This window comes from Hyperolius riggenbachi, chromosome 5 (assembly GCF_040937935.1).
Source record: "Hyperolius riggenbachi isolate aHypRig1 chromosome 5, aHypRig1.pri, whole genome shotgun sequence".
NCBI classification, from domain to species: domain Eukaryota; kingdom Metazoa; phylum Chordata; class Amphibia; order Anura; family Hyperoliidae; genus Hyperolius; species Hyperolius riggenbachi.
The window spans coordinates 278,472,497-278,544,585 of NC_090650.1; positions in this window are offsets into that span (position 1 = coordinate 278,472,497).

Here is a 72,089-nt window from a genome sequence, read left to right on the forward strand (position 1 = left end):
CCCAGGCTGTGTTTTTTGTCACTCTCCGCACTATTTCAGAGTGCAAAACAAAGTGTGGAGAGAACTAGGCAGAAACAAATTCACTTAAGAAAGGACGAGGGGGTGCAATGCAACACTTTAAGATGCCAATTTTTACAACACTGCCACTCAAGGTCTAGGTGAAGGAGCAACAAATAAAAACTCAGTTTTATTAGGCAACTATGCAATTTTGGCCCTAGATAACACCTTTACACTCCCTGCTTTCCTGCCAAAAAACATCTTATTTTAGTATTTTAGAAGAAACTCCAGTTGTTATCTATGCAAAAAAGCCATTGAGCTCCACAGCTTTCAAAGTCGCTGAGAGCTCTGTCTTGCCATCTCAACTGTCAGTCATTGTATCTTCTTTTTCTCTCCAGAGGACAGGTCAATAGTTCACAAGATTGCTCTGTAAAAACATTTAGAATGCTGAGTAGTGTGTAAACTGAAAATATTAGAGAATGATGCAATATTATAAAAAACACTATATTACTGAAAATAAAAACATGAGAATATTTTTTTTGCTAGTAATGTTCTAGTAATTATCCATACTACATAACCAATTTATTATATCATCATTTTTTGTTCGCTTCAGCGTCTCTTTAAAACACTTCTCTGCAACAGTCTGTATACAGTCAGGGCCGGCTCTACCATAGAGACAAAGGGGCAATTACCCCAGGGCCCCAGAGCCTGTAGGGGCCACCAAGGTGTCTCTTTGCCGGCAGAGTCTTTGGCAGAGTAGCATCTCACCTGCCCCAGCGGGCGCACTCCTCTTTCAGTCTGTGGCTCCTGTCTTCATCTGCTGATGGCTCCATCTTCTCTATGACCGGCAGCATGTTATTGTGTTATAACTTGCGTCAGGCCACGGAGAGGCACCCTTGCCAGGATGAAATTGGGGAGTGCATGGAGCCACAGACTGACAGATGAGGGCGCCCACCAGCACAGGTAAGATGCCCCAAGGAGCACAACTAAGTTAGGGGATGGTCAGCGGGGTGCAAAAAAAGGCCCCTCATTTTTTGGTTGGGGGTGTCTTTTTGGGGGGCCTGGGTTAATTTAGCCTGGGGGCCCCATTGTTACTAGAACTGGCCCTGCATACAGTAATGTGCACGATGTACACTAGCAGTTATATCTGCATTCTGCTGCTTTTCCAGTGCCTCTCCCACAAGCCCTCCACCAATGCCTATTTGTGTGTGAAAGCTGTAGTACTTAAGTACACATCTGTGATCATTAGTCAGCCCCAATCATTGCTCTGTGCTGTTCTTCCTGTCCCTAACTTCAGGATTCGGGGCTGGATAGCACAGAGCAATGATCAAACCAAAATTACAAACCTATATCAAAAAAACAGTGAGATAGGAAAAAGTGGGTATGACCCAGAAAGTTCTAACTCCATTTCTCTGCAGAAAAACAACTAAATTTTTTTCAAAAATTGTTTATCTCAGTAGTTCTACAGTTTAAAGGACCACTATCATGAAAATCGTAAAATTTTAAATTCATGTAAACACATACAAATAAGAAGTACATTTCTTCCAGAGTAAAATGAGCCATAAATTACTTTTCTCTTATGTTGCTGTCATTTACAGTTGGTAGTAGAAATCTGACAAAACCAACAGGTTTTTGACTAGCCCATTTCCTCATGGGGGATTCTCAGGGTTGTGTTTACTTTCAAAAACACTTAGGGAATGGCAGTTGCTCTGTCCAACTGCCAAAAATGTGTGCAGCAAAGAAGGGAAGCTGGCCAGCATCTTTATATAGATCCTTATCAGGGAATGTCTTTGTAAAGAATAAAGGCCATGCTGAGAATCCCCCATTTAGAGATGAACTAGTCCAAAACCTGTCGGCTCTGTCAGATTTCTACTACCTACTGTAAGTGACAGCAACATAGGAGAAAATAAATTCATGGCTCATTTTACTCTGGAAGAAAAATACTTCTTATTTGTGTAGGTTTAAACACATTTTAAATTTTAAAGTTTTTTGCGATAGTGGTCCTTTAACTAACAAAACAAACAATCAAAAATCCTCTATATAAATAGTAAATAATAATCTGACTTACGTCGCTGCTAAATTTGTCATACCCTCTGCAGTACAAAGCTATGGGAAAATGCAAGAAATCCTTTATACTGTATATAGTAAAAGATATCTAGCATTTACATGTGCTTATTCTTAAGACCCCATACACACGCTCAACAACGGTCTTTTATGCATCGCAATTGTGTGAAACCAGTAGAAACAGCTGAAAAAAGTATTTTGCTATTGTTCAAAAAGCTGATAAGACTGATAAGAAGTCAATCCAACAGTTGGATTGACTTCTTATCAGTCTTATCAGCTTTTTGAACATTAGCAAAATACTTTTTTTTAGCTGTTTAAACTTGTTTCACAACAAAAGTTGTTCAACAATTGTGCTGCATAAAAAAGACCGCTGTTGAGCGTGTGTATGGGGCTTTAAAGGACAGCTGTATTGAGGGGGGTTTGGAGGCTGCCATATTTATTTCCTTTTAAACAATACTAGTTGTCTGGTTGTCCTGCTGATCCTCTGCCTCTGATACTTTTAGCCATAGACCCTGAACAAGCATGCAGCATATCAGATGTTTCTGTTATTGTCACAGGTCACAAGATTTGCTGCATGTTTGTTTCTGGTGTTATTTAAACACTACTGCAGCCAAATAGACCATCAGGGCTGCCAGGCAACTGGTATTGTTAAAAGGAAATAAATATGGCAGCCTCCATATCCCTCACATTACAGTTGTCCAACATTACCATTAGAGTTTTTTTTTTTTAACTTGTATACACATTTGACTGAAAAGTTCAGTAACATATCGCAGGATATGAAATTCCTTCGTAATGAAGAAAAATCACTAAACGATGACAGCTTAAGAAGAGGTCTGCATTATGTCTGAAAAACACTCATTAGCAGCCTCCATCTCAAAAACATAATGTTTAAAAAGAACAAAAGAATGCGTATGTATCATTAAAGACTCAGAATAAACACGGAACCTTTCCAAAGAAATCAAGTGATCCATAAATCATAAACAAATCACATGCATTTTAATAAAAAGCTAAGGAGTATACAAAATGTGTTTTCATTCTGAATTCCAAAATTTATGGTACCCTTGGTAATTTAGCAGGATTGGCACAAGCTGATACAACAGCTGTAATTCAAACAGTAAACACTGACACACGAAAGTGCGATAAAATTCACTTTAGAAAATGAAACATTAAGATGTCTTGCATAAAAAGCTGTCCTTGAATTGGCCTTGGTGCTTGTCAGTAGCATTCTTTAGAACTGCATTCAAATGAACTATTTGATACACTAATGGGTCACCTATTTTATACATTTTCATAAATGTTTGAATATTTGGCTCAAGATCTGTGAACTAATTTCTCCCACACACTCTTTAGAGTTTTTCAAGCACACAAGAGAAAATAAAAAGTTTTCAACCTGTCTTTTAAAGAGGAACTATAGTGAACATTTTGTAGAAAGTAAAATTGCCTTTTTTTTTTTTTTACAATATTAATTTATAAATGTTTTGTTTAGAGTTTGCCATTGTAAATTCTTACCTCCCCCTGATTTACATTCTGAAATTTATCTCAGGTGGCCACATCTTTATCCCTGCCAGGTGACGTCTGTGCATAGAACTCTCAGTAAGCGAACCATTGTTATTTCCCACAACTCAACAATTTAGGTTCACATACAGGAACTGTCAGGGCCATGGTCCTAACATCACAATGTGGGAAGGGTTTCACCACAATATCAGCCATAGAGAAGTTCCTGGTGATCTATTTGAGAAAAAGGTAAAGATTTATTGTGGTGAAGGGTTTATTAGCTACTGATTGGGATGACATTTAATCCAAGGTTTAAGTTCCTCTTTAAAGCGGAATATAACCCTGCATTTCAACTTTGCTCTAAAACATTATTTACAGTGTGAGAAAACGCGGAAAAGCCGCCGCGTGTGCTGACAGCAAGGCGGCTAATTCCGTGTCCAGCGCGGCGATTTGCACAGAGGCATGCGTCTGGTACTGGGAGTGGACGCGGAAAAGCCGCCGCATGTACTGATAACGGGGCGGCTGGTTCCGCGTCCAGTGCGGCGGTTTGCACGCAGCAGCATGTGGCTGGTGTGGCTGGGTCTGTTAGTTCACACAGATTCAGGAATACGCGCGCGCGCTGAGAGGCAGAACTTTTATGATGGCCAAGGGGGGATCAGCTGACCAGGCTGTTTAGCTGACCTCAGAGCTAGTGGCTATTGGTCTATCACTTAGGGGTTGCGCCAGTGAGCGCTACTCTATATATAGTTACGGCTGGACAGTCACAAGTTGTCTGCCGTTGCGAACACTACGTGGAAGCACTCAGACCTTAGTCAGATCCAACAGTGTGTTTGAACCAGGAGGACCTGGGAATTCACACTGAGCCAGATTACTACTGTGTTATCATTGTGTTATAATTCAGACTAGTTCCAGGGTGTAGAGACCACGGACCTCACACCCAAGACTAGGGAACTTGTGTTATCATTGTTTTATACTTCAGACTAGTTCCAGGGTGTAGAGACCACGGACCTCACACCCAAGACTAGGGAACTTGTGTTATCATTCTGTTATACTTCAGACTAGTTCCAGGGTGTAGAGACCACGGACCTCACACCCAAGATTAGGGAACTTGTGTTATCATTATGTTATTCATCAGACTAGTTCCAGGGTGTAGAGACCACGGACCTCACACCTAAGACTAGGCATTGTTTGATATCTGTTATGACCTATTGCTTTCCTGACTATCCCTACGCTCGCTGATTCGGTATCACGCATATCTGATTATCTGTTGCCAACCCTGCCTGTCTTGGATACCGAACCAGCCTTCTGTCTTTGTACTTTATTGTCAGTGTGTTGCCGACCCGGCTTGCCCGGCCTCGAGAGCTACCTCTCCTCTTTAGAAGATAGTCTCCAAATCAGTTAGTGACATCCACATTCAGGTGTCACTCACTCTCTGACCCTTCCTACTTCAGCCAGAGACTCCACCCCTTGGGAGATCTCAGGCTGCTGGAGGGTTCTCGTGCTTCTCTAAGAGCAGTATTGTCCATACTGTCAAGGACCACCTGCTCATCAGGTGGATTACTCAAAGTACATACAGTTGCACCAAACACTCACGTTATATACAGGTGTCCAGAGGTTAGTACTATATCTGTATTGTTGGTGATTCTGCAGATCATCAATAATCAGGTATATATCTGTATTCTTGGTGATACTGCAGATCACCAATAATCAGATTCTCTCTGTGTGCTGACACCGATCATTACATACAGTATATTATATGCAACCAGCATTTTTTTTTTACTAGACCAGCATTGGAAGGGTTACACAGAGACTTAAAGTTCCTGGAGAGAACTGCAGACGCATCCGAAGCTTACATAGATACATTTTGTTTACATGAATGTATCTAAGTGTGGAATGTGACTCACTCTCTCTGACTGAGAAGGAGCTGGAGGACAGCCAAAGAGTGTGTAACATTTATCACTTGTTACATTCTATTTAGTTAAATGTATCTATCTGAACTTCTGCATATCTCTCCACTGAACTTTAAACCTCTGTGTTTAACCCTTCCAATGCTGGTCTAGTAAAAAAAAAAAATGCTGATTGCATATAATATGCTGTAAATAATGTTTTAGAGCAAAGTTGAAATGCAGGGTTATATTCAGCTTTAAGTGGTAACCAGGGAAGCCATTAATTATAAGGACACTAAAGATTATATGTGTCCCAATAATTGTAATGTCCACAGTGGTCAGGTGGAAGAAACAAAAAGGGATAGTATATTTGTGATTATCCCACCAGTATATCAATTTAAGAAATTTAGTACACCCTGGAGAAGGTTGAAAATGCAAAATGTATTAATCCAGTTTTGTCAGTAACACTTCAGCCCTGTCTCATATTATGGGTTAGGCTCAGTTCACATGAAGCTGGATCACAAGCGACATGTTCGGAGTACACAAAGCAATGTCCTCGCCGAAGGTTTTGTGATTGGAGACTGGAGCAGATGCATTTCCACCACAAGCTTCTGTAGGAAACCCATCCACTGTTCGAAAAAGATTGTGCAGGTTGGATTTTTGCTTTGTGTTTAATAAAACAGTTATTAACATAGGATCCATAGACTGTCGGTTTATATGATCCATTGTGATCTTGCAAAAGTGGCCATTTTTGTGTTACAGTGTAAACTGGGCCTAATTGCCAAGAAGACCAGCCACTGTTAAGCTAATATTTGCGGCTTTGATCATTGCTCTGTGCTATCCATCCCTGAATCCTGATGATGGGTAGGGATGGTCGGAAAATTCCGCGGAATTATTAATTCCGTGATTCCGGCCGGAATTAGCTAATTCCGATTCCGGTGGTCGGAACGGAATTCCTATACCTCTTAAACGGAATTCCGTGGAAATTTTATAATTCCTACGGAATTTTCCGGAATAACACCCAAAAAAATCTCTCTCTCCCTCTCTCTCTCTCTCTCTCTCTCTCTCTCTCATTCCATAGCTGGGATTTGAACCCAGGACGCAGTGGGTAGTAGGTATCTTTCTTACCATCTAGACCATGAACCACACTACATGCTAAAGCTGGCCTAGCATAAACCATACTACTTTGCTGTCTCAGCCATATGTGCTGAAGGACCTTGTCCCACCTTGTCCCACCTCTACATGCTAAAGCTGGCGTAGCATGTACCATACTACCATTATGATCAATTCAATAGATATGCTATGGTATATAAGCATGCTTTTCAAAAAGTACAAATCCTTAATCATGCTACTTTTACTATCGAATTGATCATAATGGTAGTATGCTTTATGCTAGGCCAGCTTTAGCATGTAGTGTGGTTCATGGTCTAGAGGGTAAGACAGATACCTACTACCCACTGTGTCCTGGGTTCAAATCCCAGCTATGGTATATAAGCATGCTTTTCAAAAAGTACAAATCCTTATTCATGCTACTTTTTCTATTGAATTGATCATAATGGTAGTATGGTATATGCTAGGCCATCTATTGAATTGATCATAATGGTAGTATGGTTTATGCTAGGCCAGCTTTAGCATGTAGTGTGGTTCATGGTCTAGAGGGTAAGACAGATACCTACTACCCACTGCGTCCTGGGTTGAAATCCCAGCTATGGAATATAAGCATGCTTTTCAAAAGAGAGAGAGAGAGAGAGAGAGAGAGAGAGATTCCGCGGAACAGCTCAGGAATACCGTCGGAATGAAACGGTAGCGGAATTTCGGTATGACGCTATGCGGAATTGTCCCGGAAACGGAAATGGGCTCTTCCGACCATGCCTGATGATGGGAATGGGAGGAACAGCACACAGCAATGGTTGGGGCTGACTATAGATCACAGATGTGTAAATACTACAGCTTTCACTCACAAACTTACATTCTCCGATACTTTTACATACATATAATATACCTTGTGCTTGGAGAAGGATATGCCGAGTATCCGAAACAGTCTAGTGCTGTTGCAATAATTGCAACTATTGACCCTAGAGAAGCATGTGCTCAACATGCTGGAGCTGGGCTTGTCACTGCCAAAGGAACTTAGAGAACTGGATGGAAGGGCTGGATGGAACTCTTCCTGCCCATCTATCCAGCTCTCCAAAAAGTTATTAGTAAACCAGAGCCCCTTCTACCAACATTGTCGGTTGCAGATCATGCATTTGAGAAAATTATGTTATCTGATGTTTCAGTGGGAGTGATAGTACATCTGTACCCGGCTTGTGGGAATCTGTCCGGAGTGGATGTAACACTGACTCTAAACAAAGTAGGATCAGTTGGTTTGCAGATTTTGAATCATGCTATACAGTAAAAGTAGTTCACAGGCAGCATTGAAGCAGTAAGCAATGCATGGCACAGTGTTATACCTGCCATTCTAAGTGCATTAACCAGGTTGAACTTTATTTGCGCATAACAAGTGGATACTTACAGGAAAGAAGATAAAAAGACGCTTGTCTGCGGATAAGCCAACCGCTCTACCCCTCTGCGGCACCTGTGGTACCTCGATGGGGGCGGGATTTGCTCCCAGCTTCGCCAACTTGTATATGGCGTACTGGGAGAGTCAATATATATGGGCAGATAACCCATTCGCCAGAAATCTGATATTCTATAGTAGGTACATCGATGATATCATAATCATATGGGAAGGGAGTCGCGAAACACTGGATGAATTTGTGAAATACTGCAATATAAATGCGTTTGGGTTGACATTTACGCATGTGGTTTCAGATCAAAGTTTGATCTTTTTAGACTTAGAACTGTATTATAATAGCAGTGGGGAGATTTGCTCCAAAACACATTTTAAGCCTTCGGCAGGCAATTCATATTTACATGCTTCCAGTTGTCATAATGCTAAATGGATTGAAAATATCCCCAGAAGTCAGTTTCGGAGACTCAGACGAAACTGCACACTGGATGAGGATTATTTCAAACAAGGGGAAATATTGTCAAAAAAGTTTCTGGAAAAGGGCTATAAGTCAGAATCACTGCAGGCCACACTGGAAGAATTCAGTATCGAACCCCATAAGTCTAATACTCACTCTTCCAAGACCCCAATGAGATCTGAGTTCTCTTTTATCACCCCTTTTACTGATGAATCTAGAAAAATTAAAAAGATAATAACTCAGAATTGGCCCATATTACAACAGGACCCTGTGTTAAGAAATATTCTCCCAGAAAAGCCAGGAGTCATTTTTAAGAGAGCCAAGTCTATAAGAAACTGTATAGCACCCAGTAATGTTAAGAAAACACACGAAGTGCCCAAAACTATGTTTCCTGCCGTTACAGGCAATTATAGATGCCATGTAAAAAGATGTGGCTGTTGTCCATTTATCAAACACAGAACTAGAGAAATAGTAGATGGCCGACAACATAAGGTCCTAATCAAGCAATTTATCACATGTGGTAGTGATCATGTGATCTATCTCTTGTCCTGTGACTGTCCGAAATATTATGTGGGCCGAACCACGCGCCCTTTAAGACAAAGATTTGGGGAGCATAAAAGAAATATATTGGATGGGAACGAAAAACATAGTGTTCCCCGTCATTTTAAAGAATATCATTCCAGTAGCGTAGATTCCCTCCGCATTCTAGGTCTGGAAATGATCTCTAAGAATCTCCAACGAGGAGAGAGATATAAGAGATTGTGTGAAAGAGAGACGTATTGGATTTTTAAGATTGACTCTTTAACCCCTAATGGCTTAAATGAAGGATTGGAAATTTCCACATATATTTGATCATTGTGTAGAGTATTTTACAATTACGTGTTGATATGGATATTTCCTCTTTTAACCGCTCTTTCCCCCCCCCCCCCCCCCCTCTTTCCACAGTCTCTTCACAATAATCCTAGCAGTTATCACCACTAGATGAGGGTGGTGAGTATTTATCAGTTAGATACTGTCCTTAGTAGGTATACAATTGTACTAATTAATTTTGTCATCCACTGTCCACCCCCACCCATCCCTCCCCCCCCCCCTTTTCCTTCTCCCTAACCCCCCCTTTCCCCCTCCCCCCCCCCTTCCTTCAGGTCCTTACCCTTTCCCTCCCCCTTTTTCTCCCCCTCCCCTTCCCCCCCCTAGGTCCTCCCACCCGACAGTGGTATACATACGATTGTATGCATGAGGATAAGACCTACATTCACCATTATTTTACCATGGGCCTTCTCCCTACAGAATTGCCCCATAGATGTTTATTCAATGCCTTGGTACTTGAGCGACCTATTTATCCTTTTTTTATATATATACATATGTGCATATAAATTTTTAAATTTTTATATTTTATGTTCATCACAATGATGTTTTTTATGTGGTTCATAATGTTTTAATCTTATCCATATAATGTCACTTAAATTTGTATCATGTCTTTGTGTAATTGTACGCTATGTGCATAGGTACAGTTTTTCACATTTATATGTAACATGATTAGAGGTCTCACTTTTTAAATCCATTGTGACATGACTAAAAGGTTAATATTGTGGTTAGTCTTATCAGACTATCACATAAGATTGATCACTTCTTTTTAAAAAATTTGTGTCAACTAAGGATGTTGTTTGTGTATTATGTGCAGCGGCACAGATGCACGCGCTGTGAGCCAGTGTACACCTTCCAACATGTAGATGCGCTGATATTTTATCCGCCCATAGGTGCATGTATATATGTCGTAATGGACAATAAAGTTTGTTTGATTGTTTTCAATTGTTGCCATAACTACGGCACACAAGCGTATATAAGTACGCCTCCTACTGCGCGTGACGTCATCTGATGAAGGCGCAGAGCGCCGAAACGCGTCATGACGTCACACGCACTACGACCATAGGCCCCGCCCACCGCCTCGCAAGACGAGCTTCCTGACAACAACGGACACGCCGCTGCTGGCCACAGCGCGTGCAACTTGCCGCAGAGGGGTAGAGCGGTTGGCTTATCCGCAGACAAGCGTCTTTTTATCTTCTTTCCTGTAAGTATCCACTTGTTATGCGCAAATAAAGTTCAACCTGGTTAATGCACTTAGAGCGCTCCTCCCTCTTTTAGATCTCCTTGTACACATACCCTGATTTGGAGCAGCACAACGTGCGATTATCCGTTTTGGACAACTGGCATATTGGATTTGATTGGTCTGGTGGCCCAGAGTTTGAGCGCAAGGAACACACTTTTTTCCTCATTGTTTCTATTGTTGGCTGAGATTGGGTCAGCGCCTTGCAGCATCACTAAGGAACACCTTCGCCATGACGTCCAACATACATTCCGGTAACAACCCTGATATGTCTAAATGGGATAAGCTTAAAACTGAAATCCATAATAATATGAAACGGATTACGGATGAAATAATCACTGGTCCACAAAGGACATCTGCATTTGACACTTTACGTATGGAAAGTTCCAATCATGTTCTGAACGTTACGCATATGATTTCCTTATTCAGAGAACTTGAGGATGCCAGGAAATATGAGAGCACTCAGTGGATTGATTCCTCATTTCTCTCTGAGTATATTTCAGCTCAGATTGCCCCGAGAGGCATGAGAAGTAAGAATGATTGTGATTTTTTAGATGCTGACTTACATCTCATCTGGAAAGAAGCAGCTATTGAATGTACTGAAAAGTGGATGAAGATAGTTGTGGTCCAGAGAGAACGTAATCTATCTCGAGTACGGAAGGTTATTCCTTCCATAGAGCTAGATCTCAGCAGATTCCAGACTTTGAAGGAATATGCTGAGTGGAACGAGAAAATAAATTTATCCACTAAATCAATAGAGACTGAGCTTATAAACAAAAAGCTGAAAAAATTTGAAAGAGATAAGATCGATTACGCCCAAGGCAACATATTTAAATGGGGTAACACTCCTAACTCAACACCATCAACACACAAAGTTGACATTAATCCTACTCACATAGACCTGGTCTCTAACAATACCTCTTCCCCTGGGCATATCAAACACCCCCCAAGAATACCTAGGGATGAGGCACACATTCTCAGACAAAATACCAACCAAAGGGCTATAAAACCTTCCCCTGACAGACGATATAGACATTTTAAATCCCCACAAAAAAACCGTAAGCGACCTTATAAATTTGATCAACCATTTAGAAAGGAGAAACAATTATCGAGACAGGGGTCTAATTCAAGACCCTTTGGGGTTACAAATGTTCATCATAAAGAAAAATATTTTAAAGATAATGTTTCCCGAAATGGAGAAAGAAATAAAAATCAGAATACAGACCTAACAGTTTCCATTGTGAATAAAATGTCCAACAGAGGCCACAAAAACATCAGTGGCTCGATAAAATCCCAAAACACTGGGTTAAATTCACGTTATAATGCTAATTATCCAAAGTACTCAGAGAGGTACCGAGATAGATATAGAGAAGGAGCAATTCCTAAACGCTATGAGAACTCGATTATCTTGAGTTCCATTGAAACCACGCCTGTAGAACCCCTACCCGCCAAAAAGAAAAAAACTGAAAGTGAGGTTCCCCCTCACTGGCGGGAATTGATTGAACAGGATGATCAGCCCAATATCCATCCAGGACAACCACCACCTACCCCGTTCATTCAAACAATAAGTCCAGAGGGTGGTCTGAGGGATCCAGGACAAGATCTTTTTTTAGGAGAAAAGCTCCCCAATACCCCGGGAACCAAGAAAAAAAGAGGGTTAGAAGATGTAGACGGGGAAACAGAGGGGGGCGAGCCATCAAAGAAAGAAAGGAGAAACGTAGAGGAGGAAATGCCACCCACACTACAATAAAAATATTTAATTTATCTTCTCACAATCTTACGTCCAGTGAGATAGCTTTGTTGGAGAAAGGACTAAATTTTGCCCCTACAGCAAGACCTGATGAATTCCAGCTCTATAAGGACCTCCATAGATTCATTAGGTCTCTGACTATTAAGAGATTCTTTGCCACCAGAACTGATAAGACCCATATCACATCTGATCACATAGGGCCTGTTGCTAGGACTGGAGACACTTCACCCCCACCCACCTCATCATTAACAGAGGAGGTAAACTGGTCTTTTATTATTGATCCCTCTACACACACAGTAGAAGAAGATGACTGGCTTGAATATGTTCCAGACACCAATACACGTCACACACCATTTAAACCAAAATCGATATTTTACCCCACCAACTCAAAGGGACAATTTATCAACACCTACTACCAACTGGTGTTTGAACAAATTAAGAATGTTTGTAAAGAAAATGTAACCAAGAAACACTCAAATCTCAGTATATTGGAAAGAAAGGCTTTGAAACAGCTCACAGACAACCAAACCTTAGTAATAAGGCAGGCTGATAAAGGTGGTGGTATTGTCATAATGGACTATGATGCGTATGTTAAAGAGGGATTAAGATTACTTTCTGACGAAAAAACCTACCGAATATTACCAAATGATCCCACCTTGGTTTACCTAGACGAGCTGAAGTTACTGGTAGACAGGGCATGTAATGTTGATGTCATTAATGAATCTGAAAAACGTTTTCTGTTGGTCCCTTATCCCTCCATCCCTTATTTTTATCATATTCCTAAAATTCACAAGGATGCCTCAAATCCGCCTGGGAGGCCCATTGTTGCAGGGATGGAGGGAATTGTTGCAAACATCTCTATATATGTTGATTATTTTCTTCAACCTCTAGTTCTAGCCACTCAAGCCTATTTACGTGATTCTTCTCATGTGTTAGACACCCTAAGGGAGTATAGGTGGGAACAAAATTATCTATGGGTCTCTCTAGATGTGACATCACTGTATACGTGCATTCCGCACGACAAAGGATTGGAGGCAGTACAGTATTTTTTAATACAAGATGGGTCACTATCGTTTTTACAGGCTCAGTTTTTGCTGGACCTCTTACAGTTCGCCCTGTCACATAATTATTTCAGTTTTATGAAAAAACTGTACCTACAAACCTGTGGTACCTCGATGGGGGCGGGATTTGCTCCCAGCTTCGCCAACTTGTATATGGCGTACTGGGAGAGTCAATATATATGGGCAGATAACCCATTCGCCAGAAATCTGATATTCTATAGTAGGTACATCGATGATATCATAATCATATGGGAAGGGAGTCGCGAAACACTGGATGAATTTGTGAAATACTGCAATATAAATGCGTTTGGGTTGACATTTACGCATGTGGTTTCAGATCAAAGTTTGATCTTTTTAGACTTAGAACTGTATTATAATAGCAGTGGGGAGATTTGCTCCAAAACACATTTTAAGCCTTCGGCAGGCAATTCATATTTACATGCTTCCAGTTGTCATAATGCTAAATGGATTGAAAATATCCCCAGAAGTCAGTTTCGGAGACTCAGACGAAACTGCACACTGGATGAGGATTATTTCAAACAAGGGGAAATATTGTCAAAAAAGTTTCTGGAAAAGGGCTATAAGTCAGAATCACTGCAGGCCACACTGGAAGAATTCAGTATCGAACCCCATAAGTCTAATACTCACTCTTCCAAGACCCCAATGAGATCTGAGTTCTCTTTTATCACCCCTTTTACTGATGAATCTAGAAAAATTAAAAAGATAATAACTCAGAATTGGCCCATATTACAACAGGACCCTGTGTTAAGAATATTCTCCCAGAAAAGCCAGGAGTCATTTTTAAGAGAGCCAAGTCTATAAGAAACTGTATAGCACCCAGTAATGTTAAGAAAACACACGAAGTGCCCAAAACTATGTTTCCTGCCGTTACAGGCAATTATAGATGCCATGTAAAAAGATGTGGCTGTTGTCCATTTATCAAACACAGAACTAGAGAAATAGTAGATGGCCGACAACATAAGGTCCTAATCAAGCAATTTATCACATGTGGTAGTGATCATGTGATCTATCTCTTGTCCTGTGACTGTCCGAAATATTATGTGGGCCGAACCACGCGCCCTTTAAGACAAAGATTTGGGGAGCATAAAAGAAATATATTGGATGGGAACGAAAAACATAGTGTTCCCCGTCATTTTAAAGAATATCATTCCAGTAGCGTAGATTCCCTCCGCATTCTAGGTCTGGAAATGATCTCTAAGAATCTCCAACGAGGAGAGAGATATAAGAGATTGTGTGAAAGAGAGACGTATTGGATTTTTAAGATTGACTCTTTAACCCCTAATGGCTTAAATGAAGGATTGGAAATTTCCACATATATTTGATCATTGTGTAGAGTATTTTACAATTACGTGTTGATATGGATATTTCCTCTTTTAACCGCTCTTTCCCCCCCCCCCCCCCTCTTTCCACAGTCTCTTCACAATAATCCTAGCAGTTATCACCACTAGATGAGGGTGGTGAGTATTTATCAGTTAGATACTGTCCTTAGTAGGTATACAATTGTACTAATTAATTTTGTCATCCACTGTCCACCCCCACCCATCCCTCCCCCCCCCCCCTTTTCCTTCTCCCTAACCCCCCCTTTCCCCCTCCCCCCCCCTTCCTTCAGGTCCTTACCCTTTCCCTCCCCCTTTTTCTCCCCCTCCCCCTTCCCCCCCCTAGGTCCTCCCACCCGACAGTGGTATACATACGATTGTATGCATGAGGATAAGACCTACATTCACCATTATTTTACCATGGGCCTTCTCCCTACAGAATTGCCCCATAGATGTTTATTCAATGCCTTGGTACTTGAGCGACCTATTTATCCTTTTTTTATATATATACATATGTGCATATAAATTTTTAAATTTTTATATTTTATGTTCATCACAATGATGTTTTTTATGTGGTTCATAATGTTTTAATCTTATCCATATAATGTCACTTAAATTTGTATCATGTCTTTGTGTAATTGTACGCTATGTGCATAGGTACAGTTTTTCACATTTATATGTAACATGATTAGAGGTCTCACTTTTTAAATCCATTGTGACATGACTAAAAGGTTAATATTGTGGTTAGTCTTATCAGACTATCACATAAGATTGATCACTTCTTTTTAAAAAATTTGTGTCAACTAAGGATGTTGTTTGTGTATTATGTGCAGCGGCACAGATGCACGCGCTGTGAGCCAGTGTACACCTTCCAACATGTAGATGCGCTGATATTTTATCCGCCCATAGGTGCATGTATATATGTCGTAATGGACAATAAAGTTTGTTTGATTGTTTTCAATTGTTGCCATAACTACGGCACACAAGCGTATATAAGTACGCCTCCTACTGCGCGTGACGTCATCTGATGAAGGCGCAGAGCGCCGAAACGCGTCATGACGTCACACGCACTACGACCATAGGCCCCGCCCACCGCCTCGCAAGACGAGCTTCCTGACAACAACGGACACGCCGCTGCTGGCCACAGCGCGTGCAACTTGCCGCAGAGGGGTAGAGCGGTTGGCTTATCCGCAGACAAGCGTCTTTTTATCTTCTTTCCTGTAAGTATCCACTTGTTATGCGCAAATAAAGTTCAACCTGGTTAATGCACTTAGAGCGCTCCTCCCTCTTTTAGATCTCCTTGTACACATACCCTGATTTGGAGCAGCACAACGTGCGATTATCCGTTTTGGACAACTGGCATATTGGATTTGATTGGTCTGGTGGCCCAGAGTTTGAGCGCAAGGAACACACTTTTTTCCTCATTATACCTGCCATTGTTATACCTGCCTGGTGCTAGAGCTGGCATTGTAGTGCCAGAAGGCTGTCAGATAACACCAGGCAATAAGCTGCTTGCACAGGAGAGCAGTGCTATGAGAAAGTCTGTGCCATCTTAGCCACGGTAGCAGGACATGTGTATACTTTGTAAAGCAGTTTTACCCATATTTGTGAATCATAAGATTTTAATTATAAATGAAAGTTGTCATATTACATTAACTATCATAGCTCGATATTCATTCCAAAGTGACAATTAAAGAAATGCAGATTTTTGCTGTATATCAATTGTAGGCACCCAGTGGCTTAGATGGATCTACACGCTGCACAGGCTGTTTGCAAATGTTGCACTTATACTATGATGTAATAATGGAAGGAATTTTGGAGCATAATTGAAGAGGTATATTTAGGATTTGTTCAGAATGTGTGGTCCTATTTGATAGCACCTGTGAAAACTATCATGTTGCCCACATCCTCTATGCCCTTACTTAACTCATGTGACCTACTAAAAGTGCATAGTTAGAGGGCAACATAAAAAGACTTATGAAAAGTCTGTCAATATGATCATCGTATTCAAGCTGCGGTATAGAATTAGGCTCTATAGGAATATTATGTAACTATGGAATAATTTCCCGTAGCTTTCTCTTTCATCCTTAGTTAGGGAAAAAAATAAAGCTAGTGAAATAGAGAAGCTGGTCCGATGTCCCTTCACACGCATTTCCCACTTTAATAATTATGTTTTTGGCTTAAAAATAAGTGTGTAATTGTTTAAGCCTTAATTCACCAAAAACAGGACTCCCAACCTTAAAAGATACAGTGGGATGTGAAAGTTTGGGCGATCTTGTTAATTGTCATGCTTTTCCTGTATACATCGTTGGTTGTTACGTTAAAAAAAATGTCAGTTGAATATATCATAAAGGAGACACACACAGTGATATTTGAGAAGTGAAATGAAGTTTATTGGATTTACAGAAAGTGTGAAATAATTGTTTAAACAAAATTAGGCGGGTGCATAAATTTGGACACCACAAAAAAGAAATGAAATCAATATTTAGTAGATCCTCCTTTTGCAGAACTTAAAGACTCTAAACGCTTCCTGTAGCTTCCAATGAGAGTCTGGATTCTGGTTGAAGGTATTTTGGACCATTCCTCTTTACAAAACATCTCTAGTTCATTCAGGTTTGATGGCTTCCGAGCATGGACAGCCCATATTAACTCACACCACAGATTTTCAATTATATTCAGGTCTGGGGACTGAAATGGCTATTCCAGAACGTTGTACTTGTTCCTCTGCATGAATGCCTTAGTGGATTTTGAGCAGTGTTTAGGGTTGTTGTCTTGTTGATAGATCCAGCCCCGGTGTAGCTTCAGCTTTGTCACTGATTCCTGGACATTGGTCTCCAGAATCTGCTGATACTGAGTGGAATCCATGTGTCCCTCACCTTTGACAAAATTCCCAGTCACTGCACTGGCCACACAGCCCCACAGCATGATGGAACCACCACCATATTTTACTGTAGATAGCATGGGTTTTTCTTGGAATGCTGTGTTGTTTTTCTTCCATGCATAACGCCCCTTGCTATGCCCAAATAACTAAATTTTACTTTCATCAGTTCACAGCACCTTATTCCAAAATTATGCTGGCTTGTCCAAATGTGCTTTAGCATACCTCAAGCGGCTCTGTTTGTGCTGTGAGTGGAGAAAAGGCTTCCTCTGCATCACTATCACATACAGCATCTCCTTGTGTAAAGTGCGCCAAATGGTTGAACGATGCACAGTGACTCCATCTGCAGCAAGATGATGTTGTAGGTCTTTGGTGCTGGTCTGTGGGTTGACTATGACTGTTCTCACCATTTTTTGCTTCTGTTTATCTGATATTTTTCTTGTTCTGCCACCTCGAACCTTAACTGGAACTGAGACTGTGCTCTTCCATTTCCTCAATATGTTCCTAACTGTGGAAACAGCTCTCTCTGAGACAGCTTTCTGTATCCTTCCCCTAAACCATGATGATGAACAATCTTTGTCTTCAGGCCATTTGAGAGTTGTTTTGAGACCTCCATGTTGCTACTCTTCAGAGAAAATTAAAAGAGGATGGAAACGTACAATTTAAATTAAATACTCTTTCGCGTAATTGGATTTAGCTGTTTATGTAGGTCAGGGGTCACTGAGCTTACCAAGCCAATTTGAGTTCCAATAATTAGTTCTAAAGGTTTTGGAATCAATAAAATGACAAATTTATGCACCTGCCTAATTTTATTTAAACAATGATTGCACACTTTCTGTAAATGCAATAAATTTCATTTCACTTCTCAAATATCACTGTGTGTGTCTCCTATATGATATATTTAACTGACTGAACCAATGATTTATACAGGAAAATCATGACGATTAACAAGGTTGCCCAAAACTTTCGCATCCCACTGTAACAATGATGGCATTTTTCAAAGTGAAAATATTTGGGCAAAACATGATGCAGGAAGTTTGGCCCCCACAGCTGCAAGGAAACTTTGGTGCTGCATAGGCAGCAGTAGTAATTTTGCGTGGGATGCAAGGATTATAGCAAAAGCACCGGGGCAATTGAGGGAGTAGACACAGTGGAGATTGTGACGTGCATAGCGGCAAAGGTAAGTTACTGGGTGCAAATGTTAACCGTAGGTGGAGGCGATGTTTAGTATTAGGAGTAGGTAGCGGTAGGGTAGTGTGTTATGTTTAGATAGTGGTAGGTTAGCTTTAGGAGTAGGTAGGCTAGGTTAGTGTTAGACTTAGATAGTGGTAGGTTAGAGTTAGGGGTAGGTAGCTCTACCTACCCCTAATTGTGATAAATAATGTGTATAGATTTTCTTCAATAAGATCGATTCAGTTTGTTTTATTGGTGTGTACCATCCACCGTTGTTATCCTTCCTAATTGCGGTTACTAGGTTAGTGTTTGGCTTAGATAGTGGTAGATTAGCATTAGGAATAGATAGGGTAGGTTAGTGTTAGGATTAGATAGTGGAAGGATTAGATAGTGGATAGGATAGTGTTAGGAGTAGATACACGGAGGGTTTGTGTGAGAGGAAACGTGGTAAAGCAATAATGCAATATTGTATAGTTATTATTTTAATGTCTACAGTCTAATCTTGAAGAATATTCTGCATTTTACAGGTAGCCAGTGCAGTGAGTGAAGAATCGGTGTATTGTGACAGTGGCAAGGCTGGTTTATTAGTAATCGGGCAGCAGCTTTCTGTACTAATTGGAGGCGTACAGGTCCTTGTTTGGGAGGCCTGCATAGAGGACATTGCAGTAGTCCAGCTGTGATGTAATGAAGGCATGAACTAGGGTAGGAAGATCCTCTGTGGGAATGAGAGTTCTAGTTTTTACAATGTTCCTCAAATGAAAGTAGGAATGTTTGACTACAGCCGAGATTTGGTTTCTGAAGCGCAATTCCCCATCGATCAGCACACCAAGGCTGCGTACAAGGTTTGAGCTTTTTATGTCTGAGTTCCATATCCCGATTGGTTTTGATTTAGAATAAAGTTGTTTTGATGCCAAGTGCTGGCCTTAGACAACAAGGACCTCAATTTTGTCAGTATTCAGTTTCAACCAGTTGTCATTCATTCACTCTTGTAGCTCAGCTAAGCAAGAATTTATTTTTGGAGTAGTTTCTGTTCCACCAGGTTTGGAGGACAAGTATAGCTACAACAGGTTATACCACACACATTGGGCTCAATTCTGGTAGCTATGTGAGGTAAATATTTTTTTTGTAGGTAAAATACCTCATGAGGTAGTTTCCTCTTTTATCAATTCTGAAAGATTTTTCTCCATTTCCGAACCTCATGTTCGGAAATGGAGAAAAACATGAGGTAAATGCATAGAGTGAGGTAAAACATGAGGTATTTCAGTGGTAAGCTTGCAGCAAATAAGTAATAGTCTTTAATTGTCTTCCATAAGTTTTTTTTTTTTTGAGGAGGGAAGGTGTATTTGATTATGTAGCAACCTATGAAAAGTAAATTTATAGGCATCCATTATAAAAAATAAAAATAAAATCCATCTCATTTACCTTTAGAGGCTGGGGGGAGGGGGAGGGGAGTAGGAGCACTTTTAGAGGCTGGGGGGAGGGTCGGGGTCGGAGCACCTTTAGAGGCTGGGGAGGTGTCAGCACTTCTAGAGACTGGGGGTGTGAGTACTTTTACTTTTAGAGGCTGGGGGTCTGGAAGGGGGGTTACAGCACTTTTACTTTTAGAGGCTGCTGGGAGGGGGGGGGGCCTCGGAGCACTTTTAACCACAGGAGGGAGGGGGGGGATTGGTGTTTGCCGCAGTTTTACTTCATTTTTTTTATAAATAGAGGCTGAGGGTTGGAGCATTTTTACTATTTTTCCAACCAGAGGTTGGGGAATGGCAATGTTGAGGGGGGAGGGGGGGGGGGCGGCAGATGAAGGATCGTACAGGGTTTGGAGCACTTTTTCTTTTTTAAAACAAAATGGAAGCTGGGGGGGGGGGGAGGGGATTTGTTGGTCAGATCACTTTTACTTATTTCAGCAAAATATGGGGGCACTGAACACAGAACAAGCTGAAAAGGCTCCATGTTATGTGACTGATATCACAATTCTATCACAACACTGCATTTATCATGTGGTAGAGGTAGGTCTAATTATGTGAGGTAAAAGACATGCAAATACGCACCTTACTTTACTTCAGAATTCAAGTGTGAGGTATTTCACTACTAAATACCACACATTTTTTGTAGAAAAGTACCACATGAATTACCTCATGAAATTACATGAGGTAAAACTTTACTGAAACTACCAGAATTCAAAAGTTGATTTCCCTCATGAGGTAAACCCAATTCCATGAGGTAATTATTTACTAAACGCTACCAGAATTGAGCCCATTGGCCTCAATTCTGGTAGGGTTATCAAACAAATTACCTCATGTGATGTAATTTACCTCTTGAGGTAATGGGCTCAATTCTGGTAGCTGTGGGAGGTGATAAAAGCATCAGTCGGGAAAATACCTCATTCGTTATTTTTTTTATTTTTTTTGAATTCTTGTACATTTTCCTGCCTGTTGCCTATAGTCGGTAAATTAGCGACACAGGGGGAAAACATGCTTTACCGAGTGCTTTTCACTCGGTAAACAATGAGGTATTTTCCCGACAGTTGCCTCTTATACTGCTCCCCGATCCCCCTCCAGACCCCAGCCTGTCATTTTGCTCCGTCCACCCCCCTCCCGAGCCCAGCCTGTCATACTGCTCTGCTCCCAGACCCCCCTCCCGAGCCCAGCCTGTCATATTCAACCCCGACCCCCCTCCTGAGCCCGGCCTGTCATACTCTTCCAGACCCCCCTCCCGACACCCCCTCGCGGCACCCGGACTCCCGGAGGGACAATCAGTATGGATTCCCTTGCAGCGCTATAAAATATAGGTGCTACTCACCATTAAGGCACGCTCCTGCGTTGACCGCGCATCCTCCTTTTCCTCCTCCGTATAGCTCCAGCTGTTTACCGTACCGGGGACGCGGCTTAATGACGTCATCAAGCCGCGTCCCGGGTACGGTAAACAGCCGGAGCAGTACGGAGGAGGAGAAGGAGGATGCCTCGTGAACGCAGGAGCGTGCCTTAATGGTGAGTAGTAGCACCAATGCTTCTTAGCGCTGCAAGTGGATGCATACGGATTGTCCCTCCAGGGGGGGGGGGGGGCGGTCGGGTCGGATGATCGGATGAGGGGGGTCGGGGCACTATACTAGCTACATACTGGGGCACTATACTAGCTACATACTGGGGCACTATACTAGCTACATACTGGGGCACTATACTAGCTATATACTGGGGCACTATACTAGCTATATACTGGGGCACTATACTAGCTACATACTGGGGCACTATACTAGCTATATACTGGGGCACTATACTAGCTACATACTGGGGCACTATACTAGCTACATACTGGGGCACTATACTAGCTACATACTGGGGCACTATACTAGCTGCATACTGGGGCACTATACTAGCTACATACTGGGGCACTATACTAGCTACATACTGGGGAACTATACTAGCTATATACTGGGGCACTATACTAGCTATATACTGGGGCACTATACTAGCTATATACTGGGGCACTATACTAGCTATATACTGGGGCACTATACTAGCTATATACTGGGGCACTATACTAGCTACATACTGGGGCACTATACTAGCTATATACTGGGGCACTATACTAGCTACATACTGGGGCACTATACTAGCTGCATACTGGGGCACTATACTAGCTACATACTGGGGCACTATACTAGCTGCATACTGGGGCACTATACTAGCTACATACTGGGGCACTATACTAGCTACATACTGGGGCACTATACTAGCTGCATACTGGGGCACTATACTAGCTACATACTGGGGCACTATACTAGCTACATACTGGGGCACTATACTAGCTACATACTGGGGAACTATACTAGCTATATACTGGGGCACTAGACTAGCTATATACTGGGGCACTATACTAGCTACATACTGGGGCACTATACTAGCTATATACTGGGGCACTATACTAGCTATATACTGGGCACTATACTAGCTATATACTGGGGCACTAAACTAGCTATATACTGGGGCACTATACTAGCTACATACTGGGGCACTATACTAGCTATATACTGGGGCACTATACTAGCTACATACTGGGGCACTATACTAGCTACATACTGGGGCACTATACTAGCTACATACTGGGGCACTATACTAGCTGCATACTGGGGCACTATACTAGCTACATACTGGGGCACTATACTAGCTACATACTGGGGAACTATACTAGCTATATACTGGGGCACTATACTAGCTATATACTGGGGCACTATACTAGCTATATACTGGGGCACTAAACTAGCTACATACTGGGGCACTATACTAGCTATATACTGGGGCACTATACTAGCTATATACTGGGGCACTATACTAGCTACATACTGGGGCACTATACTAGCTATATACTGGGGCACTATACTAGCTACATACTGGGGCACTATACTAGCTACATACTGGGGCACTATACTAGCTATATACTGGGGCACTATACTAGCTATATACTGGGCACTATACTAGCTATATACTGGGGCACTATACTAGCTATATACTGGGGCACTATACTAGCTATATACTGGGGCACTATACTAGCTACATACTGGGGCACTATACTAGCTACATACTGGGGCACTATACTAGCTACATACTGGGGCACTATACTAGCTGCATACTGGGGCACTATACTAGCTACTTACTGGGGCACTATACTAGCTACATACTGGGGAACTATACTAGCTATATACTGGGGCACTATACTAGCTATATACTGGGGCACTATACTAGCTATATACTGGGGCACTAAACTAGCTACATACTGGGGCACTATACTAGCTATATACTGGGGCACTATACTAGCTATATACTGGGGCACTATACTAGCTATATACTGGGCACCACACTAGCTATATACTGTGGACTATACTAGCTATACTGGGGCACTATACTAGCTATTCTGGGGCAACTAAATTCCCTATACTGGGGCAACTATGCTAGCTATGCCGCCACACCCCAGCCCCCCTCTCCTCCATAACCCGCTGCGCACTAGGTCGTGCAAAACACCCAGGCGCTCCCCCCCAGGTCCCCGGAGAAAAATTTGGCCAGAAAGTGGTCCCCGGGGCGGAAAAGGTTGGGGACCCCTGCCTTATGTGCTGTGGGATGGGCATCCGCAAGACTACTCACTGTCATGGCTTTCCAGCGTTGATCGCGCACCCTCCACTGTTCAGCTCAGGGCTACTGTTTACCGTACTGGGGACGCGGCTTGATGACGTCATTAAGCCGCTTACCCCGGTATTGTGAACGGCAGCCCGGCAGTGATCTGCCGCCAATCTCGTCGCATTTGTGGGGAAATCTGCTGCCAATCTCATCCTTTTAGTGGGAAAATCTGCTGCCAATCTTGGCGCATTTGTGGGGAAATCTGCTGCCAATCTCGTTGCATTTGTGGGGAAATCTGCTGCCAATCTCGTTGCATTTGTGGGGAAATCTGCTGCCAATCTCGTTGCATTTGTGGGGAAATCGGCTGCCAATCTCGTCGCATTTGTGGGGAAATCTGCTGCCAATCTCATCGCATTTGTGGGGATATCTGCTGCCAATCTCGTTGCATTTGTGAGGAAATCTGCCGCCAATCTAATTGCCTTTGTGGGTATATCTGCCGCCAATCGAATTGCATTTTGTGGAGATATCTGCCGCCAATCTGACTGCATTTTGTGGGGGTATCTGACGCCAATCTAATTGCATTTTGTGGGGATATCTGCCGCCAATTTGCATTTTGTCGGAAAATTTGCTGCCATTTGACTACTTGATGAATTATCATGAGGCATGTAACTACTTGATTATTTTATCTAAAATGTATCTGGTCGGACCTAATTTCTGTGAATAACACCGCTACTTACTTTGTGGGTTTTTTCGGAGCACTTTTAGGGCCCGTTCACACTTGTAATCGCAGAACGCCGGCGATTACCGCGAGTGATTTTCCCGCGATTAGCGTGGAAAAATCACTGGACACTGCGGCGGTTTTGGAGCGATCGCAATTAGCGTGCTTTGCACGCTATTCACGGTCGCTAATCGCGGAACGCTCGTCGCCGGCAAACCGCTGTCACTCGCTACATCGTGTAGCGGTTTTTGCTAAACCGCTAGCAGTTTGCCGTGAGCGGGAATCGCGCGATTCCCGCTCAGGTGAGAACGGGCCCTAAGAGGCTGGGGGTCGGGAGGAGGAGGTCGGAACAAAGAACAAGCTGAAAAGGCTCCATGTTATGTGACCGATATCACAATTCTATCACAACACTGCATTTATCATGTGGTAGAGGTAGGTCTAATTATGTGAGGCAAAAGACATGCAAACACGCACCTTATTTCACTTCAGAATTCAAGTGTGAGGTATTTCACTACTAAATACCACACATTTATAGTAGAAAATTACCACATGAATTACCTCATGAAATTATATGAGGTAAAACTTTACTTAAACTACCAGAATTCAAAAGTTGATTTCCCTCATGAGGTAAACCCAATTCCATGAGGTAATTATTTACTAAACGCTACCAGAATTGAGCCCAATGACATTTAGCAATTCTGGTAGGTTTTAGTCATGTTTTACCTCATGAGGTAGATTATGAGGTCATTCATGAGGTAATTTACCGAAAATAGCTATTCTCATGGAAATTAGGGAGCATGTTGGCACATAATTTACCCATCATTTTAGGACCTGCCTGTACCTGGAAGTAAAGTAAATTTGTATGCATTTTGCAGTTTTTAGCAGAGTTCCTATTGCTGTTTTAGTGTTGTTCCTATTCAGGCTGTATAATAAAAAACAATAGTAGAAATAAAACTCCAAATATTTACTGGATTTTTTTTTATAAGGGATGCCTATAAATATACTTTTCATAGGTTGCTACATAATCAGATACACCTCCCCCCCCTTAAAAAAAAAAGCATCTTCCAAAGATTATACTAACTTATGGTAGACAATTAAAGACTACCATTATTTATTTACTGCATGCTTACCGCTGAAATACCTCATGTTTTACCTCACTTTATGCATCTACCTCATATTTTAGCTCATGTTCGGAAATGGAGAAAAATCTTTCAGAATTGCTAAAAAAGGAGTAAAATACCTCATGAGGTATTTTATCTACAAAAAAATATTTACCTCACACAGGTACCAGAATTGAGGCCATTATATTGTTTGCATAACCCCAAGGAAAATTGATGTGCACTACCTGTGCACCTCTGCATTACTGGCACCTTACTGGGGAAGCAAGTGCAACAGGGGCATTTGCAAACATAATAAGGATTGTGCCTCCAAATGAGAATTGTTAAGAGCTACAAAAGAAATATATTTTGGTTGTAAGCTGACAGTGATTAAGTGAGTAATCTGTTGGCTTTTTCTATATCTTTAAGTAATCCTGTTTTGGGTGGAATATGAAGCCTGCCGTGATTATTTCCTTTTACGTAATGCAAGTTGTCTGACCATCTTTCTGATCTATTTGGCTTCAGTAGTGTGTGACTCTCACACTTAAAACAAGCATGTGGTTATTGTAGTCAAACTTCAACCAGAACAGTTGATCTGCATCCTCGTTTTGGAACTTGGAGTTACAAGATCAACAGGACAGCCAAGGAAATGTATATGGAAGCCTCTATATTACTCGCTATACAGGGTTCCTTTATGGTATTTAGTAGTAAGGTGTGCCTGCTGTAATGTTCAACTCCGTTCCCACCTTCCATGGAATGCTGTTCCTCCAAGAACAAGTGCTAAGATCTCACAAGAATCTCTTTAACAGATAATAGAGTCGTCATCTAGTTCCTAGGTTCTCAACGTGTGGTTCGCGTACCCCAGGGGGTACTTCTGATGGTTCCAGGGGGTACTCGGGCTTGATATACTTAGCCAAGAATAACAAATTTAGAGTTTTAGAAAATGATAAATTCTATATAAACAACACCAAATTAGTATTTTAGCTAATTAAAAGCAATAGTAAATGCTTGGAAATTGTTTAGAACCAATTATCATGTACTACGATTAAATATATATTTGTTAAGGGGTACTTGTGATAATGTTTACTATTCTAGGGGGTACTTGGTGAGTACGGGGTTTTACAAGGGGTACATACTAATAAAATGTTGAGAAACACTGATCTAGTTTAACTGAGTCTATAAAAATGTATTCTAGCTGTCATTGTACTGACTTTTTAAAAGTCTACATAATAGTCACTCACAGCAAAGTCCATTACACTAAAGCTGCAATCATCAGGTCAAGTCACCCTTTCAATTAACACGATTAACATATTTTGGCTCTTGCAGTGGTGGACGCATCTGTTGTTAACCAATTAATGCAAACAGCAGTTTTAGAATATTTAATTTGTTGAATCAGGCTTTTAGCATTTTAAAACATTATTTATAGAAGTCCCATGGCCAAGTCATTATTTGATTCAAAGAGCAGTTATGTCAGAAATGATTGTTCTTTGTAACACAGCTGTTTGACAGTTACAGCAATATGACTTGGAAACTCATCTTCATGGATATGTACCCAGACTATCCAGCGTCTGTCTGCTGGATTCACTGACCTAGTCCAGCTGCACCGGGTTGTTGGCTCCTAGACAGATTTCCTCTGTTGCACCTTGGCGCACCTCTTCAAGCTTCAAGGCAGTTCTTCCTCCCAATTTCTTATTGGTCACATCAGTAGACATTGAAGTGATCCACCTGCTGGCAATTATAAAAACGTGAATTGGAGATTCTACATTTGGTAGTAGTCATTTTTTTCTTACTGTATGGAATCTTAGTGCTTATGATGACCGGTGGCTGAGCTAAGCTGTAGGTTCTAGCGAACGTTTGAAATGCGATGCAGGTGATCGACCGCCATCTGCCGTGGCGGTGTATTGCACTGCTTATCCCATTCACTAGAGTGAATGGGTCAACAGTGTGGAAAAGGCATACAGTGGTGCGATATCACATTACAACGCATATAGGGCTTGATTCACTAAATCGTGATAACTCATATCACGGCCGTGCTAGCGTTTTTGTGCGCAATCATTGATTCCTGCACGCATTGCGTGCGGAAATTCGCGATTGCACGCAAAAACGCTAGCGCGGCTGTGATATGAGTTATCACGGTTTAGTGAATCAAGCCCAAAGTGTGAACAAAAGACAATGCACTTTATACACTTCTTGGGCTTGATTCACTAACTGGCGCTAAGTGTTAACGCCAGTGTGAAAAGCCGGTTTTTGCCCCTAGTGCGCGCAAAGCTAATTCACGCGCAGCCCCACTCAAGGGGCAGCGGGTGCGACGTTATCGTCGCACCGTGCACTGATATAGGCACACCCGCGCTGCGAGCGCAGTGAGCGGTACTAAGACTGATGTGGGGGCGCAAACTACTTAGTGCCGTAGTTTGCGTCCACTAAGTGATAGGGCCCACTAACCGGCTTAGTGAATCAGGCCCCTTATGTTCTTGTGCACATAGCCGGATCATCCGCAAGGCCGATCTAGTCAGGTACCTAGGGCCTGGAGAGAGAGTCTAGGGGCCAGGTGGATGCATACACATTGCTGAAATGCGCATGACAACATGTATAATGTGAACAAGGCATAAGTCCTGATCCAGTCTTCAGCCTGTCCAAATCGTACCCTGCGTCCGACTCATTTTGGCTCTATGTATGATGTGGAATGCATTGCCACAGGAAGTAGTTATGGCAAATTCTATATCTGCATTTAAAGAGGGCTTAGATGCTTTCCTTGCATTGAAAGACATCCATGGCTGCAATTACTAGGTAGTGGTGTTAAGGTAATGCCCAGGGATTTTATCTGATTGCCATCTGGAGCCGGGAAGGAATTTTTTTCCCTTTTGGGGCTAATTGGACCATGCCTTGTAAGGGTTTTTCACCTTCCTCTGGATTTCAACCCAAATAACTATGTAACTATGTATGTTTTAGTACTGCCAGACTAGTCTTACCTTTAGGTCAGTTTCACACTGCAAACCGGCGTTAGTGGTGCGGCCTGGGGCCACATCGCCACAAACAAGCCTTCTGGGATTACCATGTTAGTATGTAGTAATCCCCTGCTGGCTAACAGACAAACAGGAAGTGATGCTTGCTTGTGGTCACTTTCTACTTCGGAAATATGAAAGTGTATTGAAAAAATATGCTTGCGCCTCACCAACACCTCCATCATTTTTAAATCCCTGCATCGCCATAGACTTACATGGTCCACCACACGTCGCCACAGGTCATCGCAGAGGCTGCGGTAGAACTTCTGGCGCACTGCACCGCATGCTGTATGAAAGCACTCATGGGCTTTCATTGGAATAGCAATGAGATACGGTAAAATGACCCACCGCACCAGTGTGAAAGACCCCTTAGTCTAACGCCCTCATAGCCCATGCTAACACACCGGTTCACTGTTCAGCTGGAATCCACGACAACTGTCTGTAAAAACCCCTTCAGCAACTATAAATCTCTCTATTTGTTTAGGGTACTTTATAGCCATGCAAAACATGATGCGATGCAGGGATTCTCACCAAAGCAGTAAGGGAATGATCATCTTCATAATATAACATAGCTACACGTGTCACTGATACTGGAGCAATGCTTGTAGTACTAATACTGGATATCTTCAGACTCAACTTAAAATGCTTTATTTTAAAACGATTGAACTGCCAGTTTAAATTGGTTATTTTATTAAGCTGGCACCGTAGAAATGCCTGAAAACATAACACATTTTATGGCAAAAATATATTTGTGTGACATTGCGAAGCATAGCGTCCTATATTTTAAAGGTCAGCGCTGTTCATATGTTTATGTTCAAGTGAAGGAGAATTTGAAATGTTATCGGAGATTTTTGTGTGTTGCATTTTTGTGCAGACCACCAGGAAGCCCATCTACACCCGAAGGACATAACAATAAAGGTGAAATTGGCTAAATAAATCCTAATAACAGCATGCAGAATAAGTCTTTCATATTTCTCCTTTCTTATATGCCAGCATAACTCAACAATGAGATTTGGTGACAGATCAATACATAAATACCTCCCACACCTATAGGGAAGTGACACAATCCACCTGCCTGCAGCCTCTAAGCGTAGTTATCTTTTCCGCCACTTACCGCAGAAATCAGCGCCGCTCGGATTTTCTCTAGGCATGAACTTCTAGATTTCCAGTCCATTTAGCCATGGAAGTGGTTTTAAAATTGTTCAAGATAATGCATCATCATTTCCTTCATTAGGATTGGGACTGCTGAGATAAATTATGGAAGAAAATCAATGTCCGTGGGACTGAGTCTAGCACAGGTCTGTCGTTTTTACAGTATGTAATTGTATTATTTTCTGAGCTGATTTGAAATCACATAGTGCTTTGCTTTCTGTACAGAAGTCATATTTAAATGTTGGCATTGACATTTAAATTACAGTAGTCACATTTCCAGCTCTACTACTTGTTTTCAAGTAGAATTAAAGTCACTAGAATGAATTCCGCAACTGACAAAGAAATATTTCAGGGCTGAAGCTTACAAATTGGATCCATTCATCTATGCAGCATGTGTAAGTGGGCACTGTGATCTAACGGGCAATATAATGGGGTTAATAAAGAAACAATGCACTCAGTATTGGAGAAAAAAGTAGGGTTCTCCACACTTATGTTTTACTATGAAAGCATTAAATACGTCTCTTAACAAGAATTGCAGGAGAAGCCTATAAAGTGCTAGGGAAGATCTCTGCAGCTTCATATTAAAAATAAAAGATACAGTGAGACGGTAGGCTGTATAATGTGCTGCCAAATCCTTAGGAAATACTGTGTCCAGTATAACAGATTTGATTTAAAAAGATTTCATGTAATGTTTAACTTTCTGTATGAAAAATTTCAACAGGTACAGTATGATCTCGAGTATAAGTCGACCCGAGTATAAGCCCCCCCAACTTTGACTTAAACACCTTGAAAAAATGACTATTGATTGCATTACCCAGTTTACTACTGAGGGGGTTTTCCCCTTATGGACCAGAGCAATTTTTACCCTTCCAGCGCTCCTCCCTTTCATTCACCAATAACTTTATCACTACTTATCACAATGACAAGATCTATACCTTGTTATTTCGCCACTTAGGCTTTGTGTGGTACGTTTTGGGCTAAGAATAATTTTATGCTAAATGCATTTTAATGGGTATAATACGATTCATGTCTGTAGGTTTCATGAAAATACAGTTTCACGTCTGTAGGTTGTGGTATGGGGCTGGGTAATGGCATTGTTTTGGAAATAAGTGCTATTATCTTCAAAATGAAAGCAGCACAGATCTTAATTTTTGCAGCAGAAATGGGCACAATTGTAGCACTAACCAAGCATGATGGGCTTTTTATTTGTGCTGATTGTTGCAGGGGGAGGGGGGGCAGCTTCACAGAGCTCATTTTTCAGCATACCCAATTGTATGTTAATTATCCTTGTTTCAGCATCAAAGAGATTTCTTTTATTAAAATATAGCTGTCTATTGATACGTAATCCTGCCCTCCCAGTGATGTTTAGAATAGGCTGTTTATGTGCAGAATTCTCCTCCCAGAGCATTCTGTGAGACCAGGTGTTGTTTCTACTGACTTTGGAACATACAGTAAACAAACCTTCACAGGGATGCACTTACCAACAGTAAAGATGTCACCTCCTGTGATAAATTTAACAATGTAATTTGGGGAGAAAAAAGAATTTACAATGGGCAAGCACTGACTAAGTAATTTATAAAGTAATAATGTTGAAAAGAAGCATTTTTAGTAATTAAACTATATTTAAAGAGGTTTTCTGGTATGTATAAAAAAGATAAACCTGCCACTTACCTGTGGCTTCTATCGGCCCCCTGCAGCTGTAATGTCCCGTGCCGTCCTCCTCCAATACTCTGTTCCCCGCCGCCGGTAAGTTGGTAACTTGCTAATTATTTGTCTAACTAGTGGCTGCGCACGTGCTCGCTCCTACGCGCATTATCAGGAGCTTACTGCACAGGTGCAGTACGAAGTTTTCTTGTACTGCGCCTGCGCACTAAGCTCCCGATGACATGCGCGGGAGCGAGCATTTGCTCAGCCACAGTTCTGTTTGTCTAGTTAAATGAATAATTAGCAGGCTACCGGCAGGGAACGGAGCATCGGAGGAGGAGCCATAGTGACAATAGTAGAATGTAGTAGTGCTTGCTTGGCAAATACTTTATTTACCATAATGCAGCAAGGTTCTCAGACAGCAAATTGTCAGAACCATGATCATGACATCATACTGTGGGAGGGGTTTCAACACAATTTCAGCCACACAGACCCCCCCCCCCCCCGATGAACTATTTGAGAAAAGGTAAAGATATCTTGTGGAGAAAGGGGTATCAGCTACTGAATGGGATGAAGTTTAATCCTGTGTTAAAGTTCCTCTTTAACCACTTGAGGACTACAGTGTTAAACCCCCTAAAGACCAGGCCTTTTTTCTTAAAAAGGGCCACTGCAGCTTTAAGGCCTCGCTGCAGGTCCGCACAACACAGCACACAAGTGATTCCCCACCCCCTTGTCTGATCGCCCCCAGATGTTTATTTATTTTTTATAAATATTTAAGATGTTTTTTTTTATTAAATGTCCCTATTTATTATTTATTTTTTCTCCCTCCCCCCAGCCAGCCAATAATGGCGATCGGCTGTCATAGGCTTCAGCCTATGACAGCCGATCGCTTTCCTGTGTCCCAGGGGGACACCCGTGTCACACGGCTGTCCCCAGTACAGCGCTGCATTAGATCGCAGCACTGTATTATGCTAATAGACGGCGGTTACGTCGTCGAACAGTCTCTGAGTGGTGGGAGACTGAAGGCGTAGCAGAGTTCCACCTACCAAGCGGAGATGCACGCACATTGGCTCGTGTGATCTCCTGCAAAATCCAGCCCCAGGACTTGACGCCAATTGGCGTTAGGTAGTCCTGGGGCTGCCGCAGCGGTCATGCCCATTGGTGTGACGCCGTCTTTAAGTAGTTAAGTATTCAGACCTCTAAATAAGAGTTCCTGTGCAATCGAACTGCATTTACACTGTAGCATAATTCGTCTCTCACTGATGACCAATTAAGATTGTAAAACTTCAGTGGTTGGGAGAAGCATATCTGAGAGCTGGGAACAGAATCAATATTCAAGATTTGCTTACATGGAAACCGATTCACTTTAAAAGAAAGCATTACATACCTAGTGAAAAGTTTAAAGATAGATTATAAACTGTATATACAAAGTAAGTAGATGAGATCCCAGGAATGTCCCATAAGTACTACACACTGTATATAGGTACAATTATTCATCTCATCAGTTTAGTTTTACTTCAAGTTCGCTTTAGGTGAATTCATTAGATTGGCTGATGCTCTCAGACCTGGAAAAGAGGCAAATTTTGTGATATTCTCCAATACAAGGAGAGATCGTGTGGATAGTTATTTTTCTAACCAGAAAAAATGGCGAAAGCCCGACTTGCCCCAGGTTCTAAACATAAGTTTCTTTACGTTCCATTGCCTTAGTTATCCCCTATGACATATTAATCCTTGCAGGGCAGAATAAGGAAAACTGTAATTTATTGCAGAGCAGACACAACCCTTTCATAATGTTCCAACGAACCCGAGTAAAGCTGGAGGCTATGTTTGTTCCACCGCATATCATTTCCAGCACCTCTGCAGCAGCTAATAGATTTCCTTATATCATCCTTAGCAATATATATATATATATATATATATATATATATATATATATATATATATATATATAGCGCCAAAATTTTTCCGTGGCGCTGTACGAAGTAGGAAACAAACATGGGGTACAAAATAATACAGACAATGGTATACACCAATATACAAGATACAGAGTTGGGACAAAATACATAATTGGTAATAGTAGAGATAGAATTCATATGAATAAATGTGTTGCAAAATCCAAAACACAAAAGGGTGAGAGAGCCCTGCCCTTGTGAGCTTACAATCTAAAGGGATGGGGGGAAGCAAGAGGTGGGGTATTATACTAGTATACAATATTCATACCTAGTGGCAGTGTGTTTTAGATTATCTGGTAGGAAGTACATATCTATCTATCTATCTATCTATCTATCTATCTATCCTGACTTGAATCCAATTAAGAATCTGTGGAGGGAGCTAAAGATCAGGGTGATGGCAAGAAGACCCCCCAGCCTGAATGATTTGGAGCTCATTGCTAAAGACGAAAGGTCAAAAATACCTGTGGAGACATGCTAAAAGCTGGTCTGCAATTATAGGAAGGGTTTTGATTGCTGTAATAGCCAAATAATGCTTTTCTATTGATTATTGAGATGGGTATGAATAATTTTTGACTGGACACTTTTTACTCACATGTAAATAAAAGCTGAGATTTTTTCTTTCACAATCATGCCTCTTGTACAGCATCTTATTATCTTTTGGGGGACATCTATGTCATTTCCCATCCAAAAAATTACTTGCTGGTTGAATAAAGTAAATTTGTCAAAATTTGCCAGGGATATGAATAATTATGGGCAGCACTGTATACAGTGGGATGTGAAAGTTTAGGCAACCTTGTTAATCGTCATGATTTTCCTGTATAAATCGTTGGTTGTTATGATAAAAAATGTCAGTTAAATATATCATATATGAGACACACACAGAGATATTTGAGAAGTGAAATTAAGTTTTTGGATATGCAGAAAGTGTGCAGTAATTGTTTTAACAAAATTAGGCAGCTCTCTTTAACTCACACCACAGATTTTCAATTATATTCAGGCCTGGGGGCTGAGATGGCCATTCCAGAACGTTGTACTTGTTCCTCTACATGAATGCCTTAGTGGATTTTGTGCAGTGTTTATGGTCGTTGTCTTGTTGATAGATCCAGCCCTGGTGCAGCTTCAGCTTTGTCACTGATTCCTGGACATTGGTCTCCAGAATCTGCTGATACTGAGTAGAATCCATGCGTCCCTCAACTTTGCCAAGATACTCAGTCCCTGCGCTAGCCACACAGCCTCACAGCGTGATGGAACCACCACCATATTTTACTGTAGGTAGCAGGTGTTTTTCTTGGAAAGCTGTGTTGTTTTTCCTCCATGCATAACTCCCCGTGTTATGCCCAAATAACTCAATTTTAGTTTCATCAGTCCACAGCACCTTATTCCAAAATGAAGCTGGCTTGTCCAAATGTGCTTTATCATACCTCAAGAGGCTCTGTTTGTGCTGTGGGTGGAGAAAAGGCTTCCTCTGCATCACTCTCGCATACAGCATCGCCTTGTGTAAAGTGTGCTGAATGGTTGAACGATGCACAGTGACTCCATCTGCAGCAAGATGATGTTGTAGGTCTTTGGTGCTGGTCTGTGTGTTGACTCTGACTGTTCTCAGATTTTTCTTGGTCTGCTACTTAGAGCCTTAACTTGAACTGCGCCTGTTGTCTTCCATTTCCTCAACTGTGGTAACAGACAGCTAGAATATCTGAGACAGCTTTCTTATCCTTCCCCTAAACCATGATAGTGAACTAACGTTGTCTTCAGGTCATGTGAGAGTTGTTTTGAGACCCCCATGTTGCTACTCTTCAGAGAAAATTAAAAGAGGAAAGAAACTTACAGTACAGTTGACCCCCTTAAATACTCTTTCTCATAATTGGATTCACCTGTGTATTTAGGCCAGGGGTCACTGAGCTTACCAAGCCAATTTGAGTTCCAATAATTAGTTCTAAAGGTTTTGGAATCAATAAAATAACAACAGTGCCCAAATTTATATACCTGCCTAATTTTATTTAAACATTTATTGTGCTCTTTCTGTAAATCCAATAAACTTCATTTCACTTCTCAAATATCACTGTGTGTGTCTCCTATCTGATAAATTTAACTGACATTTTTTATTGTAACAACCAACGATTTATACAGGAAAATCATGACTATTAACAAGGTTGCCCAAACTTTCGCATCCCACTATATATATATATATATATATATATATATATATACACAGTATATACTGTATATATATATATATTGTTTTTCTCTATGTATATATATATATATATATATATATATGTATATATATATATATATATATATATATATATATATATATATATATATATATATATATATATTCTCTATGTGAGCCACTAGGCATAACTGTGGAATGTGATGTATATTTTATGACCATGTAAAGATATTCAACAGGATGACTGCTAGGATGCCATTAGCTAATCTTAGAAAACATGGGGTAAGGGCAGATATATGGATTTAATTAAGGTATCACATCAGAGCGGATTGTTGTGGTGCTAAAATGAAATGTTTATGTGTTGTAGGATGTGCTGTAATGTACAAGATGCGGGGGGCGCACGCTTCCAAATCACGGGTGCATGACAAGTGCAGGATGCTCCATCCCGTTATCTGCAGCAGAGCAAGCTCCTGAGCCGCAGTAAGTATAAAAGTCAGCAAGTCTGCGCAATGCTTGTTTGTAAACATCGCGGTTAACATGAAACAGTACATCATTCTTCTGAGCGCATCATAAAATATTTATAAAATATTAAAGGAAATGAAATCTGCCCTGGTGATAGCTGCAGTCCGCTCCTGAAAATATTTTAATATCCACCGCCTTTCCTTTATGAAACAATGCTATTATTTAAATGCATTAACACGAGCCATGGTGCTAAAGCAATTATCATGCCTTGTGACACAGAGCTTGTGTGTACATAATGCTGCTAATTTTGGCACTGGTTGAAAGTTTTTTACATTACTGCCTAAGGAGCATTTCAGACATTGATCTTGGTGTATATATGTTACTTTCCTAGACCCTCATTATTTCTTGCAAAGCTTTACAGACTAATCTGATGTCAGCATCTCATCATAAGTGAGTTCAGTCATTGCATGCGCCGGTTTGCTTGGAATATCTCAAGATGTGTAGATAATGGTGTGACCGATTCAAGCATTACTTGGACAACTGCTGTGGCGCATGGGGTTTCTCTGCAGGGCAATTGTTTTTGATCACCATCTTAAAATGGGAATCTGCAAGTTCAAGTCTTCCCGACTAATTTACAAATGATTTAGGATGTGTACCCCCAGGGGGACATTTTCCTATTAGAACATAGGAGATTTCAGACCAACTTGCTCCAAGTGTTAAGGTACCCAAACATCTAGCAATTTTGGCGGCTCATTGACCAATAGACAGATCTCTCTCTGATTGGAGAGAGATCTGTTGTCCGCCATAAACCACAGACCAATTCCCAATCAATTTCAGCATTAAATCTTTCGGCAATCGGCCTTGTGATGCTGCCACGTCGCCTTACTGCCCCTGGCATCTGTACCCCCTAAAGCACTGGTTCCCCCCCTTCCAGTGCCCCTGCATTAATAATTTACCTGACTCCTCTTCCGCGTTTGCACCCTTCATGGTTTCCAGCGCACAGCACAAGGGGAGCATGTGTGACGTCACACACACTCCACATGCAGTAGGCTGGGAACCACGTGGGGCACAAATCCAGAAGAGGAGTGCGGACACAGCCTCGGACACAGGACAGTTAAAGTATTAATGCAGGGGCAGTATTAATGTCCTCTGATGTATTTATCCATGTTAATAAGGTCACCTCTCAGTAGCCTTTTTTCCAAGCTAAATAAGCCCAGTTTGTTCAATCTTTCTTGGTAAGTGAGATTTTCAATACCTCAGTTAAATTAAGTTGCCTGTCTTTGTACCGATTTTAGAAGGTCAATGTCCTGTTCTATAGGGTAGTGCCCCAAACTGTATTCCATACAGCAGATGTAGCCTCACAGATTATTTATTCAGAGGGAATTGTATACTAGCATCTCGAGATTGTATTTCCCGTTTTATGCATCCCAGAATTTAATTTGCTTTAGCTACCACTACTTGGCATTGTATACAATTACTTAACTTGTTATCAACCAGTATTCCCAAGTCCTTCTCTGAGTCTGATGTTCCCAGCTTTATGCCATATATTTTACATGATGATCTACCATTGGTACGTCCAAAGTGCATGACTTTACTTTTATCAACGTTAAGTTTTGCCCATATGTCCATGTTGTCAAGATTCTGTTGTAATACGTCACTATCTGTCTTGGTGTTGATAATTCTGCATAATTTTGTATCATCAGCAAAGCTGGCTACACTACTCTGTATCCCATCTACTGAATCATTAATAAATACATTGAAAAGATTTCGACTAAGTACTGACCCTTGATCTCACTGCTGCATATCCACTGTGGTTCTAATTTCATAATGCTCTTATCAGTTGCACATGGACTTTATTGTTACTATTACCTATGTCTATCATAGACCATTCATGGATTTCTATTGTGCACATACTGAGTTGCTTTATGCATTTTTTAGTATTTGTGTGCACTATTACTCATGTGAATTGTATGCATTATTGGTGGCACTATTTATTACAGTCTGTTTAAATGTATAGAATATTGTTTCATGTTCACCCCCTATTATGCTTATCATGTCATTTTTACAATTAGATATATTACCAACCCTGTACCTCATCCCATGCCGCTCATCTGATGACATTGTTTACTTAGTATCGGCTCATTGTATATTCATTCAGCTTAGCTGGTGCTCCTGTGGGGTGTCTCTTTTCTCTCTGGTATATTGTTAGTTTTGTTTTGTTCACTCTGAGTACATGCATGCTTGATTGTATAGAGCTATATATCTGGTGGCTGTGCTGGTCTATCTCTTGCTTTATTTTTATTGCATGTACTGGGAGTGCCATACACCAAATTTTGGGGTTCCCCTGTAAGTTGTGTCTCTATACTCATATATGCTGTAGCAGTTTGTTTTATGTTCTCTGTATTGTGTTTATGGCAGGATGTTTTTGTGTCAATAAAGTTTACTATTTTGTTTTTCTTTACCATTCTACTTGTATTTAAGCTGATTTAGAAACCCGTGGCTGACAGATTGTAGTATTCTCCCAAGTGAATCCCATTTTTGTCATGAATTAGTACTTTTCCCCTGTGAAATGTCTGTATTCTCACATTTCCTTCCACACCTGCACCCACACAATTATTCTAAGTACCTCTGCCATTCTCATCATACTTACTTCACTAATATATTTAACTTCACATTTACTTCTCACATGTCACAACATTGACTTTTCTTTGTCACAATCGGTCCCCATGATTTACTCCTGTCATGTTCATCTCCAAATATGTACTCTTGCCATATTCTGCCCCCCCCCCCCCCCACACACACACACATTTAATCATGTGATGGCTTCTATACTCCATATTGAAACCTCACTCTCACATTCTGCATCTTCCCCTTTCACCTCATGTCCTGCATATTTATTCCTGACATGCTCTACCATCTCACATTTTCCCCTCTTACACCATGCAGCCCATAATTACTTTTGTCATGACCTGGTCCCCATATTGTCTTGAGTCATGGTTTTGGCCCTGTATTTTTTTACTGCTCTCCTTTTACTGCTCTCCTTTTACTCAACTACCATCCTTACATACTTACATTGACTCCTCCTGTTTTCAGTTATCTCATTATTTTTTCTTTTTATCACCGAAATTAATGAACTGGGGGTAGTATAGTGAATACTGTACTTGCACAGTACTCTGAATCAGCATGACAGCTTACTTGTGCAGACAGGAAAGACTTGTTATGCAGCATTGTGTCATGTGACATTACAAGATGCAGATTACCGGTATGTGGAATGTTCAGGTTAAGTTTTTCCATTGGTTTCTGCAGCTGTTGGTTGCCATTTTTGGAAGTATTTTTGCTATGAGGGGTGTGAAATATGAATTTGATGGCCAGGGTTGTGAAAACAGGGTTATAAAACCTTGACTCAGACCAAGTTACTAGTATTAGGTAGCCTTCATACACCGTTCCCCATTAGAATTAGGTAGCCTTTGTGACTCCATATATGCAGAATAATCAGGAAACATTGTGCATTGCCTGGGTTGGATGCACTTTCCACCCTTCTCAGCATTTCCTGGTGTGTAGCCACATAGCTCTGTAGGACTCCAATCCCAGGTTTTATTGCATTTCACCTGAGGGAACACACAGGAGCCATACAGTGCTATGTTACTGCAAACTGGCCGGTGCTATGAAAAGAGGAGAGCGGATGCGACCCAGAGCTAGAAGGAGGAATCATACACTGCTCCCTGTGCTACTTGCATACTGGGCATGGGCAGGGAGGAGCGCCTCTCACCCCACCCTCCTCCATTCATTGGGGTCATGGCCTCTGCTGTTGAAGGAAAAAAGACGGGGAGGCTCGCAGTCTAGTGGAGAAGCAAATGAGGCAGACAGCCTGTGGGGAGCATTGAAGAAGGTGTATGTATGTGATGGTCACTGATATGCGATATGGTCAATGGCATGCTTATAATATTGGCATGCATGCAAATTTATTGTAAATTATATGCTGCCTGGAACTGGGCCAACCAAATGAACATCCTGCTGATTCTGATTGGCCCAGTTCCAAGCTACATATTTAATTTGCATGCAAGACAGAATTTTTCAACATCTTGTTGACCTTCTCCAATGTTCACTGCTCCATGCAGATCTCTGCTTCAGTCAAAAAAGTGCTTATCAGGCAGAAGTGACATGATTTGCACTGTCATAGATACTTAGGATTACTCGATTTTTCCACCGCTACTTTTAGTAAGTATGGCCGAAAATGCCGATTTTCCGATTCTGCGGAAATTCCGATTTCCGCCAATGTTGTTTACCGATTTCATGGATTTCTGACTTCCATTTTCTGATTACAATTTCCAAGGATTCTTTTTTTGGGGGTAATTTTTAGCATTATCTGATTGGTCCAATGCTTCCAAGTTCTGTGATTGGGCTCAAATTACCAAATTGTGCGGATGCAGAATTTTTGCAAAAAGTCAGATTTCTGTTTTCTAAGAAGTCTTTTTTGGTCATTTTTTTTGCATTTTCTGATTGGCCAAATACTTCCAAGTTGACACTACATTCTCTGATTGGCCAAATACTTGTGTTTTGTGATTGGGTTAAAATTACTGAGTTGCGGTAATGCAGCATTTCTCAGGAATCTGATTTCCATTTTTTTTGCAGGATTTGGAGTTGTACAAAAGATTCCACTTTGCTTGTGTCATATATGTTCTATAAACTGCAGTCACAAAGCCTGCTTAGAACTCTAATTACTTCAAATTTTAGTGGCTAATAAACACCTTTGCCTGTAGACGTACTGTATATGTTATTTTTTCCCTTTACTTCTAGCTTGCTTTCCTTCGTGGACTGCTGATCGGTTGCTCATCCAGGCCTGCTCTTCACACACAAGGCCTCTCATTGTTCATTCATGTATTTTTAGAAACCACTCCTTGACTTGCTTATTTGCACTTTAATCTTTATGCTCTTTGATCTACCACAATTTCTTCTAATGTGTGAAATCAGTAGTATGTGAACTATATTTTCTGTTACTTCTATTTCCCCCGAAGGCATGAGAATGTCACATGAAATTTGTCATTTTATGATCCTACAAAACTCAGTAATGTATATTAGTTTTAAATAAAATCAAATTTACTATTTCTGATTGAAAGTTAACAGCCTGCCTTGAGCCCCCCCCCCCCCCCCCCAAAAAAAAGGAAATCCTGTGCAGAGAGGAAAGGGAGACTATGTACAGAACTACTTACATCCCAAACTGTAAAATAGAGAAATATTGCAGGCAAGAAGCCATCTTGTGTGAATAATACAGGTTAACTTGTTCCTTCCCTATTACACTTTGACACCTAAAGATCCTGAAGTGCCCAAGTGCACATCCCACGCTATCCCTGCAGTTATCTGAAATTTGGCTACACGGTAGCCGTATCTCATACTCCACTTACTGACCCCAACCTCTGCTGCTGTCCCAGACACCAAAATCACCCCTGCTGCTATACAGTATATTAGCCCAACCCTGGCAACCAGTTTATTTAGTGATAAAAATACATTGCATAAAAATACATAGCTCCAAAATACATCGAGGTCTATTTTTTTGGTGTTTTAGATGTATAATAGATAGGTGCATCGCTAGGGGAAAGATTCAAGGCCCCAGCCCTGTATCTATTCTTGGAATGTCCCGGATGTCGGGTGCCTGTATTCCCCAGCCCCACAGCGGGCAGCACTACTCACCTTCTCTGGCTGCTTTGTCTCCGGAAATTAGACCAATCTTCTGTAGCAGCTTTCTTCCTTCAGCGTAGCTTATCCCTGAGATCCAACAAGCTCTGAGTGTGTGTCCATTACAGTGCACACACCCCACCACTTATCTTTGACCTCTCAGAGCCAGCAAAGAAAAATTGCAGTGCAAATGCAAGATAATTGTGGTATCAGTGCAAAAGTGGATAGAATAGCACTCATGAGTATCACAATTAAGTGTGCAAGGATCTACCCTGTCTCTAGTCTCCACCACTTCAAGTAAAAAAACATGGTTTACTGAAAACATTTAAAAATCCAACATGGATCAATGCTGTGGGCAGCCTGGTTTTTTTTTTACATTTCTAAACTTTTTCCATAAACTACCTGTTTTACTTGAACTGGTGCGGATTGAAGACTCTTCTAAAGATAATGATGATATTGCAGCTGCGCATACATATTTATTGTATTACATAGGTGTTTATCAATCCTTGCTTTATCTACATTGCTCAAGGTTTTGCTATTATATAGCTTATACAATATAACAATTGCTGACATCTGAGCATCCGCCTTTCTTTGAATGGAATTGTTTGTAATATTTTAAAGGATACCAGAGCCCAAGCCACAATATAAAAAAAAAATGGTATGCTGTCAGGAGGGTGTGAGCCCTCACTTCCCGCTCCATTGTTTGCAACCTGTGTACCTCCGTTCCCCCATTCTAGACCCTGTTAGCGGCTCCCAAACCCCAGCGTCCACTATGAAAATACTGCGCTGCGCATGCGCAGTATTTCCTTCCTTCTCCCCCGTGCCCGTGGCTACGTCATCGCCAGATGGGCGTGTCTAGCGATGACGTATAACGGAAAAGTTCCTAATAAACCTATTTGTATCTTTACCAACTGAATTGGTTTATTTGGTTACATGGATGTCTGTGTATATGTTTATGGTTTTATGGCACTCTATTTTGTATATAAGCTCTTTGTTTTTTTGGGCTTATAGGATAGATGAACATTGGTGACAAAGTGAAGCATGACACAGCATTTTGCCTATTTAAGAACCCACATTTTATAGGTGCCCTGATATATGTAATTTGAGGGCAGAAATATGGGTGAAGATAGTATTCCTAGAATGAGGCAGTGTGAATGGGCCTTCACCTAGGGTGGGCATAAATTACAAATTATTTTGAGTGTTCGTTTAAAAGCTCAGCATGTTAGCATCCATTCCAGTTTTAGAGACTGATTAGAACAGAAAATGATAGCAGGGATTAGTGATGGCAGAGCAGGATGAGACAGGAAACAACATGAATCAGAGACTGTGGAGTGAGATGAAACGGAGGTCAGAGGTATTCAGTGACTGTGAGTGTGATGGGAGAGCACCTGGGACTAGTGATGGCAGAGCAGGATGAGGAAAAAGGCAGCAGTGATCTGTAATGCTGAAGTGCGATGAGACAGGAGGCAATAGTAATTAGTGATGGTGGAGCTGGATGGGATAGAAGGCAGCTTAGATTAGTAGACAAGAAGAATGGTAAAGGTGATCATACAACCATAAGAGAAAACGCTGGCATAGTTGTTTTTTTTGTTTGTTTTTTCATATCCTTACTGTATATATTTCCTGTTTGGCTTCAGTAGTGTCTGAATAACACCAGAAACAAGTATACAGATAATCTTGTCAGATCTGACAATATTGTCAGAAACCCCTGATCTGCTGCATGCTTGTTCGGGGTCTATGGCTGAAAGTAAGGAAATAAATATGGCAGCCTCCATACTCCTCTCACTTCAGTTGTCCTTTAAGGCCAGATTTATATTTTTTCCCTTCTCTATGAAAACGTTCTTGTGGCTCCCCATGTGCAGCCCCCTTTCCTTTACAGCAAACACCCCTTCTGTGAGCAGCAGCTGCCATCCATTCCATGTGCAGCCCCCTTTCCTTTACAGCGCACACCCCTTCTGTGAGCAGCAGCTGCCATCCATTCCATGTGCAGCCCCCTCTTCCATGCCTAACATTCATGTACAGCAGCCCCTTTCTTTCATATACGGCTCCTTTGGGTGGCAGCTCCCTTTTCCATGGGCTGCTCCCAGAGATGGATTAAGATGTAACAGGGCCCTAGGCAAGGTAGCAGACCCTTTTTTGGTCCTTTGGGCCCCCATTGTGGTCTTTTTGGTAAATTGAAATGGAGAGAAGTCAGAGACGGTGGCAGGTGGGCCCCTTGACACCCATTAGGCCCCAAGCAACTGCCTAGGTTGCCTGGTGTATGATCCTGCTCTGGCTGCTCCTCATTTGCTCCTCTTCCTTATGCGCCAACCTTGTCCATGCCCAGCAACCTCTCTGAGCAGCAGCTGTTCCAGGCCACAGCTTGTGCAGCCTTTCCTGAACTCTGGTGCTGTTGATATTAGAAACAAGAGGATGAAACTTTCAGAATAAATGCTGCCCTGGAACTGTCATAACATTTATTTCAGGATGGCTTTTAAGCAGCCCTTGCATGTGCTCACCATCAGTCAGCAAGGTTGTGTGCTATTCTGGGTAAAAAAAATACATATATATTTTCTATTCCTGTAGAAAAGAACTGAGTCAGCCTAGGACACTGTGGCAAAGGTCACAGGTTCTGTTATATCTCACAAGCTGAGACAAAATAAGTTAATCCAGCACCTGTCTGGAGTGGTATGCGGGGCTTGTGGGAGGGAAAGATACTGCTGAAAAGATTATTGAAGTCAACATTCTGTCTGCCTGCAAAGAAAATAAACAATTTCAGTATTATGAAGTTGCCTCTCATCTCGAGGTTCATTGTGACTGCATAGTTCGTTCTTATGATAAATTTGCTCCATGTTGCATAAATATAATAGGATCATCAAGCATGCACACATTATTATTATTATTATTATTATTATTATTATTATTTAGTATTTATATAGCTCCAACATCTTCCGTAGCACTGTACAGAGTATATTGTCTCGTCACTAACTGTCCCTCAGAGGGGTTCACAATCTAGTCCCTACCATACAAGAATTGTTAAATACAATTAATTTAACACCAACATTTATGTTTTAACATTACAAAAATATTCATAGAAGCCTTTTGGCATTATTCCTGTCTTACAGATAGAGATGGCAAGTCAGTCTAAGTATCCTATCATAGTCCTTAAGTTAAATGACAAAATAAAAGAGACAATATGCAGAAGGATAATTGGTGACATACCCCTACTGTACCCCCTTCTATGCCCCCCTTTTCCTCTTGCTTTGGCAATGCCTGTATGAATCCTGGTCATGCCAATAAAGCTATCTTTGATTTGACATGTTTCAATCAATATAGAAGGAATGAATCTGAACACATAACAACAAAAGTTGTTTAGGCGATACCTCGAATGACTAAAGGTGACCATACATCTGTAGATTTTGTGGCCAATTAAAGATCTGATTCAATAATTTTTATCGAATTGTATGAAAATAGGTGCTGCCAAATGCATGCCCAATCGACGATGCAACCAATTTTGGGCCAAAATTGGTCACATGTATCAGTCGGACATGCGTTAATGGTGTGTGATAATCATGAACAATGAACGGGATGTAAACCCTGGCAGCATCCCCCCAAATGTAGCTGTACCCTCCGGTGTCCACCGCTGTGTCCGCACTCCTCTTCCATGTTTGTGCCCGGTGTTTAATGGGCGGAGCTAAGGGCAGGAGGATATTGGCCACAGCAGGAGGAGACGCCCCCTGGAGTTTTTTATATACAAAGCGCTGTTTTATTCGATGTTTGTGAGTACATTATCATTTAGACCGTAAATAAAGTGTCTGGTTTACACTATTGGAGGTTATTAGTCCATAGAATCATTGGTGGAACAGAGGAGGAGAAAAGGCAAATTTACCGGGGAGAGACCACACACACACTTAAGCGTATGCAGCTGTCTGTGAGGCTGGGCAGCAGCTGAGTAGGGTGAGCAAGGAAGCCTTTGTGTGTGTGATGCCCAGTTACTCTGGCATATTAAGGACCTCTGCACTATGATATATGTTTTTTATGTGTTTTATTGAGAGATTGCGTGCTGAAGTGATTGGAAGAGTATCCTGGGGATTGAAATAAAACAAAATTGCTGTATGTGAGGCGGGGCAGCCCTTTTAACCTGTACAAAAATTTCACAATGGTAATGAATAGTGCTTGTGTATGATTTTTCTCACAACAAAAAATCATTCCTACGCTCTCACAAATGACTGGCCCCAGCCAGGGTCGGTTCTAGACTTTTTGCCGCCTGAGGCCAACTTATAAGAGACCGCCGGGCTGGAGGGGTAGTGGACAGGAAGGGGGTATTGGGCACAGTGGCTCCCTCATCTAGGTCCCCTGATCTGCGCTCCCCTTCCAGCTAATAAGCACAGTAGCAGCGTAGTAATATCAGGCAGCGCCAGCGAGCGGGGATGACTCACCTCTTCTGCGTTTCAGCGTGCGTTCCACTCTCGTCACTTCCTGCAATGCCGTCCACTTACAGTACAGTGGGCAGCATTGCAGGAAGTGGAATGCACGCTGGAATGCGGAAGAGGTAAATCATCCCCGCCTGCTGCCTGATATCACTACGCTCACGCTGCTGCTGCGCTTAACAGCTGGAGGGGGAGCGCAGATCTGGGGCCCAGGTGAGGGAGTGGGGGCCGACCCCGCTCCCTGCCACTGTGCCCAATACCCCTTTCCTGCCCGCTACCCGACTTTGCTGCCAGAGGAACCCGACTCACCCCGCCTCATGGGCGGATTGGCCCTGGCCCCAGCTAGTATCTAGTTGCTGTGGGTGACAACACACATTATATATTCAAAATGACAGAGTTGCTGAGGACAAACAATTCTTACTTAGTAACATGTGCAATTAATTAACTGCTATTTCCAGAAATGCATAACTCAGCTACAATTTGTTTTTTATTTTTGTATCATGGTTAAGTGATATTTTTAGCTGTAATAAAATAATGAACAGAGAGAAAAATAGTCCTTTGTCTTGCCTGATTTGTGAGCTGAACAAATATTTGGCCCTTGCACTTTGAAAATCACAGTCAAATTATCTGAAAATATTAACCACCAAAGAATGTACTGAATAATGAGTCAAATATGCATCTGGCAGACCTTTTTATTGATATTTTACTCCTGATTAAAATAGGCAGCTCTGGTTATTATGGTCTCTACTTTTAGAATCCAAATTAGAATCAATTTATTTGGCAAAATAAATTTGCACTTACAAGGATTTTGACTTGGCAGCTGCTTAACCGATACAAACAAAACAATACAAGGGCAAGCCAAGCAACTGGCATGTTACAGAGCTTGTTTCAGTTACTTCTTGATTTTGCCTGATGAAGCAGGACATACCTGTGAAATGCGTTGCACATTGGAGTATATAATAACGTGATTTTTATTTGAAATCAACCAAATTGAGTCATCTATGGGTAGGGAAGTCCACCACGACCTCACTTTTTAGACTGCTTTTAATGTATATTAATCTTCTTGGCACCTCTGTTGTACTACTACTTCATAAAGAGAAGACTGTATGAAAGTAAATACAGAGGGTGCACTGCAATAGAAAGGCTAAATTGGACTTCGCTAAAGAACATCTAAAAAGCCAGCACAGTTCTGGAAAAACATTCTTTGGAGAGAAGAATGGACAGCACTTCCGATAGACAATTACCCAAAATTACCCAAAACATGCAGTCAAAGCAAACAAGGAAAATTCTTGATTGGCCAAGTCAATCACCTGTTCCTAACCCAACTGAGCATGCATTTCATTTGTTGAATACTACACTTCAGACAGAAAGGCCCACAAACGTGTACGCCGGTGAGCTGGGCACAGGGTGAGCCAAATGACTGCTCACCCTGCTGCGTTCGAATCCCTAGTGGCGTTAAATACTATCTCCCCTCCGAGTCGTCACAACTCAGAGGGAGATGTAAATCGGGGTCTGGCAATCGCTGGATTCCTGAGCGACCCATACTCACCCTGCGCAGTATAATATTACTGCTATGGGGCACCTAGTTTTAGCGCTTGGTGCTGTGTGTTGAAACAACCTGCTTCACCACAAACATACAGCAATTGAAAGCCGATGCAGTAAAAGCCTAGCAGAGCACTAAAAGGAGGAAACCCAACATCTGGTGATGTCCATGAGTCCAAGACTTCAGGCTGTTATTGACAGCAAAGGGTTTTCAATCAAATATTAAAAATGAACATTTTATTTTCTGTTATTTAATTTGTCCAATTACTTTTGAGCCCCTGAAAAAAGTGATTGTGTTAACATGCTTTCGTTGCCTCACATTTGTATGCAATAGTTTGTTTACCCCACTGAATTATTGCTGAAAGTCTGCACTTCAACTGCATCTGAGTTATTTCATTTAAAATTCATTGTGGTAAAGCACAGAAATATTTATGGATCTAACTGCATAGTAGATTAACCTCACAGAAAGAGTATTGTTGTGGATTTAACAGCTTGAATAAAGGTGTGCATATATGCACATTAGTTGTTGCCCAAAGGAATTGAGGCACGACTCTTCAGGCAACAGTTCAGGGGGCTGAGAAATGTACAGGCTTTAAAGAGGAGCTGAATAAAAAAACCCACATACATAAGTAGATAAATACTTGCTCTACTTACATAACATATGTATTGCACTGTCCATGTTTTGATTTTAGTGATTTTTCTATAGTAAAAAAAAGAGAAAATCCACCTTAGGATTCACCATCTTAACTGTGTCTGTCTTGAAGCCAATCCTGATGTCGTTACCTCCCTTACTCTCCTCCGCCTGTTTGTCCTCTGCTCTCAGTCTTGAGGCACTCCCACTCTCACAAAGTGCATTGTCTCAGCATGAGAAATGTTGGCCAGTCAGAGAGGAACAGAGGTGTGGGAGGGAAAACAGGAGGGAAAGAGGCTTCCACCAATCAGGCTGCATTAGTTATATATGAGGGGAAAGTAGAGAAGCAAAAAAGGACAACCCAGTAGGCCCTGCAACTTCCTTTGTGCGGCAGATAAAATGGGGAATAATAATTTATCAACAAGATAAGTAATAGTGATTTTTAACTTTTGGATTGCCTGGTTAGCATCCTCATTACTTGTTTACCAGATAAAAATAAAGAATTGATTTTTGATTTTATGCCCAATGGTTACACTTTAAATTCTGCTATAGCAGAGCAGCATGTATCTTTTTATGTATGAAGAGAAGGGATTAGGGCCGATGGCGAGCGCACCACGGAGCGGCTTTTGGTGTGAGGGGTAAGAAGGGGAACAATGCGCTTAGGGGTGGCTGTTGTATGGAGATCTGGTGTTCCAGAACCTGGTTGCCTCTGCTTTGACTGTGCTTTACCGATACTTGTGTACAATGACTTTGGGTAAAGGTTTTTTTAATCAAGCAAAACTTTATTCCTACTATTCCTAATATTTTATAGGGCTAGGTTACACACACATCTTTCAGGTACAAGTTTTTCATTGACATTCTAAATTCAGAGCAGTGCAGTGACATTGCAGCTGAAGATTGTATAGGCTGTGATTGTGTATGTGTGCTTGATAATAATACAGAATGCAATAAGTCACTGACATATTACACAGGACGTTATAGAGTACACAAAGGTAATCATACCTGTCCCCGTCTATGAAGGAGCTCACAATTTTATGCATATACTATTAACTAGCACTCATTCTGACTTCAAATGCCAGTTCAGGCTTTATCATTTCAGCTTTAATTAATCTGCATTGTTAAGCATATGGATAAAATGATACCCCTGAGACAGAGCTGAAAGGTACAAGGCTCAGATTCACCGTCTGAACAGGGGTCCCCTCATCTCTCATATTTAATGCAACCACCTAATGTCTTCCGTTTAGCCCTTGGAATGCTGATCTTTAATGAAAATGCATACTTAAGTAAGCCCAAAAATGCCTTTCAGGGACTCAGGCAGCACATAACGGCAAGGAACAGAAATCAGAGGGGAAGACAAATATTGCTTTCTTCTGTGTGTAATTTAACGTGTAACTCTGGATCTTAGATTTGAATCCCATCATTGACATGAAATGGAGTTTGTCTATTTTCCCATGAATGTGTCTTTCCTCTGGATGCTTCAAAGGCCAAAACCATGCTGATAAGTATACTGGTAACTGACCAGGTTGGTCCAGTTTAGTGTGTGTATAGGAGAGTGGCAGGGACATTAGATTATAAACTCACTCTTGGGCAGAATCAATTGCTGATCATTTTATTTGCTCTGTAAAGCAATACCTAATTACTTGGCACCATAAGATTATAGGAGATAAATAAAATACATGGTATAAGCCAAAGCAGATAAGAAGGAGGAGCTGAAACATAAAACATAAATAATGTTTGGGACATTTAGATTATATTATGGACATTGCTGGCAATGGAGTTAGTGGTCACTTCTGCAGTGTACACTAAAGTGCTAAGATATCTAACTTAGATACTTACCAGTGTAGAGGAAATCTGATCTGATGCCACAGAGCCTTCCCCATCCCCTCTCTATCCCACCATTCCAATACTTTCCCCCCATATAATTTACGTGCCCTGCTATGTCTTCGGTACTCCTCAGCAGGCTTCAGAAGTACTCAAATCCGCAGAGTGCTTCGAAAGATAGGCACATCCGTACTGTGCATGCCCTAGTCTGGACTCCGCCCATCTTTGGAAGTACGCTGGGATAATAGTATTTCAAAAGCCTGCATAAGGAGTCCCAAAGAGGAAATCAACCTAGTAGGCCAAATAACTTCAATGGGAAGTGGAGCTAGAACAAGGGCATGGAGTGGGAATCGGGGACGCTTTATGGTGTTCAGAGTCTTCCTTCTACATAGCTAAGTATCTAACCTGACTCACTTCAGTTTCACTAGGTAGATTCCTTAAATGGAGAGTTTGTGGCTTTTTGAGCTCTACTGCAGAAGGCCACCTACTGATGGACACAGTGGGAGCACTACATAATATAGGCACATACCACCCACAGGTAAGCAAGGATTTACAGATGACTACAAAGATTATACACAGCCACCTGCTTGTAAGAAGCAGAAGTCTAGAGCAGTCCAAGCACAAGATCCCACTCCCGCCAACACATGGAGCAGAGTGTTGCACAACTCCTGACAGCTTCTCACCCCAGTAAATGTTTAACCTTCAGCACCAACAATAATGGTTCTCTAGGATATTTCACTTGTGCGCATACAATATATACTGTATATACAGTACACACATTAAATCTTGTTTTTTATCTACAGCTTTATCTTTTATTCTGCTGTTAAACAATGAAGTCCAACGAAACACATCGGTCCGGTCAGTGACATTTTTTTAGCATTTGATATTTTGGCACTGTGGTGTTTCCAAAACATGGGTGTACATTTCATAAGCACATGACAGACATATACAAAGAGAAACCTTTCACTGCAATGCTATAGAAAATCATTGTAAAGCCATTTTTGTTTGTTAAAATTATTGCTGAAATGTATTGCTTCTGGACAGTGAGATCTATCATATATGCATTGTTTACACTCTTCATAGTGGATACATGCATGCAGTGTTTAAAAATAGCATGATGGACTTTCTGATCTATGACTCATCATGCCATTGATTCTCAGTTCGGTTTAGAGCCAAGAAATCTATGCTTCCGGTTTGTTTCAAGTATTTCATAGATTGTTAACAGTATTTCGGATCCGATCAGTTATCTCAGTCTGAGAGTTTACGGTAAACTGATAGTTTTTTTTTTTTTTTAATCATAAAAAATAAAACATAATCCAAGGAATTCTAGAAATATTCTCAGACTTGAGAACTTGTATTTTTTTTTAGAGCAGTAATGATTATAGTAGAATGGCTATAGTAGTGTATCAATAATTTTACCGATATTCTACTATCTGCTATAATAAAATATCGGTAGAGAGACATAGACAGGATGAAAAGTGTATGCTTCAGGGAGAGATGGCTTGTAGTTAGGTCTATTTTACCAACTTACAACTGTGATTTATAGGCTGTTATTTGTAAGATTTATTGTGTGCAGAAGTGGTTAGGTAGAAGTGTGTGTGTGTTTTACACTACTTACACAAGTTTGTTAGCTATCTAAACTGAATTGCTAGCTGCTTAAGAAACTGCACTCTATGCATTATACCTCTGACAGAGGTTATAAAATATTTTTACACTCACTTATTCTATTGTTTAAGACACTGACATGTTGCATAGCATTGTTCCAGCTTTAATTGCACTACCATGCAAAACTCTAATTTTCCTGCTGTCACTTTTGGAACTTTTTTTCACCTTGTTGCCTTTGTTACCTAGCAAACTTAGTAGCTCCAATGTATAGATTCTACCCGTGGGTAGGTAGAATCCAGTGGTGGGCTGAGAGCAATCACTAGAATCTAGTGATAGGCAAGTAGCGATCAGTAGATTCTAGTGGCAGTCAAGAAGTGATAGCCAGGCATTAGGGGACAGGTAGTAAAGTACAAGCAGTGATAGGCAGTGTACTAATAGGCAGTTGGTGAAAAAGCAGTAGGAGACAGACAAGTAACAGGTGCTAAGTAGGCAGTCAATGGCACTGGGTACTAAATTGCATTGGCTGCCAAGGCCCAGGTAGTGTTATGGTGCCATGGTCCAGATTGTGCTAAGTTGCAATAGAGCACATCCCTTGCTTAGGCCAGGGCTCGAGGCGTTGGCCTGGGGTGTCTGTCCATAAAACAGCCCTAGACTTATGCCAAACATGTCTTTTGTTCTGGTGTCCAAATACAGTAATTTAATTTTAGACTCATCTGTTCAGAGACCGTGTTCTCTCAGGCAAACACCAGTCTGGCCTTGACTGTCCTTTTAGAAAGCAAAGTTTTCCTCCTTGCACAACACCCATGTAAGTTACCGTTGTGCAGTCTCTTTCTGATTGTAGAGGCATGCACTTTCACATACACAGTAGGAAGATCCTGCTGTAGGTCCCACAATGACATTTTAGGGTTTTAGTGACTTAACATCTTGCAGTCTTCTCTCGAGCTGAACTTGCTTGGATAGCCAGACCTGGGAATGTTGGCATTTGTTTTGAATGTCCTCTACTTGTACACTAACATCCTTCACACAAAAGCTTCTCAGCCAAAGATAGAAGTTGTTTGCAAGAAATTGACAACTTTATAGAATGTTATCTAGTGAAGTGGTAGTCAGAAGACACAACACCACTGAAATCTGTATAGTGGTTGCCTGACATTTGGAATACTATTATTCAAGGATAATATATGAGGTTGGTCTTCTGGTGCACCTCTGTTTTTATTTTTGTCCCTGCAGTACTCTGAACTTGTGATGTGGAGTAACCAATGATGGCATAGCCCACCCATGTCAGATTGTGGAAGTGCACACAAAGGATCTGTGGGGAGCCGCTGAATGCACATACATACAAAAGGGCCACGCAGAAATGTGGATGCCAGCTGAGACTGATAGTAGAATATCAGTAATATTACTGATATTCTACTGTTGTACATTATGGCTAGTAGAATATCGATAATTTTGTAGATATTCTATTATCACCTTCCATAACCTTACTATTACACTAACCTTCCGCTATATATGCCTAACACTACCCTTTCCCTACCTATGCTTAACGCTAACCTCCCATCCCTATGTCTAACACTACCCTCCCCCTGCCTATGCTTAACGCTAACCTCCCATCCCTATGTCTAACACTACCCTCCCCCTGCCTATGCTTAACGCTAACCTCCCATCCCTATGCCTAACACAAACCTCCCCCTGCCTATGCGTAATGCTAACCTCCCATCCCTATGCCTAACACTACCCTCCCCCTGCCTATGCTTAACGCTAACCTCCCATCCCTATGCCTAACACTACCATCCCCTGCCTATGCTTAACGCTAACCTCCCATCCCTATGCCTAACACTACCCTCCCCCTGCCTATGCTTAACGCTAACCTCCCATCCCTATGCCTAACACGAACCTCCCCCTGCCTATGCGTAATGCTAACCTCCCATCCCTATGCCTAACACTACCCTCCCCCTGCCTATGCTTAACGCTAACCTCCCATCCCTATGCCTAACACTACCCTCCCCCTGCCTATGCTTAACGCTAACCTCCCATCCCTATGCCTAACACGAACCTCCCCCTGCCTATGCGTAATGCTAACCTCCCATCCCTATGCCTAACACTACCCTCCCCCTGCCTATGCTTAACGCTAACCTCCCATCCCTATGCCTAAAACTACCATCCCCCTGCCTATGCTTAATGCTAACCTCCCATCCCTATGCCTAACACGAACCTCTTCTACCTGTAGACAATATCTGTGAACCTTCCACCATTTTTTAAAATCACTGCTGCTATCTCTGCTGCTATTTATGCCGCAACTAGCTGCCCTCTGATGATAGTTGAAGTTCTGGTGCCCAAATTGTCCATTATGTCTTCACCATAGCTGCAATTTACATAGCTGGCTATGGCAGTGCCCAAATTTCCTGCTTTGGCTTGTTGGGTTTTGTGCAAAGAGGTGCATCTAAGCATGTTAGTAAGTACGGTCAAATTCACATAATGCTAATTTGGTGCATATTTACAAATGAAATCATTCATAAATATTCCCGATAGCATCACTGCTGTTTGTTGTAACTATAGCAACTTCAGCAATCAATCTGCAAAGCATAGATTATGGTATAATTAGTTAAAAAAGGTGACAAGTCTCCAAATGCATGCATATCAGTTATATGGCATAAAGGGAGGCAGAGGTTGATTACAATATTCTGTCCTAAATGTGGATGAAACACTTTTTTAAAGGAGAACTCTTGAATGCAGTACATAAAAGTATACTCTGAATTATATCTGTTATTTAATTATGAGGATCTTTGAACCGTCCTTATAACCTGTTTTGCAAGATTGCTAAATACAGTTTTTTCTGCCACTGTAAAAAATTGCATGTCCTATCTTGAATTCCGAGGGAACGTCAATATGTTCCTCTCAACCCCCCCTCCTGCCAGCTCCCGATCATGTGACGTGTATCGGGAACCGAAGTATGGCAGCCTAGAGTGTGCAGCTGCCAGGAAGAAGAGAAAACCCAATGTAGAGCTGGAGCAGGTGAATATTACACTGCTCCCTGTACTTACTGAGCACGGTGGGACTGACAGGGCCGGCGCTACCATTAAGGCAAAGTAGGCAGCTGCACCAGGGCCCCAGAGCTTGTAGGGGCCCCCAGTAGCTACAAGAGGAAATTTTTTTTTTTCAAATCGGCCTTATAGTTTTTGAGAAAATCGATTTTAACCACTTCTGGATACCGGGTGGTTTTGCTGATCGGTGCTGCGTGGGCTCTCCAGCCCGCAGCACCGATCAGCTAGCAGCCAGGCCGATCAGACTTCCCCCCTTTTTTCCCCACTAGGGGGATGTCCTGCTGGGGGGGTCTGATCGCCGCCGGCTGCTTGCGCTTGCGGGGGGGGGGCTCTCTTCAAAGCCCCCCTCCGCAGCGCTTCCTGGCCGCCTTCCCCTTCCCTCCCTCTCCCTCCCCCTGTGAGCGGCGCAGGACGGAATTCCGTCCTGCGCCTGATGGGATAGGCTTCAGCCTATCAGGTGCCGGCGGTCCCCGGCCAATCAGAGGCCGGGGATCGCCGATCTCCGCCACGGCGCTGCTGCGCAGCAGCGCCGTATACATGTAAACACCGGGTCCCCGTGTGTTTACATTTACCCTGCGAGCCACGATCGGCGGCTCGCAGGGTGTTCACGGAGACACCCTCCGTGAACTGACATGGAAAGGCCGCTCATACGAGCGGCCGTTTCCATGCAATCCACTTCAGGATTCAGGGGCGTAGTTAAGCGTACGCCGAATCCTGAAGTGGTTAAAGTTTCAAAGGAAAAAAAATACACATTTAAAAACCTGCCGACTTTAATGGTTAATAGCAAATCCACCTTAAATGCTAGAAACCCTAAATTTGCAGGATATGTTAAGGAGATCATTAGGAATAAGAGGAAAAAACAATTTTTCAAAAAGACCTTATAGTTTTTGAGAAAATCGATTTTAAAGTTTCGAAGGAAAAAAGTATACTTTTAAATGCGGTAAATGTTACTTTTAGTAGCAAACCTAGCGGTAGTGTAATTTTACATGCATCAAACAAAAGCGCAATAAATTTCCTGATGGGGTTTCCAGGGGGTCTATACGCAGCCGCAGCGCTTTGGCCAGGGATCGCTATACAGCCGCAATATGGCTGTATGAAGATCCCTGGCATTTTTTCCTATTTTCCCAATTTTTTTTTTTTTATGTTTAGAGTGTGGGAATTTTTTTTTTTAAATTATGTGCGGTCCCCCCTCCTGAAACTTTTTAACCCCTTGGGATAGCCAGAATGTGGAGCTCCGACCGATTGGGACTTCACACCCTGACTATACCAGCTGCAAAAAAGGTCCCCTAATGCCGATTTTTGTTCCGGGGTATATGTTGGTGGGGCCCCCAGGTTTATTTTGCCCTGGGGCCCCATTGTTGCTTAAACCGGCCCTGGGGACTGAGGAGGGGCGGGGCCCCCATAACTTATAGCTCCCCCCCCTTGCAACCACCCTCACAGGGCTATCTTAACCCTGGTGCGCATACTGCATATCACATTATTGTTATGGATCACAATATAATATCTCTAAGGGCTGTTTTAGACTGTAATTCACAGCAATTTTGTTGTGACTTTTCGCGATTGCTCCCAAAACACTGCATGCTTTTGCTATCCCTACGCTGCACTGCACTAGCGTTTCGCAGATTGATGGCGATCAGTAATCGCAGCGCAAATGTCGCAGAATCCCCCAAGGTGTGAAGTAGCCCTAACACGTTCTAGAGCCAGTATGTTCTTGGGATATAGGAAGACATCAGAACCCCTGGCAATGATGAGCAGATGTTTTAGGCAGTACCCAGACCTTAATCATCTTTAATGGTGGCTCTGTCCCTGGAGCTGTTAATCAAGCAATTGTTTTATCTAGTTATCTTTCTAACTGATTTACAGTGTACCTCAGAGATACACTTATGCTGAAAACTTGCACATTGTCTGCGTAATAAGACTCACTGGAGTCCCGTATCACCTGGGTTTCGATGCGTAGCTCCACCACCTTGCATAAAAAGGCCATCTTCTGCAAGGAGGCGGGGCTATGCACCGGAACCTGGCTTATATGGGGCCACAATGATTATTACACAGAACTTGTCCTGGGACATTGTGCCTTTTCAGTATTAACATACATCTGAGTTGTTTTTCTTTCACACCAATGGCCATCTTTAAACAGAAATTGCCTCAGTCAAGAATATTAAAACTTCTGCAGCTGATTATAGAATTTATTTTTATTTGAAAATCAGTTTAGTGAAACTGCAGTGGCTTTTGCTCTAACCACTCTTATTACAACATACCTCATTCCCAATCTGGTGCACACCATGCAATTTCCTGTCAGATCAACGTGTCAAATTGATCATTTTAAACAGATCCGTACGGGTTTCCGATCGATTTTGTATAGAAGTGTTCAGTTAATCGATCGGAAGCCTGATCGTGCCTGTTGAACATTATCAATTTGACCCGATAATCTAAAAGGAAAATGCATGGTGTGTCCCAGTCATTAGGTGTTTGTAACTGAAGTGATTGTATCCCCTAGAATATAGTAGCCTATACATGAACTTTGTATACTGAAAGCACAGCTCTTACTGACTGCTGGGGAAGCTGGCCAGCGAAGTGTTTTCACAACAGCTTTGTGAGTGTGTTTGCGTATAAAGGGTGGATATGTGTACACCGAGCGGTGATTAACAGCCTAATAAAGTAGGTTGCTGGTGGCAGACTTTGCTGACCAAAGATGTAGTGGTTTGTTGATACTGGATACAATGAAAGTTATTATACCAGCATTATGCAATTAGTATAATTTACACAGATATTTAATGCAACGATTAACTGGCCTAACTGCTGGAAGGCCTTTCCCATGTGAATTTACAGTCTGAAAGGAGTAGGCAAAAAATGAAAGAATTATCAGCTTGTTTAGTAACATTAGACAAACAGCATGGGTGTGCAATAGAGAGCCAAGCCTCGAATGGGCATTTGTGAGAATATGAATTGCCATTCTTAGTTACAACAGTATTTGTTTTTTATTTTTTTGTAGTCTGACCCCTTGAAGGTAATTTACTCTTAAAGGGGAACTGAAGAGAGAGGGGAACTGAAGAGAGAGGTATATGGAGGCTGCCATGTTTATTTCCTTTTAACCACTTGAGGACCCACCCTTTACCCCCCCTTAAGGACCAGCGCTGTTTGTTTGGATCTGTGCTGGGTGGGCTCTGCAGCCCCCAGCACAGATCCGCGGCCACACAGAGCGATCAGATCGCCCCCCTTTTTTTCCCCCTATGGGGATGATGTGCAGGGGGGGTCTGATCGCTCCTACCTGCAGGCATGTTGCGGGGGGGGCACCTCAAAGCCCCCCTCCGCTGCGACATTCTCCCCCCTCCCTCTCCTACCTGCTCCCCCGGGAGATCTGGGCTGCACAGGACGCTATCCGTCCTGTGCAGCCAGTGACAGGACGTCCCCTGTCACATGGCGGCGATCCCCGGCCGCTGATTGGCCGGGGATCGCCGATCTGCCTTACGGCGCTGCTGCGCAGCAGCGCCGTACAAATGTAAACAAAGCGGATTATTTCCGCTTGTGTTTACATTTAGCCTGTGAGCCGCCATCGGCGGCTCGCAGGCTATTCACGGAGCCCCCCGCCGTGAATTGACAGGAAGCAGCCGCTCGCACGAGCGGCTGCTTCCTGATTAATCAGCCTGCAGCTGGCGACGCAGTACTGCGTCGCTGGTCCTGCAGCTGCCACTTTGCCGACGCACGGAATAAGCGTGCGGTCGGCAAGTGGTTAAGCAATACCAGTTGCCTGGCAGCCCTGCTGATCCTCTGCATCTAATACTATTAGCCATAGCCCCTGAACAAGCATGCAGCAGATCAGGTGTTTCAGACTTTAAAGGAAATAAATATGGCAGCCTTCGTATACCTCTTACTTCAATTCCCCTTTAACATCTATTGGACAGTTTCATGACTGGTTACCTTAGTTCACCTCATTAGAGCATGTTCACATGTCGGCGGCGGACGTCTTTTTTAGCCAATTCTAAATGCTTTTCTGCTACTGAGCAGGACGGCGTTTGGCATTGGTTTCCATAGGTCTGACGTTGTGGCGCATTTTGAGCCCTTAGGGGCACATGGAACCCACAAAGGCAAATTATGCCAGTAGATACACACAGTGTCTCGGAAAATGCAATTGAATGCAGTGCTCGCACAATCACTGGCAATCTAGAGTAAACTACATTGAGAGGAATTGGACAAATGTCATCGGCCAATGCCATCCATCTGAACCAGCTCTTAGGACATGTGTACAGAAACTATGACACAAACATGATATGTCTGTATATATATTAAGAAAGTTGAAATCAGCAGCATCGCTCTTGAAAAGATAGCTCTTTATTGAGACACGTAATGAAAATCACATGTCAGTAAGGATGGGCTTAGACGCAGTTACAGCCCACTGTTTCGAATGCATCTTTGTCAAGCTGCAAGCTCATAATGATATGCTCAACAAACACTCCACTTTATATACTCCTGGTCAGATACAAACTGACCAATCAGCAGATCCCTATACTGGCTAGAAGAGTGACCAATCAGCAGATCCCTATAGTAAGTAGGACCTGATGGGAAACTGCAGAAAAAAATAAACTCCCTCTGACATCACAAGTGACATCACCAAGGAGAGGAAACAACTAGTGAAAAAGGCAGGCTTGGCCAAAAGTCTCCCGACCAATCAAAGCTGTAGGGAGTCACCCCACACCGACTGGAAGTAAACAAACACCTAAAAATTACGCATAGATGCAAAAACATGCCGGACACGTAAAATACACATGTGAAGACTAATAACATGTAAAAGCGTACACAATGGATGCAGTACACACACTAGAATCCCAAGAAGAGATGACAGGAGAGGATTGATCAAACCAATAAAAAAAACAAAAAAACAAAAAGGTATCTGCTGAGTGATTGCTCATGTTAATAAAGATACTATCAAATTCAATATAAAAAATACAAAAAAAGGCATTGAGGGTAAGGAGAAAACAAGCAATATACAAACCAATAGTAAACAATGCCATGTGCACAGCCACCCCGACCCTTACAATAAAGAGCAGCACCGACCAACCCCCCCCCCCCCCCCCCCCAATGGACACATCAGATCAAATACAAAAAGATAAATCATATTCTCTGTTTAAACCACCCCTACCCAGAGTCCCCAACTGCCTAATCCACCTGGCCTCATGTTTGAGCAGTTCTTTCTTTCCAAACCTCCCTGCCACCTTCACCACTAAATACTCACTCCCCTCCACTATTTAGTCCAAAGGACCCCCTGAGCGATGCTGTAGCTGCAATTAACATTGTTATCTATGCGCTTCCCTTTTACCCATAGTGCCACAGGTGCCTTAATTACCTGCTTTGCTGGAAACACCCATGCTGCATTTGACATGTTCAAGTTCACCAACACCAATGAGAATCATCTTTGTCCGTAATCCCTATCATGGAAAAAAACATGGACACTGATAAACATTTACACTCTTTGGAGAAAACTTGCTATCAGTATCACCTGCTCCAGAAAAGCTCTGGATGTTATTGTGGAGCTACCAAAATTATGAGGCTGTCAAGGCTGCTATAACTGCCATATATAAGCTGAACCTAGAAGTTTACCCCATAAAGTTTAGGTCCCTGCAAAAATGAATCGTGAACACTTTTGTGGAAGTGGGAAACTGTTTACTTGCCAGAAGTAGTCAAATGCACCCCAGAACAGAACCTACGGTCTTGGGAGAAAGATAGGTTCCCCGCTGGATAGTTCCCTAAGAGATATATTTCTTAATTATGTACATACTTCCTCTATCAGTACTCGGATACAAGAGGGAAATTTTAATTTGTTGTTCTGGTGGTACAGAATGCCGGATAGATTGGCAAATAGATTGGCCGTGTAGATCTATGGTACAGGAAATCAGGAAATTAGAGATGTTGGAGAGCTTGTCGGTAACGGGGCATTCTGCTTCATCTGTTATAGGACTGTCCCATTCTAAAAGGCTATTGGAAGGAGGTTTTACGAATACGTAGGAAGATATCAGGAAAGAAGATAGAGGACAGTCCGTGGAGTGCCCTTCTGCATCTGTCAAAGTCAAATATTAAAAAATTGGTGGTCCCCAACCTGTTGAACGCCGCTAAAAACTTGCTTCCCCTCCATTGGAAGTCAACTTATGTGCCAAATGTTGGGGAGTGGATCATGAAAATTATTGAAATTTAGCAGATAGATGAAAGAATATTAGACAGCAAAGTTAAATATACAAAGTTTTATGCGATATAGGCAACCTGGATTGATTATAAAGACTCGTCCGAGTACCTTGGTTATATTACCCGTCTTTAAGAGATGTTTAAGCTCCATGGTTTGAGGCTCATGTCGTTGCAAGGACAGTGACCATCTCTGTGGTTCTATGTTTCTTTGTTACGTGAACTGCAATATTTATATTTTGTTTAGCTTAGGTCAGTTACTGGCCCATGGGTGAGCTTACTGTTGTTCCAGAGATACAGGTGTTTTTCTTTTCTCTTAGACTCACCCATCTGGAAATTTTAAATTTGAAAGAACTAGGACTATTTGTGTTTCTATATATGGAAACGTAAAAGTATTGCTTGGCCCCTGCATGGGTCAGATCACTGATCTGTAAATGGTTCTATAACATTGAGGAAATGCCTTTCTTTATTTCAATAAAAATTATATTAAAAAAATGCACCCCAGAATGTGAAGAAGCCTTTTTAAAAGGAGGCACTGTCGGGGCTCCTGTTCTCCAAGCCCTGAACATCAGTTGTTGTTAGATCACAGTGCAATCCAAGGCCTCAGAGTACAGGCTACGAACAAGGATATGAGTGGCATATTCTTTTCCTGAGTTGAAAACTACTTTCCAGAGAGGTGGCATAATCCACCTCTGTACTACTATAGCTTCTGTGGGCCTCATACAATAGCTAAGTTCTCTTTCTCAAACATTTATCATAAATTAATATCTTTGTAGATCTATGTTTTCAAAGCACGTTACAGACACTTGTGCTTGGGGCATGGAGTAGGTTACGCAGTTGCTGAATTCACACGTGAAATGCAAATATTGTTTAAAGGCATTTTAAACAGTTGAATAGAATGTGAAACTTAAATCACATGAATGACATTTCTTGAAATCCTTTTTGCTTATGAGTCTTATTAGAGCAATCTTACAACTCTTACAACTCCCAAGTCTGTGAATACAATAGTGATATTTGTGTAGCGTTTTCCACAAACAGACATTAGTAGATGGGTGGTTCTTCATTCATCTTTATAACAGTTTACTATTTTTACAAGGGAAATATGCCTAAAGGTCTTATGGTTTCTTTGAACTGGACTCATTCCAGCTGCATTTTCTCACCATAAAGTGAAAAAAATACTTATTTCTATTCTTTTTACTACAGCTAGGATGAGAAAAGAGAAGAGGCGAGCAGATTATCTAGGAATACAGGAAGCATGGCTATTTCAAGTTATGATGTACAGCAAATAATAGGGATGTAGCAATGATTTTAACATGAATTGCCACTACAGCAGTGCACAGTCAGGTTACTGCCTGCAATTTTCTCACGGGCTGACTTACTGACTAAACTGTGGGAGGAACAAGAAAGAAGTTTTGGCTCAAGCTCCAGTTTAAAAAAAAAAAAAAGTTGGCTGTGTATAGACAGTCAGTCTAGCGAAACTCAGTGCGTTCTCAGGCAGATCATACTGGTGGAGGAGGAAGGAGATAGAATAACCTTGGCCTGTCTCTGTGAGAAGAGAATAGAAGCCAGCACCTCTGATAGCCTCTGGGCTTTAAGCATCATACTCTAAATAGCATTTAAATTAAAATAAATATTTAATGTTATCATTCGTTTCTGCTCAGAGCCTCTGCATTTGTGTGACAACATTGTTAAACGTAAAAGGCAAACATGCTGTTAACAATTGTCTGCCGCCTGCTAGAAGCCGGATGTAGTTTGTTGTACCTGCTGCCTGTGAGACCCCAGTGTGGGCACCGAGCTTTATTTTAGTCAGGAATACATGTAGCCGGTTACCTGAATAGGAAAAGGATGCAGATATTGACACACTTGTTAAAGGGGCACTATGACGAAAAGTTTTAAAATTTAAAATATGTGCAAACATATAAAAATAGGATTATTATGGATTATTATTGGATTATTATGGCTCTGTACATATTAACAAGCTGACACATCATTGCATTCCAGCGGTTCTGGAGGTGTGTTTAGCTTCTAAGGGTACAATGGTTAATTTGCATATATTCAGCAGTGGTGCCCTGGGAGATATCTCAAGCTCACTCCAACCTGAATTATCGCAAATTCTTTCTGTTTTAGGAAAGCAAACTTTTGTTTTTCTTAACATCTTAGTAAGGGGGCTTTTAGGACCATTGTAGTCCCTTACACACCCCAATGAGTTTTGGGTCACCATGAACTTGCTGGTTAGTCTGTGCCTCTCGGATTTACAAGCCCTATGTGATGATTTGCTCAGCTGCCTGTGCAGGCAGGCAGCCTTTTGACCATTGTGTAGGTTTGCATGCTGCAAGACTCTGGAAAGAAGAGCTTCTGTCAGTTTTGCAGCTTGTGCTTGCAGAGGAATTTGCATACGTTGTCATGCAAATTGCCTGGCCACATTCATTGGAGGCGTGTACTATAAGTACTATGTCTTTCCCACAATGCTTCGCTGGTCATAAGGATTTCGTCCTATGTAACACTCCTGGTGGGGTGTCAGCCTTACTCTCTGTTTGAAGATCAGCTTAGAGTAATTCCTGAATCTGCGCTAGGCAGGTTTTCCCTAGTGCAGTTAGGATTGTTTATCTGTTTGTTTGTTCTGTTGCCATTGTCCTGTCCCAACGGTGGTCAACAGGAAAGGGTTCTGATCTCTGTTCTTGGAGTATAGCTGGTGCAGCGGTTGCTACCAGCTATCTCTTCTGATCTGTCTCCTGGGATCGCGCTAGCCACTTTTCGCTAGCGCTGTGGATCCTTCTGTTCTGTCTCCTGGGATCGCGCTAGCCACTTTTCGCTAGCGCTGTGGATCCTTCTGTTCTGTCTCCTGGGATCGCGCTAGCCACTTTTCGCTAGCGCTGTGGATCCTTCTGTTCTGTCTTCCTGGATCGCGCTAGCCACTTTTCGCTAGTGCTGTGGATCCTATCTTTCGCTTGTCCCTGTTTTCGTGTGTCTGTCTTGTCTGCTACGACCGCTTGCTGGAGGCTCGGTGAGGTAACCGTTAAGCAAGCGTTCGCGTCCTCTGTTTCATGTTTGTCTGTCGATGGTTAGTTAGGCGTGCTTGTCTCTATTGTGCTTATCACGTGCAGACCGCGCATAACCGCGTGCACTGTTGCGAATGAGTGCGGTGTTCGCGGTTAGCTAGCGTTTGTTATTTTCCGCATCTTCTCATTGTATTATTTGCTGTGCCTTTGCTACCCTCGTATTCTATTCTGATCTGCCTTGTGTCAAGTCTGGCGATCGCACCTCTCGCTCTCTGCTGTTGTGTGTGCGTGGTCGCGGGGTGGCGACTGGATTGGCGCACACACATACAACCTGTCCCTTTGCTCATTCTCATTCGCAATCGCCTCTCTTGCGATTGCATTCTGCGCTTCGTACAATTCCTGTCTGGCATTTGTGGAGGTACAGAGGATTGGTTCCTCTGCACTCCCCAGCGCCATCTGCCGACAGGAATTTCCCTCTACAGGTGCGTAGCACCTTTTGCTGGGTGCCTGCAATTACACGCTTGTAGAGGATTTCCGCCGTGTCAGCGCACGCGTTGTGCGCTAATCACGGAGAAAGTTCCACAATCGTTACACCCTACTCCATAGAGCCAAATGAATCCATGCCATGCACTGGTGAGGATCAAACAATCCGAAACAGTCTGTATGCATGTTGGATTATTATGGCTCTGTACATATTAACAAGCTCACACATCATTGCATTCCAGCGGTTCTGGAGGTGTGTTTAGCTTTTAAGGGTACAATGGTTAATTTGCATATATTCAGCAGTGGTGCCTGGGAGACATCTCGAGCTCACTCCAACCTGAATTATCGCAAATTCTTTCTGTTTTAGGAAAGCAAACTTTTGTTTTTCATATAAAAATAGGAAGTACGTTTTTTCCAGAGTAAAATGAGCCATACATTACTTTACTTCTGTGTTGCTGTCACTTACAATAGGTAGTAGAAATCTGACAGAAGCGATAGGTTTTGGATTAGTCCATCTCTTCATAGGGGATTCTCAGGGGTTTATTTATTTTCAAAAACACTTAGTGAATGGCAGTTGCTCTGTCCAACTGCCAAAAAACTGTGCAGCGAGCAGGGAAGCTGACCAGCATCATTGTTCAAATAATTTTTAGGGAATATCTTTATAAAGAATGAAAGTCCTGCTGAGAATCCCCTATGAAGAGATGGACTAGTCCAAAACCTGTCGCTTCTGTCAGATTTCTACTACCTACTGTAAGTGACAGCAACATAGGAGAAAAGTAATTTATGGCTCATTTTGCTCTGGAAAAAACGTACTTCCTATTGTCTATGTTTGCACATATTTTAAAATGTTTCATCATAGTGCCCCTTTAACCATTTTAGCCTTTTGGACATGACCTTCACGTCCAAAAGGCTTCTGCGCACGTCTGCACGCTCCCGCAGCCGCCTCCCCCCGGGTGTTCCCATTCATTGATCTAAGTCCCAGGTAGAAAAACTGACGGCTTCTTTTCAGAGGCCGCGTTCTTTCTGAAAAAAAAAATCATGTCCTCCTTGAAGTTCCTGTAAGCAAGCGTGCTCGCTCACAGGATAGAAAAACAAACAAAAAAAATCACTGTGGCCATCTTGTGGCCAAATAGTAAAACTACATGCACATACATTTTTATTACAAAAAGACACAATAAATTACATTTAAATTTAACTGTTTACCTCCCTCACCCAAAAAATACCCAAATAATTTTTTTAACAACAAAAAAAAAAAATTACAATTAAAAAAACAAAAAACATAAATGGTTACCTAAGGGTCTGAACTTTTTTAATATGCATGTGAAGAGGGTATACAACTAAACATTTTTAAATTATAAGCTTGTATATAGTGATGGCACCATACATTGTGATATGGATATAACTTAAATGGTGTAGTAACCGGGACAACTGAGTAACCAAGCAGCTCAGGGTGACCGAAACCACTAGGAATGTATATGGGGATAAAAGAGACCAAAAAAACTCTCCTACTAATAAGCAATGCTTGGTGAAATTTGCCTTCTTAAAACAGAAGGAAATTTGCAATAATTCAGCTATAAGTGAACATTTGTGGTTACCCACAATGCACCACAAACTGAATATGCAAATTATCCCTTTTTGCCCTTGTAAACAAGGCAAGCATCCAGAACCACTGGTGTATTGCAAGCCTATAGCTTTACATATTACACAGCCACCCCAACCCCACATGTAGACAGCCTGTTTCGGGCTTTTGGCCCTCTTTAGTACATAGTTTCTCCAAGGTGATCCAGCACAGCTCTTTTATCAGAAAATTACTTTATTGGATCATAAAAAGTACATACATTATAGCTGCATAGTGGCTACGGTCCACCGTTTCGGACCATCACAGTCCTTGTTTACGCCACACAGCCCTGTGTGGCGTGAACAAGGACTGTGATGGTCTGAAAACCTTTGTTCCTTGCTAATTAAACAAAACCTTGGGACAGTCACAGACAAAATGGCTTCATGAAAGACTTCCTCTAGCAGCTATGAAAGATAGATTTCCAAGAGAAGACCCCCCTAGACATCAAATGTTGATCTGGCAACGCCACGACAATCGGTCAGGAAACCGATTGCGATTGCGTTTTCTCGTCTCACGGCTCTTCCGTGACAGGTACATTATGGTTGTGGCTCTGATTTTGAGTTCAGGTCCACTGTATGTTTTCTGCTCTCAGCAGCAAATAGGGAGGTTCATGGGAATATGAAAACATTCTGTTACAAAATAATTAAAAAAAAAATTACTTATCAGACACAGAAGAACCTGAATGCTTTAAAGTATACACGAAGTGACACATGACATGATGAGATAGACATGTGTAAGTACAGTGCCAAGCACACTAATAACTATGCTGTTTTCCATTTTTATTTTCTCTGCCTGAAAGAGTTAGGTATTATCAGGTATGTAAGTGACAGTTTCTGTCCGGGTCGGAACTGGGTCAGACTATAGCGCAACCCTCACTGATAAGGATTTTCAGCCATAAAACACTTTCCTAGCAATAAATGGCTTCAGAGAGCAGAAAAGAGATAGAAAGGGTCAATAGTTCATAGATTTTAGCTCTGGCCTACTTTAATGAATGTGTAATTGAGCAGAGACAACGAAACAGTGAAAATTGAAAAAGTAGATTTAAACATAAAATAAAACTACGGGGATATCGAAAAAAGTCATTTTTTAGGAGGAGCAGGATAGATACAATTGTTTATTTCATCCGTTTATTTTCACCTCGTGTTTTCTTTAACCACTTCCGGATTCCGGGTGGTTTGGCTGATCTGTGCTGCGGGGGCTCTTCAGCCCGCAGCACAGATCAGAAATCAGCCAGGGCGATCAGACCTCCCCCCTTTTTTCCCCACTAGGGGGATGTCCTGCTGGGGGGGTCTGATCGCCGCCGCGCTGCTGTGCCTAGCGGGGGGGGGGGGCTCCTCAAAGCCCCCCTCCGCAGCACTAGTCCTCCCTCTGCCTCCTTCCCTCCCTCTCCCGTCCCCTGTGTGCGGCGCAGGACGGAAAGCCGTCCTGCGCCGGATAGGATAGGCTTTAGCCTATCAGATGCCGGCGATCCCCGGCCAATCAGAGGCCGGGGATCGCCGATCTCCTCTACGGCGCTGCTGCGCAGCAGCGCCGTATATATGTAAACACCGGGGAAGATCTTCCCAGCGTGTTTACATTTACCCTGCGAGCCGCAATCGGCGGCTCGCAGGGTGTTCACGGAGACACCCTCCGTGAACTGACATGGAACGGCCGCTCGTATGTTTCCATGGAAACCACTTCAGGATTCAGGGGCGTAGTTAAGCGTATGCAGAATCCTGAAGTGGTTAAGGAAGCTCAGATTTGTTGATTTTGTAAAGTGTGTCTCTAATGCTTCTTTTCCTTTTTGAAAATGTAATATATACTAGTATAAGTGTTTTATATATATATATATATAAACAAACCCCCCTCCCCCCCTGCCTTAAACATCTATAAAATAATTATTCAAGAATTTACCTGATATACAGTGTAGCGATGTTGTAGAACAGTTCCATGCGTATGTATGTATTTTTTCTTTTAGGCCTATAAACAATTAGTTGTTAATGTATATGCATGTTTAATCAGTTTAATTAGATGTTCATTGTCCAAGTCATTTGATTACATGTATAACAGATCTTGTTTATGTTTACAAGCTTGCAAGTCATAACAATACGGTTTAATTAATTTTATATATTTTTTCATAATTCTGCCATAATTAACTGGTGATGATCTATCTCTGTAATTGATTGTTGGTACTTTGTAACAAGGTCAGGATTGACAAATCGGAGTATTAGCAGGCACACATGGATAATACATGTCTACAGATTACAACCCAATTTGATTTTAGGAGTTGTTTTTTTTTTAAATAAAAAAATGCAAAATAGGCGAAGATGTAATTTCACTTTTAGCACAACATTTTTCCATACGCTTTCTTAAAGATACATTTTATTAAAATATGTTGTCATGCATGTCAGTGCTATGCTAGTCATGTTATATTTTAATGTTATTAGAAATTAAAGTCACATTTCTGTATGCAGCTATGATTTTCCAGACATGGCAGATGATGTAGAATATGCAAGACAAACATAAAAAAAACAACTAAGGCCTATTTATTTTCCAAAGTCTAGATAATGTAATAATTTTTTAGCCAGTGCTTTGGATCCCCTGGGAGAAAAACAATTTAATAATAGAAATACATCAAAATGTTTTTATTATGATTATGATTGTCTCAGGCTTAGCAGTTCATCTGTTGACACACCAGGTTACCATTTTCTGTTGAGATACTCAATCAGATCACCTGCCCCACATAGAAATTATCATCAACAAAAGACAAAAAAAAGAATACTGAAGACTAGAGACGTCGGTGAACGGTTCGGGAACCGTTCGCTGGCGAACCCCTCACCCTGTACTACTTCTGGGTCGCTATGACCCGGAGTAGTACGGCTGCGCTGGGCCGGCGGTGCGCGTCCTTGATGAGTGACGTCACGCTCATGCGCAGAGAGTGCCTGGCAACAGATGCGCGTTCAAAGACGCGCACCGCCGGCCCAGCGCAGCCGTATTACTACGGGTCATAGCGACCCGGAAGTAGTAGCAGCCCATAGAGGTTCGCTGTCAAACGGTTCGCCAACATCTCTACTGAAGATGTGCTGACATAATCTCAACATATACATTTGCCCTGAAAGGAACTAACCTTTACCTTGTTTTTTTTTCCTTCAATTTGAAATCCATGATTGTTTGCAACGCCGAGCACTGTCTACCGCTGCTGCTTAAGTGGCCCACTGCATTGTGACATTTGTAGTTTTATGCAGGCCCATAGCTGAGATACTCTAAATGAAAAAAAAACAGGCAGGCACAGAGATAGAGGGCTGAAGTTAGGTCATAGCATGGCTTCTCATGCCATAGATGGCAACTGAGAGAAGGGCACTGACGCATTGAACATTATTTAGATTGCCCGAGGGAGGCTATAAAAGATGAAAGGCTGCATTTATACTGGGGAGTGGCTGAAGAATACAAAATGATGACTTTTTTTTTTACACCTATTTCTTTTTTTAACATTATGCTGAGGCAGCATGGCGGTGTGGTGGATGGCATTTGTGCTTGCTATGCTAGGATCCTCAGTTCAAATCTAGGCTTGACCTCTATCTGCATGGAATTTGCATGCTACCCCTGTGTTTGTGTGGTTTTCCTCTGGGTACTCTGGTTTCCTCCTACATTCTATAAATATGCACACAGGCTTATTGGTACCCCCCCATTAGACCCTCCCCCCCATTACCGCAGCGCTGTTGAGGATGCATTTTTCTTAAAGGATTGCCAAAGTGAACAAAATAAATGTAGCTTTACACATGATACAATAAAATGTAATGGCAATTCAGTAAAAATCAGTTGTAGAGAAAAAGTGAAAGCTACTTGTTTTATTCGTTTAAGAAATCTAACAGAATTTCCTACATTTCTTGATAAAAGAAGTTTGGGAGTACTGGATTTTTTTATCAAGTTTCATGAGAAAAAAATTCAGTGTTTTCAATATTTTTTTTTCATAATTAGGGAGGAATAAGCCAATAAGCCAACTCTAACACTTCACTTCATTTTTATAGTAGTGTTCATCGGTGAGTAGCACAGGTTCCATCCATCCTCTTCTGGGCACTACAATTTCTACAAATAGTTGCTGGCAAAGCTAACATGATTGTGACCATAACCCCCCTCCTCATATATTGTTACATAGCCATTTGGGTTGAAAAAAGACATATGTCCATCGAGTTCAACCAGAAAAACCCATTTGGTCACAGGAACAAAGTAGGTGGTTTCGGCTAGGTGCTGCCATTGCAGTAATGTTATACTGGGTGGGGTTTACATCTCCCTCCAAGTTGCGATGACTGGGAGAGGGAATAGTATTTTACGCTGCCGGGGCTTTGAGCGGCAGCAGGGTGAGCTGTCATTCGACTAACCCTGCGCCCAGCTCACAGGCGGCATACATATACATATGCCACAGGAAAACTAAACATACTATTAATGGGGAATTTGTTTTTGTTTTTGTTTTTTTACAAATTACGGTATCTCCTCAATTAAAGCAAGAAGTTTTTAATCAGGATACCATTTATCTTGCGTTTACTGATGGCTGTCACGGTACAATACCCTACTGCTACTACTCCTCAATTAAGTAAGATGTAATAATTGTAACAAATAACACAATCGATATAATTGAATTTTTAAAGCAGGCCCTTATCCAGCCGTAGTATATATAGTGGGCATGACCTGAGATTGCTTTCTCTGCACACGTCAGGAGTGAAGAGAGTTGGTTGAGTGTTAATTGATGCTCATGTTCTTTTACTGTTATGAGAAGTATTTTTTTCTTTACAAATGAGGAGACTGTGCCTTGGTTGGTTTTAAACCATTAGGAGATGGTAATTAAAGCTGTCATACATAGCCATGCATAATTTATACAGAAGCAGAAAATATGACTGAATCACCTAAAGAATAGATAGGGAACAAGCAAATACGATTTTAAAATTCATTTACACCTTGCCATGCATCTATGTGACAAATGTCAAATAGCATTAGGCCTGCTGAATGCCTTTCAAATTAATGTGGGGACAGCCTACTTCCAGTATTACTGTATATATTAATCCTTTCTTGGAATGCTTCCTCTGTGCATACCTAAAGTGCAATCCTGGTCTCCTGCCTCCCTCTAATTAACATCGGATTCTGTTCAGACTCTCATTCACTGAAACTTTGCCCATACACAGCATAAATCACATTTTGAAGTTTAAATTCAAACTGTCATTCATTATTTTTTTTCTCCTGGAATAATGCCAAGTTAGTTTGTTTCTACCGGTTATGTAATATTGATGTTCCTCTCCATACAAATCTAGGCAGAGGAGGTAATTTATGGTCCTGTTAAATTATAAGGTAAGAATTTTAGAGCTGGATGCCTGTGTGGCTTGTGTTGTAAGATGTTATTTGGATAAAAATATAGCTGATATTAAGTTGAGAGTCACTCATTTAAAGTTGAACCCCCCACCACAACTAGCGCCCATTTTTGTGACGAATTTGCAATAATTGGGCCGCTATGAAGGGATAAATGACCTATATTGATTTTTGCAGAGTCAGGCACGAAACATAATATATTATTCTACTGTTTCAACCAGTGTTTCACAGGTGGCAGTATTCCCTGGCTCACAGAAGCTGAGCCTCAGGCAGGCCCAGAGTGCCAGTCTGGGACCTTTGGCATAAGCCTAAGGGCTGGTGCGTCCAAAAGTATCTTTGGGCTGTTTGTAGAGTCTATAGGATTGTTTTCTAATGACAGAACTCACTGCAACATATTGTTACTCCAAACTTGGCCAACACTATATTAAGTGTCATTTCATAATTATTACGGCTGTAAAGCACACCTTAAAGAGGAACTCCAGTGAAAATAATGTAATACAAAAAGTGCTTCATTTTTACAAAAAATATGTATAAATGATTTAGTCAGTGTTTGCTCATTGTAAAATCTTTCCTCTCCCAGATTCACATTCTGTTATGTATTACATGGTGACATTGTTACTGTGGGCAGGTTATTTAGCTGTTTCTAGCTTTTCTGGCTGTTACAGACAACTGTAAACAGCCATTTCCTGTCTGTGAACATTGTTACATTGTGGCAGTTTGCCCAGAGTACCGCGGTACTCAGAG